Genomic DNA, 58186 nt, shown 5'->3' on the forward strand with positions numbered 1-58186 from the left:
ATAATGATTATTATTAGTAGTAGAAGTAGCTGTAACTACTGTGCTTCAAATCACATTACGAATAAAACTGATGTTCACACTTACATTTATTGTTTCTTCATGTTTCTTCATATGACACACCTTGAAAACGTATTCGCCTGTCAAACAGCAGTAGAAAAATGCACATTCTTACCACGGTTTACACTTTTTAGCGCCGTTTTTACTCTAAAATGAACACGTCACATCTGGAGCTTGAACTCAAGTGACGTCCGGCAAGCTAATGTTATCATTTAACAAAATAAAATAAAACTCAGGCGTACATTACGCATTCTTCAAAAAAATACAAACCAATAAATAAAGGAACTTTTGAGCGTCAGCTACAGTAGCAGCAGCAGAAGTAAAGCAGTGGATTATTCATATAGCATTATGAATTTTGAATGATCGGTGTTAAGAAAGATTATCCTATACATTTTGACTTATACTTAATTTATAACTATAGATTCTATAGTGTTATTACAAAAACGAGCAATACATATCATTAAAGCAGGCTATTATGATGCCATTATTTACCTTTTATTATAATTTTCTGTAAGTTTCAATTGCTTTGGTCAACTTTAGATGTTCAATTTGAATTTGGGAGAGGTTTTCGTCAATTTACCCTGTTTTCCTCTTAAAGTGTAACAGATTGATGCATCTCCACATATCATCTTAAAGGATTTGGAATCCCCCTCTTGTAGTTTGACAAAATAGGGCCCCCAAACAGCATCTTGCATAGGGCCCCCAAAAACCTAAAAACGGCCCTGCTGCAAGTTCTTTCATAGTAACACTGAAAGCTACTGTAGAACCATGGGCGTTGCCACAATATAATTTGGAGGAGACACCTTAAAAACCTTTTTAAAAAAGTCGTTTGGACCCCCCCACATTTGCCATCAAAAATATTTGCGCATGGCTGCATTTTAGTCCAGCGTTCTTTCCATTGCTTCACAATCAAATCCGTTCCACTTTATCATAGGGGGAATACCAAGGGGCAACCTCCGGGCCTGAGCAGTGAAACACACAGGGAAGTGCCAAAAACTGCAGTTCATCGAATGGCCGCGTGGCCTGGCTCCAAAACAGAGCGATTTAGGCCTACATAGACCCCCCATGTTAAAATGCCAATTTTTACAGCAGAAATAAATGTGTTTACAGCGTGGTACAAAAATAGGCGCTTGCTCTTGCGCTTGACTCAGAGCGCGGATCTCGAAAACACAAGCCTACATACAGAATCATACGCGGACAGCACAGCTTTACGGCAATTATGCACACAGGCTCCACACCTCCACAAACGCATCGCGTCTGCAATCATAAGGGGAAATCATGTCCGTTGGCATGCTCAAAAACAACATCGCGTCAACAATAATACCACACGCAAGAAAAACACAGGCAACATAGGCCTACTCAACACATCCACCAAAGATCACTGGAAATCATGTTCACATCGGCATACACAATAAAGCAACCAATCTTGCACGGCAACAAGCGTCAACAAACAAATAGGCACCACAAACATGAACGAATCCATCAGGCGTTTCCAAACCCAGCATATAGGAATAATTAAATGCATCATGTCTTACTTTAAAGCAGAATAGACCACAAAGGCCTTGGCTCGTCTTCCTTGGCTGTTGGTCCAGAAACCCATGACGTGGACATGCGATGACCTGATTTGATCCATGATGTGATGAAGGGTGCTGGGTCAAAACGCTCCAGTGGGGGTCCATTTAAATCCACAAAAAGTAGCGATGACAGGCTTTTCTCGCACAGTCTGTTGCGGGTTTTACTGTCCGTATTATTGACGACCGAAAACCCCCTTTCACACTCTGACGAGGTTGGGAGATATGTCCTGCTTGCTGTACACAACTTTTCAGTGTTTTGCCCGGAGCGCCACCTTGCAACTTCCAGTCACGAAACTCATCCGCTGCCTCTTTAGCCGACTCGCCTAGTGTTTTCGCTAGTTTCCGTACTTCATTTTTCTCCATACATGATTAACGAGTTGCGGTCTTTTGGCCAGAAGTGCTTTTCCAGGGGTTTCAACATCTGGACAAGGTCCGACTCTGGCATGCGCATTTTAAGTCCGTCAATCACCGACTGATAGAACTGGCGCCGGTTAATTTTCTCCCTGCTCTCGGACAGTTCCACATCTTTAAACAGGCCCACGGACGCGCATTGTTCGGCCTTCAGTGTGGATTTCCCTCCGCTCTCTTTCATGGCTGTCAGGACATCCACTGTCTGCTGAATGTGGCGAGTGGCATCCACTAGGGATAAGTCTCTCCGCTGGAGTTTTAATGATAGGCCCTGCAGCTCACGTAGCATATCTTTCATGCACGCCAGATCCATTAAAAACCCTTTCTCTGTGTCATTTCGACCTGGATCTTCACTTGCTGTTTTGAAGTGGCGCGCTAATGCGGGGAAGTTGTTCCACACTGCTCTCACGGTGTTAAAGCTACTAGCCACCCATCGTATAGTGAATATTTGTCCGATTCTCAAAACCTGCATATTGAGGTCAGCAGCCGCCTCCTCAAGCAAGCGTGCATTCTTTGCGGACTGGTGGTACAGAGCATAGAGCTTGGAGATGAAAATCTCAAAGTGGTTACACCCAGCAACCTCCTTGAGTGAGTCATGGACAGCCAATTCAAGGCGGTGGGCGAGACAGTGGATTGACTGTATGTTGGGGAAATCGCGTTTCAGCCTCGCAATCAGCCCAGTGGTTTTACCGGTGAGGACTGCAGCACCATCTGTGGCGATGCTAATGAGGTTCCGGCCCAAAAACTCGTCATCTAACCCAGCTTGGCGCAAACTCTGTCTCAAACTATTGAAAATGGATTCTGCATTTGTGCCCTGTGTCAGCTCTGCAATGTCCAAAAATACATTGTCCACGTCTCCTTTCCCACTCACGTCACATCTTACATAAATAATGAGATAGGCACGTCCGTGCACTGTGCTCTCATCAATGGTTAGGCTGATTCTTGAATTCATTTCTTTTATGTTTGAAACTAACTTTCTTCTCATTTCCTGCGCAATATGACCAATCATTTCAGCACATGATTTGTCTGATTTGTGCACAGGACCCACTTTTGCCCCATTCAGCTCTTGCAATTTCATTATAGCAGGTAGCTTCTGATAGGCTAGCCTTTCCTTGGCCACCATATAGGCCGATCTAAAGGACAGTGCCGTTACTTCTGTCGCTTTGGCATTAATCGCAGTAACTCTGTTGGGTAGAATGTCCTTTTGCTTGGTTTCTGTTATCTCGACTGCCCTTCTGTGCGCGTTGCTATCCCTATGTTTGTATATTTTTTTACGTAACCCGAATTGTGTCTGGCTACTTACATCCCTGTGTATCCATTCCTCAGACAGGTGTGTGCCACTTCCCATTTCCGATAAAAGGGTTTTTGTGTCCCGGCAGACAGAGCATCCCAACTTGCCATCCTTTGTATACAGCCAGGGGTTTCGAGACTTCCACTCTGTCCACTGCTGGCTCGTCCAGATGCTCGGGTGAGAGAGGGCCACGGACGTGGACTCACCGGCAGATAGCTCCACGCTGCCTGCTCGATCCTGCTGCATGCTGCATGCTGACCGTTGGTCCTGCTGCACGCTGACCGTGGGTCCAGCGTTTCCAGTAATGCACGTGGTTGCGGACGCTTGTCCACTGTCATCTGCTGACTGAACAACATCTTGTTCCTCAGAACTTTTGCTTTTTTAAAAAAATCCAAAATGGGAAAGAGTGCCTTGCTGTCGTTTAGCCATTGCTAACGCTGACCACTTGCACTTACACGATCTGACTGAAGACGGAATTATTAAAAAAAACACTTTCTCAAACTTCGGCCACACCCACAACATACATTGTATCAAAATGCGCATGGGAAAGAGGCACAACCACACACAAACAGGCCTAGAATTTGTGAGAAATTATGGGGATAGACTGCAGTCGTTGTCATATCTGTTTATTTTATCTTTGATGTAAACACAACACTTCTGATATGCAAATAGTTCCCGTTACACACGATTTCAATATCAATAAAACACATTTTGCCAATATTTTAGAGACCCCCCAACATTTCCCAAATCATGTTTTCGGGGGATCTCGTGTCAGTTTCAGGGGGTCTCGGATCCGCCGAGTCCCCCCGTAGTTCGGACACTGGTTTCAGGGTTAACTTACCTTAAGTAAGACGACTGGCCACCGGGAGCAACGAGACCGCAGGGTGTGATGTTGACTTTTAGCGGGATAGCGCAGCGAGTAGCATACGGTAGCATATAGCCTAGCTTGGAAGCCTTCGCTAGCTTGGTAGCTTCGAGCTAGATGGGCGTGTTTCAGTAGCCACGCCCGCTTCAGCTCCAACCCTATGTCCATATTTGGATTAGCCAGGAGTGGGCGGGAGGTAGACTGAGAAGATGTCAACGGTGGGAGTCGCCCACTTTGAGCTTCATTACGGCTCTTCACAAACCTATGGGTGACGTCACGGATACGACGTCCATTATTTATACATTCTATGGGGAATACCAGAGAACTTTTAATATTGACGAGAACGTTCACTCTCAAAACCGTTCCGGTATGGTACTGCACCTGGGGGGCGCTGGTGGGCCAGTGCAGAATGAATGTGGTCCTATGGAGCCCCACCCATAGATTCCTACATTTCTTTGGATATAATTTTTTTTTAAATCACTGCTATAGTTTTTTAAACATGGAATGGATAATCCTCACAAACGACACATAGCTAGTATTTTATATTCGCTTGATTTTGACTAAAATTAGGTTTTTGTAAATCGGATGACGTCATGCGTGATAAATTGCTTTACGGCACCTTGTGTCTCTCCTTCCCTTTCCTTTCCCTCGCAGCAACAGCTGCATACGATCGCAGCTGATTTGGCTCCGTGGGACTGATTTGAACTCGGCTCTACATGTTTTGAAAAGGTGTGACATTATTTGATACTCATAATTTACAAATCTTAACAAACAATTAAGTGTTAATGAAGACTTTCTGATGTGAATATGTCGTTTTTGAAAAAATACGTTATTTGGTTGCTTCAGTTGGCTATATTAGCACTGTGAGTACTATTACCAGAGGGAACTTTGCTAACGTTAGATATGGTCAGCAGAAAAAAAAAGCTTTGACAATAAAAGTGTGTGGTTAACTGGTGAAAGTATGATGCTGACGAGTTAATACAAGCGTGTATGAAAACAGTTTGTCGATTATATAATGTTAACATATTGTTTTAGTCATCCATCCAAAGTTGTAAGTGAGATCAGAAATGGGAGCTAGGCTAAAGCTAAACGATATTTGACGAGATGCATAGATCTTCGTGCTCCCGGCGCCATGTGACCTTATCATTTTATCTCTGTCACATTCACATATCATTCATGTACATGCTCATAGTTCTGTGTAACTTACACCAGTCATAGACATGACGAGCTACTGTTATCAAAGCAGTTAAAACAAAAAAACCTTCAAGAGAAAAGACACAGAAAGGTTGATATGGTTTGTTGCAGACTAGTCAAAAACAAGCCTGCATTCATTTATTTATACTGTATTAATTAACTTGTAAATGTAGATACTTTTTTTTCTGCCACCTTTTTCTCGTTGATGGCAGAGAGGCCCCTGTTTCTTATCCGGATCTCTGCCCCCAGCCTACACATTGTAAATTTTTTAATCGAGATTTCCTCGATTAAAAGGGCATGTTCCGGGTGGTCTCTGTGGAACTCTGAAGGCCTCTGTTCCCTCCAGTGTCTTCTCAAGGTTCTGTCGTACCCCACTCTTTGGCCAGAAGGTATTGATGTTTCTTCCAAATGCCTCCTCCAGATCCCTCACCGCATTAAAGAACCTGGTTGAAGGCCTCAGCAAATTCGCGTTGGGAGTGAAGCGTTTGGCTTCCAGAAATGGGTGCTCCTGTGGAGACGCGTAACTGTGATCATGCAGTGTGGAGCCCAGCAGCAGCACTTCACAGTGATGACAGACCTGGATGGCTTGATCCTTCTGCAGCATCCTGACCAACCAGCCGGCAACATAAAATAGCCCCTCTTCGAGGATACAGTCACCAATGGTCTATGGAGGTAAGCGGAAAAAATCTTAGTTTACATGTAAGAGCATATATAGGATGTATTGCATATTGTAGCTTGTCAATTTGCATTTATATTTTAATAATATATCAGTGTATTGATAATGTAGTTAGTTAGGATTTTATGCAAGTGAAATGCAGTGACTGTGTGTTGGTTGTATAATCAGATGACCTGGTCCTCCACAATATCCTGCGCCACCATTTCCTCAGTGGTCCCCTCTGTAGGCAGTGTTTTGGGCTGGAGAGTGAGGGTGGCTGGATTGTGGTCCCCGGGGGATGGAGTGGTGGGCTGAGGTAACATTTCACTCTATGGAGGTAAGTGGAAGTAATGTTAATTCACACGCAAGACATGCAAGGGCATATTTAGGTTGTATTGCACATTGTAGCCTGTGCATTTATATTTTAGTTATATATCAGTGTAGTTTGTATCATTATATTTGTATTTTACTTTGTATTATTCCTGACCCATAGTTATTGTTATCATAATAACAATGTTGTCTACAATGACCTGCACCTCCATATCCTCATTGGTCCTGGAAGGTGGAGCGGCGAGTTGAAGGTTGGCCAGAAGAGGAAATCCGGCATCTTCCTCACAGTTGGAGGTGTTCGACAGTGATGTCATGATATGCGACACACTCAGCCCCCTTAATGCTGCCGTGAATTCCATGGCGCTTGGATTGTATTTGTGCCCTCCTTTGCCACGGATCAGAGAGAAAAGGTTCTACTCACAACAGAAGGAGAAGGTTGTTAGTGATTTTAATTGCTTAATGCTGCTCTCTGGTCTTAATTATGTTGTATGTTTAAGTTCAGGTATCCACTGGATTACCTCAATGCAGTCCTGGTTGAGCTTGGAGGTGCACAAATATTTCAGGCCAGCAGCTGTGGTACATTGCTTTGCAATGTACAGAATGCTCCTGATGGTGGTGATCAAGCCATTCTGGCAAGGAGGTTTGCGCTTGGACCTTTAGTGGTGAGTGAAAGGGGGATCAGTTTAATTGTTGGGGATCAGTTTAATATTTGGGGAGAATTAATAGTTCATATACTTCAATAGTTCATATAGTTAAAAGGATGTCTGTGCCATGTTTGTTTATTTGTTTACTTTTTCACTAGATTTTTTGAAGATCTACCTGAACTGCCATCCTGCTATCCAACCCATGGAGCTGGCCAGGAAGGTCTCCTTCTCCTGATTTCCAGCACCAAGGGGCCTCCTCCACGGGTTAGAGTCCCTAACAGATCTTGTTTATAAAGACATGGCATCAGTGAGACAGGCGAATAAATGGTTACAAAGGTATGAACGTGATTTATGGTTATTTTGTGCTAACAGAGATGTGTCTGGAGCTATTTGAAGCTTTTTCACAAAAACAGAGTGGACAAGCTCATCAGGAAGGCCAGCTGGTGGCAGGGGCCAGAACACTGAACAGTCTAGGCTCTATACTGGCCAGCCCTGCTCACCCACTCCACCCCCTGAAGGTGGTAAACAGCAGTTATCTTTTCACGCTCTACCTTGAATTTAGGACGTCAAAAAGTCTGTTGACTTTGTCAATGAAGTCCGCGGTGCCCTTGGCCTCAGGTGGGAGTCTGTTGAGTGTGACCATTGCAGAGATTCCTGGGAGAGAAGATGCTACTATGGTAAGTTTTGTGAGTGAAATGGAAAAGTGAGTGGAATGTGTCTGAAAGTGAAGATGTGTCTGAACCATACCAGCAGAGACTGAATGGCTGAATATCTGAGTGGCCAAGCTCACTCTCATCTTTGAAAAAGCTGGGAGATGGATGTGCTTGTGTGTGAGCTTGGGAGCCATTCGGATCGTGTGCTGCCGATCGATCTCATAGAAATTGGCGATGTGGCGCCAAAGAACATTTATTCCCTCCGTCTGAAAAAGGTAAGTACATTTTATTTATGTATCCACTCACTCACATTTTAAGCCACATTTCAAATGTTGCTTGCTTTAAGTAAAGTTCTTACCTTCAGGCCATGCTTGTGGAAATTATTCCTGATGGACTTAATGAGCTGAGGGACATCAAAGATGATGGGAATTTTCAGCCCTTCTGCCTCCACACAGTGGGAGTCATCCCCCCCCCCCTGAGGGTCTAGAGTGGCCCCAAGCAGGTGTAAGGCCCGGACATTGGTGGTGGCTTGGTCACACACAATTGCCTGAACCTAACATGTAGAAAAGTATCAATGCATGGTAAGGATAAAGGTGAAAGCTGTATGTTATGCAAAAGAGATGGTTCTGAGTTGTGTGTTCATTGTACTGTACGTACTGTCAGGCCTATAGCCTGCAGGTGGTGAATGGCTCCCCTGATGGTGTCTGCAATCTCCTCCGACAGCATGGAGCTGGAGGAAAAGAAGTATCCAATTGGCTGGAAGACATTGGGAAAGTGCTTGTTAGGTATGTTTCTCACATAATGAATGATTCCATTCTCAGTAATGGAATAGAATATAAATTGTTGTAGCTTACCTGCTTCCACTTCCCCAGGATTCCCCTGGTCATCAGGACCATTGCCTGCTTGGCGGCATTTCCGTTAGCGGACACCCCATAAATAGTGTCCGTTTTTCTGTTGTAATCGAACTGCCTTTTTATGGCCATTTCGTCAAAATTAGTGTGCATAGCCTCTCGGCAGATGTCATAGAAGAGACCTTCAGTTTCATCTGGGCGAGAATCCCATGGAGGTAACCTGGCTGTTGGGGATGTAATCAGAGTTGGAGATCAATGTGTAAGTTCTTCATTTACTTTGAAAAAAGCCCAAATCTAAATTGGATACCGATCAGAGGAGAGGAAGATGAATTGAACTGAAAATCTATCCATCCATCTCCCACAGAACATCACTAGTTTCTCACACTGTTCTGATTTGATATAGGTCTATAATAAGGTGTATTATTGTTGTAGCCTAGAAATCTAGATGCATCCTTGCAATATTTATATAATATATAGATTATCTACAGTACAGGGTTTAGATCTAGTCAGTGTGCAAGTGCGCCATATCAGACAAAACCTTGTATTCTTGAAATCTTCATTGGGATTGACTGTTTTATACATTTTTCTAAATTTGGTCTCTACAATGATAATGTCTCACATGACTTATTGCAAAATGTTTATTGAAATAACATCTTTCTTACAGAGAAGTATCCGACTCGTGCCGTAACGAATCTGTGAAGAGTTGTAGGTGAGGGCAGTGCAAAAATACTGCGCAAATATCTGTAATTCTTAGGGCTGCTGTGTAGAATTTGCAGCCCCATTTCCCGGATGAAATCACGGCACTTTTCTGAGCAGTTGGGCAGGATCTCTTTAAGGCTACATGGGGAGAAAATGTTAAGTCCAAAAAACAAGTGTGTACAGCTACATTATACTATTTCCAAAAGTCAAAACCTTTATGCTGTTGTAGACCTTTGGTAATACATTTTGTGTATATGACATATACAGGAAAAAGTAATAGAAATTCAGATCAGGAAAAGGAATGGAAAAGTTAGGGCATTTTTAAGTTTGACTTCAAGTGGGTACTCTGTAATTGTACACCTTATTCTGTGACTGTGTTTTACTTACACTAATGAAACCTCATCTTATTAACTTAGGGCAGAATTTTCCGATGTGCTTACCTGCACACCTTTTAGGTCAAGTTAGTCTGTGACTAAAATGTCATAAGGCCAGTTGTGTATTCTTGCAACAGACTTAGGACTTTTGCAAAATGCGTGCAGGCTGAAAAGCACACAGCTATGCACTTTTGAACTTTTGCAAATGGAAGAATTCTGCCCTTATTGTTTTGTTGGCCTTACTTTGACTGTTTAGCCTTTCGTCCCTTCGACTTTTTACGCTTTGCCTTTGCCTTTTGACCTGCACCCTTTCTTTTAAGCAGCGCCACCTCAGCCTCCAGTTCTTTAATTCTCTATAAAAGACACAAAGGCATAACTTCATAACTGAATAGTGAAATGCTACGTCATTGAACAATTCAACCTCATTTTTCTTGTTTTTCTTCCAGAATCTGCTCACTGAGATGGTTACCTGTCTTAACTGCTCCTCCTCTGGTCCTTTCTCTCTCTTTTCATCTGTCCCTTTTTGTGTATTTGCCCTTTCCTCTGTTCTTTCTCCTTCAGTGCCTTCTTCTGTCCCTTGTACTTCAAGAGCTCCTTCAAGAGCTACAATTTCCCTTTCCTGCACCTTATTCTTTTCATCTTTTGAAAGTTTATAAATGTTAATATTAGTCAGTCTGTCATGATAATTTATGAACTCTGTTAACTCATCGTTTATTGTCATCTTACCTCTGTTGATTCTCTGCCTTTTCAGAGGAGGAGAGGCAAGCAGTGGTGGGTTTCCACAGTTCACCAATGTGGGGATGGCTTCTTGTGTGAGTGCTTTTCTTCCATTAGACTAGTACAGAACATGAAGGACATCGTCAAGGACAGTAATGTCACTGTTGACTAAAAATGTTTCACTAATGTTACACACCAGCACAACTCACTTTTCGAAGAAAGCGCTCCTCAAAATGTAGCTCACACACCACATATCCTCCCTGCATCATTTCTGCATGGGACAGACTAAGTCTGAGGTCAGCCCTTCTGATATTAATGAGCCATCTTTTCCTCCTGAAAGTGAAATCTGATTAAATGTAGTCTTTTTGGACCTGTGTTCTGTTGTAGGTGTCTTGGTTTTCATTCCGTTTCTGTTCAGCCACAACTTTGTTTGCTGTATTGTTTTGTTTACGTGTGTGTGTGTGTGTGTGTGTGTGTGTGTGTGTGTGTGTGTGCTCTCTTCTCTGTGTTCTCTTGTTAAATTGCTCTCTCCTATTTTAGACCGCTCACATCATCCCCTTCATTTAAGTTTTTAGCTGTATAGGTGTTTTTGCACGTTTCAATTGGGTACAATGAATTGGGTATTACTTTCTTCTGTTCTGTTCTTGTAATCTCTCATTCACGAAGGCTTTGAAGTCTGCAGTTGTATGTATTATCTATGTATCTATCTATGTATGTATCTATCTATCTATCTATCTATCTATCTATATATATATATATATATGTATATGTATTTATGTTATCTATGTATGGAGTAATGACATCCATGAAGACCATGTGTTGAGCTCCTAAATGCTGACATTTTTTTTTCTCTGCCACCTTTTTCATGGAGAGGCCCCCGTCCCTGTTCCATATTCTGATCTTGGCCCTTAGCCTGCACATTGTAAATTATGTAATTGAGATCGCCTCATTTAGCTGGCATGTTTCTGGGTGGTGTGTGTATGTGTTTTAAATAAAAGTCATTAAAATCAGTCCAGTTACAAGGCTGATGCATGCTTTTTTTTGGTCTGTGTTAGGATGATGATGGGCAATCAATCCTAAGATTACCCTGAAGGCACACCTCCTTTAGCATTTGACAAATTATTCGCAGACCTGTGTTTATGAAGTAATTGAGCAAAGTACAATCAGTGATGTCTCTAGTCACATTTGTCAACTTCCTTCAGGCATTGACAATTGCGCAGATTTTCCCTCCAAATTTTTTAAATACCGGCTTTCTTGCGAAGCCGAGCGCAGATAGGCTGCATATAGTACAGATATAACTGAATATAGAAGGAAAACATGTTACCTTTCATCATCCTTGGGGAAGCTGAAATAGGACAGTCCTTTTTGAGAATTTTTGCACACTGACGCGGCATCTTTATCTTAATCAACTTTTTTTTACGGAATGTTTAATGTTCTAGAAAGCGGGATTTATCCTTAAGGTAGCAATATAGCAATATCGAACATACGCTCAAGGTAAGAAAACAAACACATGCTCGTAATCAGTTAACTTTCAAATTTATTTTTACAATACAATGTATGTGTGTGGTAGGATCAGTACATCCAAAGTTGACCATAATCAAATAAAAAAGTTCGATTGTAGGCTAATGTCCTTTCAGAGTCCTCCTTAAGAGCTTTCTTCTTCTTCTCTCTTAACGGCGGTTGGCACCTTAAGAGCGTTGTTGATGTTCTGTGGACAGGTACCACAAAGCGTATTCTTCGGTCGTAACCAGTCGTGAGTTCTTCATTGACCAATCGGCTTTCATTAGCCAGATGCTAGCAGAACCTGGGTCGCAACTGCCCAACCTGTAAGAAAACAAAAGGCTATGACCCCCAGATTATTCCACTTTTGACGAAAAATCCCTGTCGACCTCTCGGAAACCACAGTAGTATTTTGGATTTTGTAGACGATATGCTAGGAGAATGATGTAGCTAGCCGCCTAGCTCCATAGGGGTCCATGTATTCTGCACTCGCCCGCGATCGCCCCCTAGGTGAACTGCAGCCAAATTCGGTACAATGGGGGTGAATAGAGAGTGAAGGGGCTTTCCGTAGACGGGCTTTGGGAATACCCAGGGTTTAAATTGGGGCGGAGCGCTCCGGAGCGCAGCTCCGCCTCCTCACTTCGGACGGACCGGCAAACGGAGCTCTGCTCCGCCTGCTCCAGTGATCATATTTTAAAAGATTTTTTTTTTTTAATGTGATTAAATTAATTTTTCAAGTCTTCTAAAAAATATTAAAATTGTAAGGAAGGTTTGTCAATAATAACGCTGAAAATAAAAGCAAGTTTAGGTGAATTACAGCACTGTGCAGAGCCATGACATCACAGCATTATTCAATCCAGCCAGTCAGTGCAACATGCGAGATTTTTGGCGGTAATGCACCATTCACGTTAGTTTGCCAACCGCCATAAAACCCCAAAATAAGAAGAAGAACATGCGAGATGTCATTCTGAGTGAAACGAGTTTGCAGTTGGTCGCTGTCTGTGCTGTATCTTCGCAGGGGCGTAACCACCATAGACATTGAGGGGGACACGTCCCCCCCAATGTTGGGAAAGTACCAATCTGTCCCCTCCAATATTTTGTCTAGTATGTGACATAAAAGTCCTCCTTTTTTCCTAGATCAGTCCCTTGCTGTTCCAGATTTACTTTCAATGTGGGAAACACAAGAAAACGAATCAACCAAACAATCAAGGAAAAAAAAAACATTGCGACCCCCTTCCCCCGTTGTGAACTTGGCTTAGCCCAGAATGTCAAGTTGCGGTCGCGGATTCTTAGCTTCGGAGAGCTAGACTTCGGTGACATAATGGATGACGGCCCCCCTCCCAAGAAACGAGACATTCGTTCATTCTTTACAGTCAGTAATGTAAGTGCAGGGTCCCTCTTTAAAAACTAAGCAAAATGGATGAATGAATGGAAACCCTTCATAAAAGCATTAAGGCTTATTCTGCTCTTTAGGCACTAGACAGGTTTAAGCAACGTGGCAGGGCGCATCGTTAGAGCTAGGCTACTGCACAGTTGCAGAGAACTTATAAGAAAACACTGGTTGATTAGCCTACCTTCCAGGATCTTGCCATGGTTCACATTAATACAGCTAGCTAGTAATCCACAACACGATAGCAACCCGAAAACATCAAGTAGCCCAGGACGTTAGTGATTGATTTGATTTGATTTGATTTGATACATCTACACCACCAAACTAAATGCAAATTAGAAATATAGCTGTTGCATCTTCATCCAATAAAACATTGTGGCAGCCGGGTGTGGTTAGAGCGCCGGCTGCTGGGGTGAGGGGAGTGGCTCGGCCGGAGACCAGACAGCTGATCGGAATCAGGTAATCAGGCGTTTAATATAAGGCATGTTGGTAACCTGGTTCTGATCTGTCTTGCAGTAGGCTGGGTCCTGGGAAGACGACACACCCCGTCCTGGCCTTCCCCGCTCGGAAAGTACCGCGGAGCTGCCTGTTGTGTGCACAATTCTCAACCAATAAACGCATTGTTTTTGCCCAACGCCGAACGCTTCCGTCTCTTACCTGTTACCTGAGCCATCCCGCTCACAGTGGCACCTGAACAGGGACGTGAACCCCTCAGATGACGGAAGGAGAAAGCCCGCTGGGCCAGGCCCTCCAGCGTCTCGCCCTCATGCAGGAGAGCACAACGGCCCTACAACGGCAGCAGAGCGAGGCTCTCCTCGTAATCGCCTCCAGCCAGCGGGAGGACCGTGCTCTCCTGCGGGAGCTGCTGCAGCGTCCGGCCGCCCGGGAGGCCGAGCCGGTGACCAACCCCGCCCGGCCGCCGCAGATTGCCCTCCAGAAGATGTCAGCCGACGACGACCCAGAGGCTTATCTGGACATATTCGAGGGCACTGCGGCGGCGTGCGGGTGGCCGGAGGAGGAGTGGGCTGTGCGGCTTCTTCCCCTGCTGGCCGGGGCAGCGCAGCTAGCCGCCCACAGCCTGCCAGCGTCCGATCGACATGAGTACAAGCAGTTGCGGAGGGCCATCCTGGACCGGCTCGGCAGCACACCAGAGGGACACCGCCGCCGGTTCAGGGCCCTTCCCTTCGAGGACGCTGGCCGCCCCTTCTCCTACGCGAAGCAGCTCCTCGATGCGGCGAGGCGCTGGCTTCAGCCGGGGATGCGCTCCGCCGAGGACGTCATGGAGCAGGTGGCACTGGAGCAGTTTGTCGCCGGGCTGCCATCGTCAACGGCGAATTGGGTCCAGTGTCACCGCCCTGCCAGCCTGGAGGCAGCCGTCGTCCTCGCGGAGGACCACCTTTCGCTTCCCCGGCGGAGCATGAAGGAGGAGCCCCGACAACCTGTCGTCCCCGCGGACCGACCCGTTCCAGCCCCAAGGAGGAGGTTCCCGACAGCAGCCGCTGCACCGCGTTCCCCTCAACCCACGACCCGGCCCCTTCCCACCCAAGCCCTACCTCATCTCTCTCTCTCTCTCTCTCTCCCCAGGATCCAGCATCCGCCTCTGGTCGTCCGGCACCACGGGGGGCTCCTCAGGCGCCAGGGCAGGAGTGCTGGCGGTGCGGGCGGCCCGGCCACTTCCGGCGGGAGTGTCCCATGATGGAGGTCGGACAGTTGGTCCGGGTTGCGGGACCGCCAGTTGCCTCCCCCGGTTTAGAAGGGACGTACCGTATACCGGTATGTATACAGGGGGGTACCCACCAGGCTCTGATGGACACGGGCTGTAATCAGACGATGATCCATCAGCGCTTGGTTCGGCCGGGGGCATTGGTGGAAGCATCGTGGGTGAAGGTGAGGTGTGTGCATGGGGATATTCACCAGTACCCGGAGGTGACTCTGGAAATATCTTTTAGGGGAAAAAAAGCATAGAGTCAGGGCTGGAGTTAGTACTCGCCTCACGCACCCTCTGATCTTGGGAACAAATTGGCCGGGGTTTGCTAAGCTAGCGAGGGCTATGGGGGTGCGTTCACGGGAGTCAGGGAAATGTGAGTGGTGTGCTGTGTTTAGTGGCGAAGCGGCTGACGGCGACGAAGGGGGAACAGACACGGAGGGGGCCGGGGAGGTCCCTCTACCACCGGAGGGTGCCGGGGAGGCCCCTCTGCCCCCGCCGGTGTTCCCGGTTGAGGATTTCCCCCTCGAACAGTCTAGGGACGGGACCCTTCAGCACGCTTTCGATCAGGTGGTGAGTATTGATGGCTCCCAGCTCCACCCAAACACAGCACTCGCACACCCCCACTTTGTTGTTATTAGGGACAGGCTGTATCGTGTGAGCCGTGACACACAGACAGGAGAGATCAATACCCAGTTGTTGGTACCACAAAGCCGTCGGGAAATGATTTTCCAGGCGGCTCATCACAACCCCATGTCAGGTCACCTAGGGTACGATAAGACACTACACCGGATCATGGCCCGATTTTATTGGCCGGGCATTCGCGCGGATGTGAAGCGGTGGTGTGCATCCTGCAGCGAATGTCAGCTGGTTAATCCGCCGGCCACCCCAAAAGCGCCTCTGCGCCCACTCCCATTAATTGAGGTGCCTTTTGAGAGAGTTGGTATGGACCTCATCGGGCCATTAGACCGGAGTGCACGGGGATATCGCTTTGTACTCGTCCTAGTGGATTATGCAACACGATATCCCGAGGCAGTGCCTGTATTATTCTGCTCCTATACATATAAAGGGACTACAGAATAACTATATAATAGCCCAACAGGGCAACTGGTTTATTAATTCACTCTCAAGCGAGTCTACATTCAGCATGACCTACGTGCATCTCACGTTCCACTCTCACTCAGGTGTCACACTCAAACAGGTCCGTGTGGACACAATTACTATTGTTACATCCTTTCTCTTTTTTCTTTCTTAATTAACTGTCAAAAATGCACACAATACAAATGATCCCTGCATGACAGAACTAATGAATTACTCATGAAAAACTACTCCTCTTAACCGGAGTGATATTCCTTGTTAACACACTCACATTTGATGAGATCAAAACACAGATCAACATTTTCCTTTTTTTTTTCTTTCTCAGTTACACAGTGTCTGTTTCACTGGATTTTCTATTTCAGTCTAAACCTATGACTACACACATTACTAAAACATGTGGTGCTTTTCTTAACTTTTTTCTTTAGTCCATGAGTGGTCCACAACTATTAGTTCACAAAGTCTTTGTAACGTTGTGGCTTCACCACTGTGCGACCAGCCCTTGTGGTCACAGGCAGGACCTCGTCCCCAGGTGAGTCTGTGTCAGCCATGTCTGCGGCTGTGTGTGGTTCAGGAACAGTCTGTGGAGGAACAACAACAGTCTCTAAGTCTATACACTCAGTAAGGGTCTGTCCGTGAGCACGCCTGAGGTGTTTGCGATTCCTCCGCAGAACACCACCAGACTGCAGCTGGACTTCGTAGGATCTCGCATCCACAGCCCTCAGAACTTTGCCTAGTCTCCAGAGAGTATGAGGTCCAAATGGCTGTATTCGCACACAGTCCCCTGGTTTCAATGAGTCCAGATCTCTGGCTGATCTGTTGTAGTAGGCAGACTGACGTAGTTGGTTACTTCTTAGTCCTTGCTGCACCTGTTCGACCTTTGGCTGCAGAAGGCTTGCTTTTGTAGGCAGTAGTGTTCTGGTGCGGCGACTGAGAAGTCTTTGTGCTGGACTGGTGTCCAGGCCTTGTGATGGTGTGTTCCTGTGATCCAAAAGAGCAAGGTAAGGATCCTGTCCAGCCATTTTAGCTTTGTTCAAAAGTCTCTTGGCTGTTTTGACGGCTGATTCCGCTTTGCCATTGCTCTGGGCGTATCCAGGTGACGAAGTCTTATGCAGGAATTCCCACCGTTCGCTGAATCTTTGGAATTCTTGTGATGAGTATTGTGGTCCGTTGTCTGAGATGACAACATCAGGGGTGCCTTGTCTGGCAAAATGGGCTTTCAGTTTCCTTATCACAGTTGTAGATTTTGTGTCTGAGAGATAATCTATTTCCCAGAAATTTGAATAGTAATCTACAGTGATGAGATAGTCCTTGTTGTCAAAAGAAAACAAATCTGTGCCTACTTTAGCCCATGGTCTGTTTGGCATTTCATGTGAGATCAGTGTTTCTTTTTGTTGCTTATAGTCCACTGACCTGCAAATGTCACACTTGGCTACATAGGTCTTGATCTGGTCATTCATGCCTGGCCAGTATATGCACTCTCTGGCTCTTCGTAGGCATCCTTCTATCCCCAGATGAGAGGAGTGTAGACGGCACGTGATCTCTCTTCTTAGCGCATCAGGTATGACAACACGTTCGCCCCGAAACACTATTCCATCTTGGTGACTCAGTTCATCCTGGAATGAAAAGTATGATCTGATTTCGCTTGGTGTCTTCGATTTGTCATTTGGCCATCCCTGTTGCATGGTTTCAATGAGTTTCTGCAGAGTCAAATCCTGTGTCGTTACTGAGCGGATTGAACTGAGGCTGTCAGCCGAGATGGGTACATGCTGCAACATATTAACAGTCTCTATTTCAGCTTCCACTGAGCCAAAGGATGAACACTCAGGAAGGTACGCTCGGCTCAAGGTGTCTGCTAACACCATATCTTTTCCTGGTAAGTACACAACATCAACATCATACTTTTGAATACGCATCATCATTCTTTGTAGTCTTTTTGGTGCACTCAATAGTGGCTTTCTCACTATGTTCTCTAAAGGTTTGTGGTCACTTTGTACAGTAACCTTGCGTCCATATGTGTACTGATGGAATTTCTCCAAACTGAAAATCATTGCTAAGAATTCCTTCTCTATTTGGGCATAGCCCTTCTCTGTCTGTGTGAGTGCTCTGCTTGCAAATGCTATGGGCTTACCCCTCTGAATCAGTGCTGCGCCCAAACCTGTGTCTGAGGCATCACACTGCACAGTCAATTCCTCCTCTGGGCTGTAGTACTTCAGTACCGGTGTGCTTGAAATAGTCTCTTTTATTTTGAGAAACGCCTTGTCATGCTCCTCTGTCCAATTCCATTCACAGTCTTTGTGTGTCAGCTGCCTGAGTGGCTGACAGTGGTCAGAGAGATGAGGACAGAACTTAGCCAGGTAGTTCACCATACCCAAGAGCCTCTGAACTGCTTTCACATCTGTTGGTTTTGGCATTTGGTCAATGGCACGTACTTTTTCCGGATGTATCCTTAGACCATTCGCTGTCAGGAGATGTCCTATGTAAGTAGTCTCCTTTTCTCTCAGCTTGAACTTGTCTGCATTCAGTTTAATGTTCTTTTGACTGCATCTATTCAGAAACAGTCTCAATTTCTCATCGTGGTCTCGCTGTGCCATTTCCTGTGTCTCACCTTGTCCTGTGATCAGCACATCGTCAGCAATGATGTACAGACCCGGCAGATCATCCAATGCCTGTGTGAGCTTGCGCTGAAAGACCTCTGGTGCAGGGCTGACCCCCATTGGAAGCCTCAGCCATCGGTATCGTCCAAATGGTGTAGCAAATGTAGTCAGAAAGCTTGACTCTTCATCTAATTTCACATGCCAGAAACCACTTTTAACATCACAAACTGTAAACACTTTAGCTTTAGCCAGATCGGGGAGAATGTCCTCAATCGTCTGCAATGGGAAGTGGCTACGCTTCAGTGCTTTGTTCAAGGGTCTTGGATCGATACATATCCGTGGCTTCCCATTCTGTTTTTGGACAACCACCATTCCGTTAATCCAGTCTGTGCTGCATTCTACAGGGGTGATGATTCCTCTGCGCTGTAGGTCTTGAAGTTCGGCCTTCAGTGGTTTCATCATGGCAACTGGCACCCGCCTCTTTGGCAGCTGCACAGGTTTCACTGTGTCATCTATCTCCAGCTTATAATCTCCTTCAAGGCAGCCATCACCCTTGAACACGTCAGCATACTCTGCTTGTATCTGCTCCATTGTCCATTGGCCCCTTGTAGTCTTCACTTCTGGCACTGCTGTAACTATGCTGTCAATTGCCATAATATTTTCATAGTACACTTTAATCAGCTGCATGCCCTCACTGGCCCTCTTGCCAAGCAGTGGCACTGGCCCTCCTTCATCCACCACCTGGAACTCCAACTGATACAGCTTTTGGTTTCTGGGATTTCTCAGCTTCAGTTTGTATCTTCCCAGTGGCTTAAGCTTGCTCTTGTTGTACATCACTAGTACACTCTTTGTGTCTTCAATTTTTGTATTCGAATCCAGCAGATCGATTGGAATTATATTACAAGTGGCACCACAGTCTATTTGGAAGTTCACAGTCTTTTTCCCCAAAAGCATTCCAGCAAAAAGCTGCGTGTTGTGTCGTTTATCAGAGTCTACTGAACTCACTGTCTCTATCTTTTCTTCAGTTACACAGAGAATTTCGTCAAACTCATCACTCTCCTGTTCTGCTACATTGTGCACTTGTTTTTTTCTCTGTTCCCATTCTCTTGGTTGCTGACTTGCTTTACATTTAGCTGCAAAATGATTCTCTTTGCCACACTTTTTGCATGTCTTACCGTATGCTGGGCATTTCTGCTTGCTTCTCTCATGTGATTTGCCACAAAATGTACAGTCCACTTTATCTGCTTGGTGTTTGAAGTGTCCTGGTCTTTGTATTGCATGCACCTCCTCCACTTTAGGTCCGGAGATGGTTTTAACGTTCTCCCGCGACAATTCCGCGGCTCTACACAATTGAATGCATGTGTCGAGCGTCATGGTCTTCTCGCGGAGCAACCGCTCCCTCATGCTGACGTTGTTGATTCCACACACGATCCGATCCCGAATGAGTGAGTCTCGTAAAGTCCCAAAGTTGCACGTCTTTGCTAACACTCTCAGGTCCGTGACATAACAGTCTATAGGTTCACTCGAGCCTTGGTTTCTCGAGAAAAAACGATAACGTTCCACAGTCTCGTTGACACTCGGATTGCAGTACGCCTCCATTTTATCAAGAACGTCCTTCATTTTCCAATCTGCCTTCGCGGTCTCACCCATTAGTGTGTCCAACAGCTCTCTCCCACTCTCTCCAATGAGATAACTGAAAAGTTTCACCGTTTTCTTTTCGTCGTCGTCCACGGTTAAATCCGCATACAGCATAAACTCTTCCCTCCAGGTCTTCCATGACTTCGAGAGATTTCCTGAGTCCATGCATAACTGTTGGGGAGGTTTCAGTCCTTCCATTCTGGGTGGTGGTATGCTAATCTCTAGCTAACTTCTCAACTAGCGTTCTTCCCGCGAAGCTGATAACGCTCTAACTTGAAGTAGACACTCGACAACCTGGTCAAGTCCGTGACCGCTGCCACCATGTATTATTCTGCTCCTATACATATAAAGGGACTACAGAATAACTATATAATAGCCCAACAGGGCAACTGGTTTATTAATTCACTCTCAAGCGAGTCTACATTCAGCATGACCTACGTGCATCTCACGTTCCACTCTCACTCAGGTGTCACACTCAAACAGGTCCGTGTGGACACAATTACTATTGTTACAGTGCCGTTGCGCAATATCTCTGCAAAGAGCGTTGCACAGGCACTGTTTCATATAATCTCCCGAGTCGGGATCCCGAAAGAGATCCTGACTGACCAGGGCACGTCATTTATGTCACGCACACTACGCGAGCTGTATGAACTGTTGGGCGTCCGCTCGATCCGGACTAGTGTTTACCATCCACAGACCGATGGCCTGGTGGAGCGGTTTAACAAAACGCTAAAGAACATGGTTCGTAAGTTCGTTCACGAGGATAGCCGTAATTGGGATAAATGGCTAGACCCTCTGTTGTTTGCAGTGCGGGAGGTGCCTCAGTCCTCCACGGGATTTTCTCCCTTTGAACTGCTGTTTGGCAGGAAGCCACGGGGTGTTTTGGACCTATTTAAAGAAAACTGGGAGGAGGGTCCGAGCACAAGTAAAAACGAAATTCAGTACGTTATGGACCTGCGAGCAAAACTCCATTCACTGGGGCAGTTATCACGGGAGAATTTGCTGCAGGCTCAGGAACGTCAGCAGCGCCTGTACAACAGAGGGTCGAAACTGAGACAATTTTCACCGGGAGATAAAGTACTTGTGTTACTCCCAACTTCCAGCTCCAAATTACTCGCCAAGTGGCAAGGGCCCTTCGTGGTCACACGACGAGTGGGGGACGTAGATTATGAGCTGGTGCGTTCTGACAGGGGGGGAGCAACACAGATCTACCACGTAAACCTCCTTAAAACATGGAGGGAAGTGGCGTCTGCTTCTCTGGCCACCACGGTGATAGAGAGAGATGAGTTGGGACCGGAGGTCATTATTAACACCGAATTAGCCCCGGTCTGTTGCGGCGACCATCTCTCACCCGGTCAGGTGGCAGACGTTGCCGCGTTGCAAGGGCGGTTTGCCGACGTGTTCTCCCCGCTGCCAGGGCGCACCTCTCTCATAAACCACCGCATAGAAACGCCCCCGGGCGTGGCCATTCGTTCACGGCCCTATCGGCTGCCTGAACACAAGAGGAAAATTGTTCAGGCGGAGCTTCAGGCTATGCTAGAGATGGGAGTAATAGAAGAGTCCACCAGTGACTGGTGTTGCCCTGTCGTGCTGGTACATAAGCCGGACGGGTCAATCCGGTTCTGTGTGGACTACCGCAGGGTTAACGAGGTGTCCAAATTCGATGCTTATCCAATGCCCCGGGTCGACGAACTCCTGGACCGGCTAGGCACTGCTCGTTTTTATACAACACTGGATTTAACCAAGGGCTACTGGCAGATTCCCCTTTCTCCAGAGTCGAAGGAAAAAACGGCCTTCTCCACTCCGTACGGTTTGTACCAGTTTGTCACACTTCCTTTCGGGTTGTTCGGGGCTCCAGCCACCTTCCAACGGCTCATGGACCGAGTGCTGCGTCCCCACTCTGCATATGCTGCTGCTTACTTGGATGATGTCATCATCCACAGTGAGACATGGGGGCAGCATATGCAGCAGGTGGGGGCAGTGCTCGAGTCCCTGAGGCAGGCGGGGCTCACGGCCAACCCAAAGAAGTGTGCGGTTGGGCGGACGGAGGTACGGTATCTGGGGTACCACTTGGGCGGCGGGCAGGTGCGGCCACAGATAGAGAAAACTGCCGCCATTTCTGCCTGTCCGGTGCCCAAGACGAAAAAAGAGGTCAGGAGGTTCGTGGGGCTGGCCGGTTACTACAGGCGGTTCATCCCCGCCTTTTCGGAGCTGACCAGCCCTCTGACCGACCTGACCCGAAAGGGTGCTTCAGATCCGGTCCAGTGGACGGAGCAATGTCAGCTGGCGTTTGAGAGGGTTAAGAAAGCCCTCTGTGGAAAGCCGCTTCTGTTCACCCCTAACTTCTCTCTACCTTTTGTTTTGCAGACCGACGCCTCGAACAGTGGGGTGGGGGCCGTTTTGTCCCAGCAGGTAGAGGGGGTCGACCGCCCCGTACTGTACATTAGCCGTAAGCTGGCTCAGAGGGAGGTGAACTACAGTACGGTGGAAAAGGAGTGCCTCGCCATACGGTGGGCGGTCGGCGCCCTGCGTTACTACCTCCTGGGGCGCCCTTTCACCCTCTATTCGGACCATGCCCCGCTCCAGTGGCTCCACCGCATGAAGGATGCCAACGCCCGGATCACTCGTTGGTACCTGGCGTTACAGCCGTTTAACTTCAAGGTGATCCACAGGCCGGGTAACCGGATGGTCGTGGCCGATTTCCTCTCCCGCTCGGCGGAGGGGGGGGGGGGGAGGTCGGCTGTCGGCCGGCGGGATCCCGGCCTGAGTCGGGCGGTGGGGGTATGTGGCAGCCGGGTGTGGTTAGAGCGCCGGCTGCTGGGGTGAGGGGAGTGGCTCGGCCGGAGACCAGACAGCTGATCGGAATCAGGTAATCAGGCGTTTAATATAAGGCATGTTGGTAACCTGGTTCTGATCTGTCTTGCAGTAGGCTGGGTCCTGGGAAGACGACACACCCCGTCCTGGCCTTCCCCGCTCGGAAAGTACCGCGGAGCTGCCTGTTGTGTGCACAATTCTCAACCAATAAACGCATTGTTTTTGCCCAACGCCGAACGCTTCCGTCTCTTACCTGTTACCTGAGCCATCCCGCTCACAAACATCTTCACTCCATAAGTATCCGTTTGATAACTTATTTACTTGTCAGAATTATCAGCACACACTTTACATTACAACACCGACTGGAACAGTTCCCGATCTCCTGCTACCTAGCTGGGTCTACCTCAATTGTAGCTTAACCTCGACATGCCCACTATGCAGGTCTCAGAGCGCCCTCTAGTGGACAAACAACATAACTAAGTACTGCACCATTAACTTATAAGTCAGTACCATAATGCTCAATACTTAAGATATCGCAATAGCAATGTGTTGCACACTTTAATAAATACTCTCCTCAAACTTGTATGGAGTTTTACAGAGACCTCTTTCTACTACCCGTACAACTACTAGGATATTAATTAAATACTACTGCTACTGCTGCTGCTACTACTACTACTACTACTATTACTACTACTACTAATAATAATAATAATAAGAAGAAGAAGAAGACTAAGAATAAGTATATTTCTTTATTCATAAGTTTAAATTCAGTGAATTTTGAGGACCAAACAAAACAGATAATGAATTAAAATACTACTACTGCTACTACTACTACTACTACTACTAGTAGTAGTACTACTACAAATAACAACAACAATAACAAGTTTTTTTTCTTATTTACATGTATTTCTGTGGAAGAGACAGTAGGCTACTGCTTAAAACACAAATTGGGAATTGTGTGGTGTATCGTCAGATCCTGGAAGAGCATGTGATATTGTGCAACCATGTTTTTGTGTTGAATAAATTATGTCGATGTAATAATTTTGTCCTTTTTGGCAAGCCCTTTTTGCTACAACTTAACTTACCATGCAATTCTACAGTCATACTATCCCTAATCTGTTCGTATGCCATGCATCAACATATTTTTGTAAGGTGACAGACAGCAGAGGCTGGAGGAGATGGAGGCGAGGACAGAGGAGGTAGAGGAAAAGAGGCAGGAAGAGATAGAGGAGCAGAGGCTGAGGGAGAGGATGGAGGTGGTAGTGGAGGAGAACCCACAGTTGGAGATAGAGGAGGAGGTGGAGGAAGACAAGCAGAGACAGAGGCTGGAAATTCACAGGCACCTGCAGGGAGAGGACAGACAGGCACCTGCTCAGAAGATACACGTAAGATATTGGAATAAGAACAACAATTTTGTAGAACACATAAATAAATACTAAGGGTAAGCACCCAATAAGCTTAGTTTAGCAGTATAAGTCAACATTTCATATTATATATTTTTCAGGAGAGACAGACCCAGGCAGGGAGAGAAGTGATCAGCATGCAGAGGAGCTTGGTAGCTGCCCACATCAGCCAAACTCTTGTTTTATTCAAACTCAGTCCTTGACCAAAAAGACATTAAAATTTCAGGACAGCTGGTTTAGGAAGCACACGTGGCTTCATTACAGCAAGGCATTGAAGGGGGTGTTGTGTTTTTATTGTGCCAAATATTTTGCAATTCAGAAATCGTCTTTAGCCAGTAAGGCTGATGGGGCATTCATAACAACAGGTTTCAGTAACTGGAAAAAAGCACTTGAGAAGTTCCATCAGCATGAAAACAGCGACTGTCATGCAGCAGCGATGACCACTTATCTGCACAGCAAACAGCCAATCACTACACAACTCTCAACGCAATTACAGAAACAGCAGCATGAGGCTAGGAACAGCCTCTTGAAGATTGTGGGTGGGATTATGTATCTGGCAAGGCAAGGCAATGCTTTCAGGGGGCATGACAGCAAAGAGGGAAACTTGCACCAACTGATGATTTATAAAGCAGAGGATGACGCCGAATTCAACAGCTGGCTCCAGAGAGGCAATAACTTCACCAGCCCAAAAATTCTAAATGAAATCATAAAAATAATCGGCAACAAAATAGTATATGACATCGTTAAGGAGATCCTGTCATTGCCCCTAATCCAGTACTCTCTCATCATTGATGGGACACAGGATGCAGCTGGAGTCGAGCAAGAGTCGTTCTGTCTGCGCTTCATTGACAAAAACTTACAACACCGACTGGAACAGTTCCCGATCTCCTGCTACCTAGCTGGGTCTACCTCAATTGAGAGGAATTTATCGGTCTCTACCAGGTTACATCCACTACTGGAGAGAACATCGCAAGTGCAGCCAAAGATGTCCTGCTTCGCCTGAATCTACCTCTTTCCCAGCTACGAGGTCAAGCATACGATGGGGCGGCCAATATGTCGGGACGAATGCAGGGTGTGCAAGCACATCTGAAGAAGGAGCAACCTCTGGCTGTTTATGTTCACTGTGGGCCACATTGTATCAATCTTATTACCCAAGCTGCCTGTGCATCCTCCACTATCATAAGAGATGCTATTCATTTGGTGCATGAATTGGGCGTGTTGTTCCACCAGTCTATGAAGTTCAGGGCCATCTTTGCAACTATAGCGAAGTCAGATCATACAGCTCCTTACACATCGCTGAAGCCTCTTTGCCCCACCAGGTGGACGGTGCGAACGCCAGCCATTCGCTCTGTTCTCAATCAGTACCACTCCGTGCTTGCTGCAACAGAGGAAATGGCTCAGTCTTCCATGATGGATGTGGCTGCAAAAGCAAGTGGCCTTCATGAGAAGTTTTTGAGGGGCAATACACTTCTTGGCCTTCTTCTTGCAGAAGATGTGATGTCGATGTTGGAGGAGCTGAACATTTCTCTGCAGCAGAGAAGACAGACGACATCAGGGATGCTGGCTGCCGTGGAGCATGTGAAGAGAGGGATCCAGGAGAAAAGATCAGAAGGGCATTTTGGCCAGCTGTACATCAGAGCATCTCAGGTTGTAACATCTGTAAGCCTGCAACCCATCAAAATGCCTCACGTGAGAATGCCCCCAAAACGCTTCACTGGTCCAGCCATGCAGCATCAGCATCATACGGCTCAAGACTACTACAGAGTGCAGTACTTTGGCACTTTAGACACTGTCGTTACACAGTGCTCAGAGCGTTTTAGCCAAGAGGGGCTTCAGAGGCTACAGAAGTTAGAAAACATTGTCATCACTGGGAAGATGGATACACTCATCAATGAATACCCAGAGTTGGATGCCATGTCTTTGGACATACAGTTGAAAATGTTCAAGGCCAACTACCCCAGTACAAGTCTCTCAGAGGTAGCAGAGATTTTGAAGGGTATGACGCCAGAGGTACGACATCTTTTTAGGGAAGTGGAGGCCCTCTTGCGACTTGTCATGGTTGTTCCTGCCTCCTCAGCAGAGGCTGAGCGAAGTTTTAGTGCCCTTAGACGCCTGAAGACATGGCTGAGAACATCAATGACGCAAACCCGGCTAAACAATCTTGCCGTTTGCCATGTCCATCAAGACAAATTGGATGCATTGGACAGGAGACAGATCTGTCAAAGATTTGTGGAAATGAATGGGGAACGCCTCCGTACTTTTGGGGCATTTATTTAAGTCTTATTTAGATATATTTCTATGCTCTTTTTGACCTAATTATCAGAATATCACTTATCTTTGTTTAAGAAGCCAATAAGTTAACAATTGCACATTTTGTATTTGTGTTTTGCTACTTGACAGCCTACAATAAAAAACAAGCTTTGAATTGTAACTTGTTAATTGGTCATTATACTGCATTCCTTAAAACTATGTTCTATACAAGCACATCTTTATCAATAGACCTATATGAAAATTGTACAAAATTCACTTTAAATATTTTGGGAAGGGCTCACATTTGGACCAAGGGCTGAAATCTACTGTTCTATATCTATTTCATGGGGTTAGGATTTGTCTTACAGGTCACCCTAAAATGCACTATAATGCAGGAAATGGCATCTAAGAAATCAAAAATCTTCTGGGGGAGGACCCCCAGACCCCCCGCAGGAAGGCTTTTCCCAATGCTCATTTGGACCCCCCCAATATCACCTACATGGTTTCGCCCTTGTATCTTCGTGCTATGAATTTGCAAATACATTATCAACATAGGAACAATTCTTTAGCAAGACAGTAAGTTGTGCTTCTTTCGTGTATTTTAGCTTCTCAGGCAATGAATGACCTTTTGTATCATTAACAGACGTCTCTCAGTCGAGAAATAAAAATCACCCTCAAGTTCGTATTTCAGGCTGTATTTCTGTCAGATTGTTCATTTACCAAGTTAGTTATTCTGTGGGTTCTAGCCTGCTAGTTAAATATCACATCAGAATGTTTTAAAAAAGAAAGAGTTGGCTAACTGATTGAGCGAATGCCTGCTGCAACGTTGCTTTGCGTATGGAAACTAGCAAACGTCTCTCTTGCTAGTGAGACAACCACCAGCCTGGATAGCGTGCTCGACTCCCAATCCTATGAGTTTGGCCAAAGTTATGAGGTTGCTAAACTTCGTTATTCGTTACAAATTAGTTATTTCTAATGGAAAGGATGAGTGGTAACCTACTTCAGCACACATGGTAAATGGCAGTGTTGGTAGGGTAGGCTTTTGAAAGACTTATTGTTGCTTCGCTTGTTACAGTCATAACATCAGATGGATTCAGTGCCACAATGTCTTTAGGTAGCTCGATTCTTTTTCATTCTGTACTGTAGCTCATGTTGATTTTAACTACATTCAAGTTTGTGAGCCTGTGCGTAGTGGACCACCCCCACATACATTGGTATTTAACTTGATTTTTCTGTTCAGACGCTGTAACTCTGACAATGAAGCGGACACTGAGGGACTTTTTCAGTGGGTATGTTGAGGTCATTTTGGCAACAAAAAAAACAACAACAACAAAAAACCCAGCCATATTTAATACAGTGTTTAGAATTGGTAACCATCATATTTTATGCATTTAACAGTACCACTGTCAGGAGCAGCAAAGGAGTAAGTGCAGGCCCAGCTACAGACCCCTCCAGAACCAGAGCAGGTCCAGCTACAGACCCCTCCAGAACCAGAGCAGGTCCAGCTACAGACCCTTCCAGCAGCAGCAGCACCAGTGCAGGCCCAGTTACAGACCTCTCCAGAACCAGAGCAGGTCCAGCTACAGACCCCTCCAGCAGCAGCTCCAGAGCAGGCCCAGTTACAGACCTCTCCAGAACCAGAGCAGGTCCAGCTACAGCTCGCCCCTCCAGCAGCAGCACCAGAGCAGACCCAGCTACAGCTGGCCCCTCCAGCAGCAGCACCAGTCCAGGCCCAGCTATAGACCTCTCCAGCACCAGAGCAGGCCAAGCTACAGACCCCCTCCAGCAGCAGCAGCACCAGTCCAGGCCCAGTTACAGACCCCTCCAGCAAAAGAGCAGGCCCAGCTACAGACCCCTCCAGCAGCAGCAGCACCAGTCCAGGCCCAGTTACAGACCTCTCCAGAACCAGAGCAGGCCCAGCTACAGACCCCTCCAGCAGCAGAGCAGGCCCAGCTACAGACCCCTCCAGCAGCAGAGCAGGCCCAGCTACAGACCCCTCCAGCAGCAATTTGCCAATATGCTGGAATTTAAAACAATATGAACACTTCAAGACCAAATTCCCTTTCATATATGTTTCAAATAAAGCCCTAGGATGTGAGGTTTGTAGGGATGCAGCTTCAGCAGGAGTTTTTAAGTCAGGACCCATAAGGCATTCCTTTTCTTCTGAATGGCAAAATGCCAGAGTAACTCCTTATGGAAACACAAAAGATAAGCAAATGAAATCATTGAGAAAAAAACTACATGACCACAAAACCTCCCACAGTCACAAGCTAGCTCAGTCAGTTTATCAGAAAACACCTGAGGCTTCATTAGAAAAGTTGAGCACAACTGAAAAGGTCTTCAGAACGGCATATTATATTGCCAAAAATAACCGACCGTTTACAGATCACCCGGGCCTCATAGACTTACAAACACTCAATGGGCTCAACATGGGCAGAGTCCTCCACAGTAATGTGGTATGCACTGACATTGTTCATTTTATTGCTGAAGAGATGAAGAAATCCCTAATGTCCAGTATCAGGCGTACAAAGCCCAAGGTGTCTATCCTGATGGATGAAAGCACTACAGTGAGTAAGAAATCCTGTCTTGTTATATACTTACGAGCATCTGTGGCAAATGCAGACCCACTTACATTTTTCTTAAATGTCATTGAGCTGGAAAAAACTACAGCAGATGGCATTACTGATGCATTGATCCAGTGCCTCGTGGACAATGGACTAGATGATGACTTTCTGAAGGACTGTTTTGTTGGATTTTGCTCAGATGGGGCATCAGTGATGCTGGGTAAAAAGGCAGGCGTATATGCAAAACTCAAAGCAAAATACCCTGACATTGTGGGATGGCACTGTCTCAATCATAGGTTGGAACTCTCAGTTGGTGATGCAGTAAAGTGCTGTGTTGAGACTAACCACTTTACAAGCTTCCTCGACAAATTGTACAGTCTTTACAGCCAATCACCCAAAAACATCAGAGAACTTAACAGTGCTGCAGCATCAGTGGGAACACAATTGCGGAGGATAGGTCGGGTTTTAGGTGTGAGGTGGGTAGCTTCCTCCTACAGAACTGTTGAGGCTGTGTGGAACATGTATAGTGCCCTGCACAAGCACTTCACAAGTGCTAGTCAAGATTCGGCTAGAACCTCTTTAGAGAGGTGTATGTATGAAGGCCTGGGAGATAAACTGTCATCTGCAGACTTCATTAAAAATCTTGGACTTATGTATGATGCTTTGGAGGAACTAAAAGATGTATCAGAAGCATTACAAAGCAGAGACATCCGTCTCTCTGAAGCGATGAAAAAAATAAAAAGACAGGCTGAGATTTTTTCAGCAATGGGGGAGGAAAAAGGGGCATACTATAAACTTGCTTGTCAGGGTGTTGAAGAAGGTGTTTTCAAAGGGGTGCCAGTGAGAACAGGTGGGAGGCAAACAATGATTCCACCTCAGAAATTCTTTCACACTTTGAGTAATAGCATGCTGTCCAGGATGGTCACAGAGGGTGAACTAGAACTTTATGAGCTGCTGAATATTCTTAATCCCGAAACCTGGCCAACTCCAGTGCCAGTCTTATTTGGAGAGGCCGAATTAAGGCTGCTTTGTACCCGTCTTAAAATCCACTTCTCAAATGTCAAGCAAGATTTCAGAGACCTTAAGGACAGTGGCTTGCCACTGAAAGGAGGACTGATACAGTTGAAACATGCAGGAGACACACTGGCCGTCAGTACTGCAGAGTGTGAAAGAGGGTTCTCCCTAATGAACAACATAATTTCACCCATTCGCAATCAACTAAAAGTTGAGAATTTGTCATATTTAATGTTCATTAACTTAGTGGGCCCACCACTGGAGTTGTGGAACCCCACTAAATACGTTAAAAAGTGGGTTATGACCCGGCGGTCTGCAGACCATATGTCTTGTAAAGTGAGGCATGAAAGCCACCACAAGCTTGACATGAGTGCCATTTGGAATGTCATGAATTGAAGGTGCACTGTGTAGGATGGTGGCCACAGTATGTATTGCAACTAAACTGCTCATTAAAACTGCTGCCTATTGCCAAACAAAATGACTTGTCAAAGGACAAATGGGTTATGTTATTGTTGTGATATGTGCATATGAGATAAATAACTAATAAAGAACACAATGTGAATTAACGGTGTGTTAGTAGCAGTGTATTCATATAGTAGAAATGTTTCGCGACATTGACCACTGCGAGTGAAGGGCTCCCCCACTTTACAAAAGCCAATTTAAACACTGGGAATACCCATATAAATAGAAATCAACTCCGCGTTTTCCAAGTTTCCTACACGCAGCTGCATCACGCACGCAACAAGCCTAGCTATGTTGAGAGTTGGATAAACGACAGACACACTTCAGCAACAGTCAGTCAAAAATGTCCAGCTTTTGCTTTTTTAAATCCTCACCTTTTGCTCTCATTAAATAGAGAATATCTGTCAGTCCTCTGTGTATTACACCAGAACATAATAGTAGTCAGTAATTGCAAACCATGCCAGCTCCAAGGAAAAACAATGAAAGATGGAGATCATTTTTAATCTAAAAACATGGTCAAATGCACCAGAATGCAGGAAACTGCATCTACTTCTTTAAACATTTTTTTTCTAAACCCCCCCCCCCCCCACACACACACACACACACACACTCAAAATGCTGCTGATACCCCTGTGTAGAACTCACATCAACCTCTTTCAGCTTTACCTCCTTTACATGCAGCACATACAATACAGAAGTAGCTACTTATAGTAGTTATAGTTCAGGGGGTTCATCATTGGTCCGTGTACCTCGCCGTCGTTTTGGAAATCAGAAAATGAAACACGGGAAACGAATCGATATCCATTATCTGATTGTCTTTGCTGAGTTTATGAATGGAAATAGGGAACATGACGGACCAGTAAACATAATGGATATCGATTCGTTTCCCGTGTTTCGTTTTCTGATTTCCAAAACTAAAATCGGGAAACGAGTCGTTTTCCGATTTTGGATTTCCCATCTCAGAACAGAAATCGAATGGCGGCGACGTACACGGACCATCATTCAGTACGTGGCCTACAGTACAGTGTCTCATAGCCTGAGTCCTCCGGTTAAGGAGGCTGTTCTTCAGCGTCACTCTTACCCAGTCAAATCAGCAAGCTCCGTGTATCATGACGTGAAGGGGTCACAGGTCAGGGGTTGCCAACGAAGGAGGAAGATGGCGGCGGCAGGCAGCGACGGAACAGGTTTAGCAGGCAGATAATACCGAAGAGTAGAGCGCCTTTAAGACTTCACTTCCAGGGAACACGCACACTAATGGCGCTGCTGTACGGCTTGTTATGGAGGCTCTTGCTCTTTCTGGTCCACATCAATAGGGCGCTTGTCTCCTGGCTCCGTGTCCGGCTTCGGAGCTGGAAGGGTCGGCTGTGGGAGCGGGCGATGGCTGCTCTTCTCCTGCCGGTAGCCCTGGCCGGGGTCCCCGACCCCCAGAGGAAGGTAAATCAGGAGCCTGGTGCTAACGCTAACCCGGTAACTGGAAACCGCAGTGCCGGGCGTCGGTCCCGCTGGCTGTCTGACGGAAGGTCTCTGGAGAAGCTGCCGGTCCACATCGGCCTGTTGGTGGCGGAAGAAGAGCCTAGCTACACGGACATAGCAAACCTGGCAGTGTGGTGCATGGCTGTCGGGATATCTTATGTCAGCGTCTACGATAACCACGGTAAACATCCCTATCGCTTTTCCCCATACCAACCGCCTCTGTTGGTGTCTCCGATGCCTGGCCTGATAAAGCCTCAACGCTATTAATTTACCATCAAAATACATATACATTAGTCACACTCACTGCCCATTCCCTTAATTTAAATTCATGCTTTTGGAAGGAATACATGTAAATAAGATTTAATTTGAGGATGTTTTGTTCAAGTGGATGAAAGGTCCTCACTTCCCAGTCTTATTTCCCTCCTGTCATGTGACTGTAAGGTTATATTGGAGTGTTCCACATTATGTGCCGTTTAGTTCTAAAGTTAGGCAGAGACTTTGCTCATTCATTGTGAAGTCTCTGAGAAAACAGAGATGAGTCTGTATTATTAGATATATTCTGCTTAACATGCGATACTCGTTTCTTCTAGGCATATTTTATTTTAGTTAAATCTGAGACCCAGTGTGACTTATTCCCTGTCAGGACATTATCCCTGTTGGAAGTGAAACAGTGTTGCTCCATCAGCTGGGCTAAAACTGAAAACACACTTATCGCCACACATGTATTATACTGGTTTATATTCTGAGAGAAAATGAAGCGCATTGGTTATGTAAACCGCTGCTTTATTACTTTGTCCTTTTCATTGTATCTATATTCTCCTGAAGCGTTGTCCTGTGTTGTCTTTTTAAACTGATACCTCTCTCAAGGAACCACATCTGAACACGGTACAAGTCCTGGAGACTTGCAGTCAGTTTTGTTTTCCCTGATTTTAGATGCACAGTAAACGAACATTAAGTTTATCACCTAAAAGATTTGATGGGAGCTGCTAAGATTTGTTACATTATGAAGGAAATAGAAATGGCTTATAAAACAGCCAGTCAAAACTGGATGTTTTATTCTCCACTCTTAAGCGTAACAAAAACATGTCTTGTTTCTTTCACCCTGGTTTGAATGATGTTCTTATCCCCCACATCGGTCTCTTCACTCAGGTATTTTCCAAAAGAACAACTCTCGTCTGTTGGAAGAGATAGTGAGGCAGCAGCAGGACTTGTTGGGTGTGGACGGGTCCAAATGCAATGTGGAGTTTCTTAGGCAGGGGAGTGACAAACACCAACACCATGGTAAGGACTCTCCTGTTTCACTCAGGGAATTTAAATGTATATGTTCTTAAGTAAAATCAGGTTACGGTCACCCCACTCGTTGCCAAACGTCATGTAGATATATAACTGTAGATATCTGCAACAGAAACCCAATGTAAACTTAAAATGGTCAACGATGTGTGCAGAAATGCAGGCAGTAACCTTAATATCTGTTAACTAGGCCGTGTTCCCTTTGAGCGTAGAGTAGAGTAAAACACGAAACCTGAAAGAACCCTGATTTTTCTGTGGGCCTCTGGCATACTGGATGCTAAGTCTTACAAACAAGTGACATATTTTAAAACAAGAAACTTTTATTTGCCACGCTTCTTTTGCATTCTGCAATGATCGTTTGTATTGGTCATATCACAATAATATCGAAATTGCAATAATCAGCACTGTATGCATCTGTAATTTAGCAGAGCTGTGAGCTGGAAAATCTTGAAATGCACCTAGACATGCTTTAAATGTGCATTTATTTGTCTTTGGAAAAGAATAAATAAAAATACTTCAAAACAAAAGATTGTCTGTTAAGTGGCCACTTTTTAAAGGTCTGTTTCACGAGTTTGCGCTGCCTCGTTCTTGTGAAGAGCTCTAGTGTGATTGAAGTTGTTCTGAGCAGACTCTGGGCTTATAAGAGATATACTGCTGCACCAGCTGCTACAGGTTTTCATTACACACAGACGCATACAACAGCCTCAACATTTACAGAGCAAAGTGCAGCTTGAATAAACCGTCTGTTACCATCTGTTTGATATCACCTCCTCAGAACATTTGGAACTGAGTAACCCCAGCAGTGTTTAATGTGTAGGGAGAGCGTTACAATGAGAAGAACATGATGGAAACACAGGCCCAGTTTTCGTGGTGCCCTTCTATGGGATGAATACCGGAACAAAAGTATTGCTTTCCTCTAAGACTGATATTCCAGGATTTTCTGTTTTGACACAAAGGACAGAAACTGACTCTGCCAGCGTTCAGAAACCCAGATCCAAAGGCTTCAGAGAAGTAGTTTAGTTCAATGACATCGATCAAATGGTACCTGGATGATTCATCAAAGTTATTCAGTTTTAACTGGCTGGGGCACCTGCACCGGATTCCATTCCCGACCCGTGGTCCTTTCCGGATCCCACCCCGACTCTCTCTCCCACTTTCCTGTCACTCTCTACTGTCCTATCCGATTAAAGGCAAAAAGCCAATAACAACAATAACTTAAAAAAAACAAAACAGGTTGTCTTGTTTTGGGGTAGTGTGTTCTGAGGGTCAGGGTAATGTCCTTCCTCTAGTTTTAACATATTAAAACAAAAATAATAATAATCTTTAAGATCTTTACCATCTCATAATTGGACAGCTTTGAGGGCTCTGTGTTCTGGAAGTTGGTAATTCTACTCATCAAACCAGAGTAAACGAGTAGGAACAAACCTGTTCCAATGAAGAGGGGAATGGTCATATTTAAGCAATTTTTCCAGTCATTTTAGAATGTATTCTCCCCCTCTAAAAAAGGACTTTTAACTCCATAAAATGCCTATTTCAACCAAGCTTGCTTAATTTATTCATTCATTTATTAGTAGCAGTCTCTATAACCTGAAACCAATGAAGCTGTATGCTCGGTCAAACATGTTGTTTGTGTGTGTGTGTGTGTGTGTGTGTGTGTGTGTGTGTGTGTGTGTGTGTGTGTGTGTGTGTGTGTGTGTGTGTGTGTGTGTGTGTGTGTGTGTGTGTGTGTGTGTGTGTGTGTGTGTGTGTGTGTGTGTGTGTGTGTGTGTGTGTGTGTGTGTGTGTGTGTGTGTGTGTGTGTGTGTGTGTGTGTGTGTGTGTGTGTGTGTGTGTGTGTGTGTGTGTGTGTGTGTGTGTGTGTGTGTGTGTGTGTGTGTGTGTGTGTGTGTGTGTGTGTGTGTGTGTGTGTGTGTGTGTGTGTGTGTGTGTGTGTGTGTGTGTGTGTGTGTGTGTGTGTGTGTGTCACAGTGGTATCCTGCTGGCCCGCAGTGAAGGTGTTGTCTCCAGAGGACGGGAAGCAGAGCATCGTGCAGGCGGCGCAGCAGCTGTGTCGCTCTGTCGAAAACAGGGAGAGGAGCTCCAGAGACATCAGCGTCTCCATGCTCGACCTGCTGCTCAGAGGTACTGCCTGTGGGACACTTCCTGCCCCTAAAGAGTATTCTATTCCTATATTTGCTGTGCCCTTCACAGTGAATGTCACCTGTGTTCTGAGTCAGAATCAGAAATACTGTATTTATCCCAAATTGGGAACATTTTTGTTACCGCAGCAAAATACAATACATGAAACATAGCAAAAAAATTAATTTAAAAAAAATATCCGTCATATGAAAACTGCAATATTATGCAGATCTTGATAAGACAACCTACACTCAAAACAAATGAAAAATATCATTATGACATATTTTACTCATGGTGCGGGCCTATATGGAATCAAATGCAGTAATAAACACGTTGCTCAACCTGGACACACGGTATGCTGCCGGAGCAGTCGGAACGTTTGGCAAGGCGCATATCTAGCAGTCCTCTTTGATGGAATATGCATTGTCCAGTTTTGGACAAATATTTATTTTACATGATCAGGATGGATTCTTCTGGTCAGGCAAGATTCCTCATCAGCATAAAGTCAGATTGGATCATAAGTTAAAATGAAACGTACTCAATAAGGATACGATTCTGAACTGAACTGATAGCTATGTAGTCAGAACTACTGAAGATCAATAGAAACATGCTTAGTATTGGGGAGAGGAAAACCCTGAAATTGTCAGAAAAGAAGCCTTTTAAGATGGCTCCATGTTAAAATGAACACTATATAACATAAGATTGTATTAAAAGTGAATACAGACTAACAGAGTTGATCTAATATTCACAGGAAATCATCAGAATGAATTCAAATCACTCGTCTCATACAAACTCTTTGCAGCTGTTGCGTTCATTATTAGGTTTAATTGTACAGTTTCTCAGTATTTCAGTTATCTTGATGCACAAAATAAAATGTCATATTTTCAACGGTCCTCAGTTTTCAAGTCCAGACAATAATCTCTGTTTTGTCCATTTATTTCCATGATCCATATACAATGAACACACTTTCCTATTCATTCGGTTTCTTTTTCTAGCCTTTCTTGTGGCTTTTCTTGTGGCCTGAATCACCCTGGTAAAAAACCATGTGCCTACGAGTGATCTACTCCCACCACCACCTGTCTCCAATATATACAAGGACACCAGAGGCCTGTACCACGAAGCCAGCCCCACAGACCCTGGATCTGTTTGAATTGTGTGGCTTAACTAAACCTAACAAACGCAATCTCGCTATTCGGTCCTATGACGCTGGTTATCAACTCGATAAGTCAACAGGGTGTCTCTGTCCGGCTATGAGCGCGTTCACGTGAAAGGGGCGGGGCTAGCAACATCTTACCAATCACAAACCGGGAGAAGCGCACTGACAGCGGAGCGTCATACTCCATGAATGAGGAGTAAACTATCATGTTAGACAAATAAGAAGTTCAACTTTAAACATACATGAATTAAACAGTTGATCCAGGATAAAAGCTGCACCTGGAGATGCAGGAAGAACAGCTGGTAAAACACTACTGACTGTTTGAATGCGTAAATTGACAGGTTTCCAATATCTCATCTGACACAGATCAGGAAATATATATTGTGATGTGATGTGAATGATAAATGCGACACATCCATGCTTTGAGTTACTTTGCTCCGGTTACTTATGTTGTGGCAGATATTTAAGTAAGCTTGCTTGCCGCAAATGTAATAATAGTCTAATTGCTCTGAACATGGGCAGTGATTCTATTCATGTCCATGTTCACACAGTCGGGGAGTTTGCCGTCCTTTGACGTTCCTGCAGACGGCAGTTTAAAACCCAGAGTTAACCCTGAAGTTACCTCGGTAACCCCAAATCCTGCTTCTGTACAGGCCTCAGGTGCCCTAATCACCCAGTGCCCAAACATGCCTTCAAAATAAAAGCATAAAAACTACTAAAATAAATGTTTAACTATTCAATAATATAAATCAAATTAAAGCTCCAACAGGGTCCCTGAAGGAAGAGGTTCCTTCCCAGCTGCAGCACTGAAGATCACTTCCCACAGGCTGGGGTTATAAAGTAATTTGTTATTAATAAATTCCCATAGCATGGTTTATATTTCCAATGTGTGGCTGTGCTCTATAATACACAATATATGATTGGCATGCTAGTGTAGTGAACATGTCTGCTGAACTCTCTCTATTACTAAAAGCCCTTCATCGTTTCCTGAGGATGTGGACCTGGCTGACGGCTTCACTTGCAGTTTGCTGTGATACATGGTTTTTACGGGGTAACTGCACTTTGCTGATGACATGCTGTGCTTGTTTCAGAATCCAAGAGCGTCCCGGACCCCGAGCTGGTGGTGAAGTTTGGCCCTGTGGACAGCACGCTGGGCTTCCTGCCCTGGCACATCAGACTCACAGAGTTTATGTAAGCCCCCCCCCCCAACACAGCCAGGATCCACTCAGTTATAGATGGAAGCTTCTCAAGTCTTTTTGTAAAATGGGAATTTTGAACATGAACAGAAGATGGCAGTGTGTTTCTCTGAATGTTGGTTGATTTGTCCCTCTCTGTCCTCAGATCCCTGCCCTCCCACAGAGATGTCTCCTACGAGGACCTGTTGGGGGTGCTGCGGCGGTTTGGCAGCTGTCAGCAGCGTCTCGGACAGTGAAGTGCAGGCAGGAGGAAGTGCGGGGTTCACAGTCAGAAGAGAGTTTGGACAGGTGTGACCCCTCCATGCTTTGCTGTGTCCCCCACTACTCCACTCCCCAAATCTGTCCACCTCCTGGGTCTTTAACAGACAGCCAGCCAGATCACTTCCTGCCACCAGCTCTTGTCTTATAATAAACTTGCATTCCAGGACTTCTGGAACATGCTCTCCAAGCCAAGAGAAAATGGCACATGAGACTCAGTGACAGGAGAAGAGCGCACAGACTCGGTTCTGTCCCTCGGAGCCTTAACAGTCTCCAGCTGCTGTTTTCTGCCTTCCCTCAGCAGATAACAAAGAATAAGCAAGTCTTTGTGCTGGCAAAACCCAGCTGCAACTCAGAAAGAAGACTCCCTAACACAGCCAAGGAGCGGAAGTGTAGCTGAGGGACAGAGTGCTTAATAATAGTGTGTAAATATGAGAAATTCTTGTGGCTCCATTTGTCCCTGTGGCTCCAGCTCGCAGTCATGTGTTCATGTGCAGTGTTGCTTCAGACACATACAGAGTCTCCGGGCTCCTGTTGGACTGACCAAGCTCTGAAATAAAGAAATGCACTGTGTGTGTCTCTCCTGAAAGCTCTGAAGCGTCACATTAAATGACAATCCTGTGTCCAAACAATCCCAAATCCTCCTGATATCATACCTGAGTTATCACTCCTCATGTAGCCTCAGGGAGTAATGAACCTCTAAATGCACCTTGAGTTTAGCACATTTTTTAAACTACATCAGTCATATTTTGAAAGATTTCACAAACATTTCAATCAGTTATAATAACGTTGTCCTCACCAAGGCAAGGGAGGTCTATTTAAAATACCACCTTTCAACACAAGGCAATTCAAAGTGCTAAAAAAAATGAAAGACATTAAGAATGCATACATTCAGAAATGCATAAACAAATGGCATTTAAAAACAGTTATTAAAAAGCAAAGAAAAAAAATGAACATAAAACATGAATAACACAGGTATAAAATACATGATTAAAAGTTACAGTGCAATGTTAGATAAAAATAGTTCAATTAAAAGCAGCGGCCCTGCAGGGTTCTGGGAGTTTGTTCCAGACATTTGGAGCATAATAACAATGCTGCTTCTCCTTGTTTAGTTATAATTCTAGGGACAGAAAGCTGACGCGTTCCAGAAGACATGAGCGTTCTGGATGGTTCATAATGTAGCAGGAGATCACAAATGTATTTTGGGCCTAAACCATTCAATGGTTTATAAACCAGCAGCAGAACTTTGAAATCATTATTTGACAGACAGGAAGCCAGTGTAAAGACCTCAGAGCTGGAGTGATATGATCCACTCTCTTAGTGTTAGTGAGGACTCAAGCCGCAGCGTTCTGAATCAGCTGCAGCTTTCTAATGGATGTCTTAGTGAGACCTGTAAAGACACTGTTACAGTAGTCGAGTCTACTGAAGATAAAAGCATGGACAAGGTTTTCAAGATCCTGCTGTGACATTAGTCCTTTAATCCTAGATATGTTCTTCAGGTGACAGTAGGCGGACTTAGAGATTGTTTTAATGTGACTGTTGAAATTCAGGTCAGAGTCAATGCTTACACCTAGGTTTCTGGTATCTGTTGTTTTGAACATTGCTGACTAAAACTCAGCCCTGACTTTTATTTGTTCCTCCTTGGCTCCAAAAACAATGACCTCGGTTTTGTCTTTGTTTAATTGGAGAAAGTTCTGACTCATCCAGTCATTGATTTGTTCAATGCACTTACTCAGTGTTTGAATTGGAGCATAGTCTCCTGGTGAAATGGTAATGTAAATTTGTGTATCATCTGCATAGCTATGGTAACTTGTTTTGTTGCTTTTCATTATCTGAATCAGTGGTATCATGTAGATGTTAAAGAGAAGAGGCCCCAAGATGGAACCTTGAGGAACCTCACATGTCATATTTGTCAGCTCTGATGTATAGCTGCCTATAGAAACAAAGTGTTTCCTGTCCTTTAAGTAGGATTCAAACCAGTTTAGAACTGTTGCCGAAAGTCCCAACCAGTTTTCTAGTTGGTCTAGTAATATGTTGTGGTCAACAGTGTCAAATGCAGCGCTGAGATCTAATAATACTAACACTGAGATTCTGCAGCTGTCTGTGTTTAAGTGGATGTCATTGAAGACCTTAACAAGAGCAGTCTCAGTGCTGTGGTGTGGTCGAAAGCCCGACTGGAACACATCAAAACAGTTATTTAAAAGCATGAAATTACCCAGTTGTCTAAAAACTACCTTTTCAATGATTTTACCTAGAAATGGGAGGTTTGATATGGGCCTGTAATTATTCATTGCTGAAGCGTCCAGATTATTCTATTTTTAAGAGCGGTTTAATTACTGCAGTTTTCAGGGCCCGTGGAAATACACCTGAGTGAAGAGACCTGTTTACTATATGAAGTAGATCTGAGGACATGCTATGAAAAACATCTTTGAAAAAGCTTGTAGGTATAATATCAAGGCAGCAGGAGGAGGACTTCAGATGTTGAATAATGTCCTCTAGGTCTTTATCATTAATCTGATGGAATTGTGTCATGGTGTTTGAATTGATTTTAAGTGGACACAAGGACAACACATTTGCTGTACCTGATTCAGAAGCTCTGACTTCCTGTCTGATTTTCTGAATTTTGTCAGTGAAGAAGGAAACAAATTCATTGCAGGCCCTGGTGGATTGAAATTCTGATGCTACTGACACTGGGGGGTTTGTTAGTCTCTCAACGGTAGCAAACAAGGCACGTGAGTTGTTTGTGTTTTTCGCAATGATGACAGAGAATAAAGACTCGTGCATTTTTCAATTCCAAATTATAAAAGCCAAGTCTTTCTTTATAGATTTCAAAATAACCTGGATTTTAGTTTTTCTCCTGCTGCGTTCAGCTTTTCTAGACTCTTTTTTCTGTTCTCTCCGCTCCATCACCGTTCACGGTGCACCATCGAGAGTATCCTGACTGGCTGCATCACGGTCTGGTATGGCAGTTGCACCGCCCTCAACCGCTAGACTCTACAGAGGGTGGTGAAAACTGCTCAGCACATCACCAGGACGGAGCTGCCATCCATGGAGGACCTCTACACCCAGCGGTGTAGGAAGAAGGCCAGTAGGATATTAAAGGACCCCCATCACCCCAGCAACAACCTGTTCTGTCTGCTGCCGTCTGGCAGATGGTACCGCAGCATCCGGACCAAGACCACCAGACTCAGGGACAGTTTTATACCACAGGCTATAAGACTGCTGAACTCCTGAGCTCTGTGAATGTCTACTCACATCTGTTTATAGTACACACACACATATACAGTGGGGCAAAAAAGTATTTAGTCAGCCACCAATTGTGCAAGTTCTCCCATTTAAAAAGATGAGAGAAGCCTGTAATTTTTATCATAGGTATACCTCAACTATGAGAGACAAAATGAGAAAAAAAAATCCAGGAAATCACATTGTAGGATTTTTAAAGAATTTATTTTCAAATGATTGTGGAAAATAAGTATTTGGTCAATAACAAAAGTTCATCTCAATACTTTGTTATATACCCTTTGTTGGCAATGACAGAGGTCAAACGTTTTCTGTAAGTCTTCACAAGGTTTCCACACACTGTTGCTGGTATTTTGGCCCATTCCTCCATGCAGATCTCCTCTAAAGCAGTGATGTTTTGGGGCTGCCGCTGGGCAACACGGACTTTCAACTCCCTCCAAAGATTTTCTATGGGGTTGAGATCTGGAGACTGGCTAGGCCACTCCAGGACCTTGAAATGCTTCTTACGAAGCCACTCCTTCGTTGCCCTGGCGGTGTGTTTGGGATCATTGTCATGCTGAAAGACCCAGCCACCCTTCATCTTCAGTGCCCTTGCTGATGGAAGGAGGTTTTCACTCAAAATCTCACGATACATGGCCCCATTCATTCTTTCCTTTACAAGGATCAGTCGTCCTGGTCCCTTTGCAGAAAAACAGCCCCAAAGCACGATGTTTCCACCCCCATGCTTCACAGTAGGTATGGTGTTCTTTGGATGCAACTCTGCATTCTTTCTCCTCCAAACACGACGAGTTGAGTTTTTACCAAAAAGTTCTATTTTGGTTTCATCTGACCATATGACATTCTCCCAATCCTCTTCTGGATCATCCAAATGCCCTCTAGCAAACTTCAGACGGGCCTGGACATGTACTGGCTTAAGCAGGGGGACACGTCTGGAACTGCAGGATTTAAGTCCCTGGCGGCGTAGTGTGTTACTGATGGTAGCCTCTGTTACTTTGGTCCCAGCTCTCTGCAGGTCATTCACTAGGTCCCCCCGTGTGGTTCTGGGATTTTTGCTCAACGTTCTTGTGATCATTTTGACCCCACGGGGTGAGATCTTGCGTGGAGCCCCAGATCGAGGGAGATTAGCAGTGGTCTTGTATGTCTTCCATTTTCTAATAATTGCTCCCACAGTTGATTTCTTCACACCAAGCTGCTTACCTATTGCAGATTCAGTTTTCCCAGCCTGGTGCAGGTCTACAATTTAGTCTCTGGTCTCCTTTGACAGCTCTTTGGTCTTGGCCATAGTGGAGTTTGGAGTATGACTGTTTGAGGTTGTGGACAGGTGTCTTTTATACTGATAACGAGTTCAAAAAGGTGCCATTAATACAGGTAACGAGTGGAGGACAGAGGAGCCTCTTAAAGAAGAAGTTACAGGTCTGTGAGAGCCAGAAATCTTGCTTGTTTGTAGGTGACCAAATACTTATTTTACAGAGGAATTTACCAATTAATTCATTAAAAATCCTACAATGTGATTTCCTGGATTTTTTTTTCTCATTCTGTCTCTCATAGTTGAGGTATACCTGTGATAAAAATTACAGGCCTCTCTCATCTTTTTAAATGGGAGAACTTGCACAATTGGTGGCTGACTAAATACTTTTTTGCCCCACTGTATATATATATATATATATATATATATATACATATATATATATATATATATATATATATATATATATTATACACATCTGCCACACATATCTGTTTATAGTACACATATATTATACATTTTATTCTATTCTAATTTTTGCATTATTTTATTTATCTTATTGTCACCATGTATGTTGAGTTGTTGGAGGAGCATGGGATATAAGATGTTCATTGCCAACATATACTCTGTATCTGCTGTGCATATGACAAATAAAACCTTTGAACCTTTTGAACATTTAATAAAGCTAGTTTAAGTTTGTTGAATACACTATCAGTCTGATTTTTTGTGTGTAAAGCTGTGGCTGACAGCTAAATTTGATAAATTCACACTAACGTCAATAAGTGAGTGAAAAGACGTCTGACTGGAAGAGCCACGAGCTGATCAGCTGAAAGTGAAGTTGAGAAATGGTTAAAGAACTCTCCAAGCAAGAAAGAAAACCACCAAAACTCAAAGAGTGAAATCCTTTCTGCCTTTGCCTTCAGGAGGTCATGACTGTGTCGATGCCTGACTGAAGATGACATGAAAGTCAAATTTGTGCGCAGGTTTTGAATTTTTAAGGCTATGGTCTTAAACTTTTGATTGGCTGTTTGAGTTTAGATGCAGTTCTCAATAAATTGCCAATTCTCTATTTTGGGTCTCTTGCTCCTGTTTCTTATTTTTGCGTTCTGAAGCTCTACTAACAACCCCCCCCCCCCCCCCCCCCCCCCCCCCCCCCCACACACACACACACACACACACACACACACACACACACACACACGTTAAGTTGATGAGTGCACATGGCCCTGATAGGATGACGTCACACTGTCCTGCTGCAGAGCCACTCTCAGGTTAAAAAGGAGTTTTGCGGATTAATTTAAACTAATTCTTATGAACAGTGAAAAGTACATTATATCTTTGATCATAATAATTGATCATTAAAGTGTTCTCAAAGCTGGTAAAGGTGCAGCTAGTTTTAATGGCTTTGTATACTGACGGGTAGCTGCTGAATTTACTCCAGGTGGAACTAAAGTCTGATTTAAGGGTTGATTATATTTACCATCATAAATCCAGATCTGTAAAGTAAAGAAACTAAAGGGATTAAATAAATGTAGTGGAGTAAAAGTACAAAGTAGGCTACCACAAAATGGAAATACTCAAGTAAAGTACAAGTGCCTCAAAAATGGACTTAACTACAGTACTTGAGTAAATGTATTTTGTTACTTTACACCACTGGAACTCCTACAATCTGCTACAAGATCTGAGTACTTCTCCCACATCTGCAGACATAGTGGGGGTTTTGACACCTTCTGGAAGTTGAAATCTGGACTTTGTGGTGAACGGATGCAGAGACAAACAGATGTATTACGTCTTCCTCCCGCGAGGGTATCTGTGTGACAGGACGCCCCCTGGTGGTCGGATGAGCTCCTTCACGTTAAATGCAGGACCTGCATCTGAGTCCTGTAGTTTCTCGCACTGCAGCTATAGCTTCACACCGTCGCTCCCTCCTCTGAGCTGCACTGCTCCCGGCAGCAACAGCAGGCTGCACCACCCCAACCCCCACCCCCCCACCCCCGCGGTCCTCCTTCTCCGGTTCTCCTCCTACTCCGGTCCTCCTTGCAGCACAATGTACTGATCCCAGCTCGGCCTTTTGAAGGATGATGTCAGTCATATCCACAGTGGAGAGCGTCCCCAGAGGTACGGACACCCCCGTGCCAAGCCTCTACCAGCGGATCAGGACGCAGTTAAGCAGGTGAGAGGATGATCTCTGCATTCACTCCCCCGCCCCCAGCTCAGCAGCAGCGTTGCCCTGCAGACAGATTCACACATAACTTATAACATCCCCAACCTGTCATATAACCTGTAACATCATGAATCATCATGAGTGCAGCTGATGCCAACATGAGAAGCAGCATGCAGTTGAGCATGTGTGTGTGTGTGTGTGTGTGTGTGTGTGTGTGTGTGTGTGTGTGTGTGTGTGTGTGTGTGTGTGTGTGTGTGTGTGTGTGTGTGTGTGTGTGTGTGTGTGTGATTGTGTTGCCACAGACACAGGGACGTTGATGCATTAAATATTTAAAGTAGGCAGAGAGAACAATAACATTTTAAGGCAATTTTAGTCAACATGAATCTCTGAGTTGCCAGGATTGGGAAAAACCAAGAAAAAAATATCTAGAAGTGTTTATAGTTACTGATCAGTAGATGCAGTATCTCTCTCTCATTCTGTGCATTGTTAATGTAGAATAAATATTCTTCAAATTGCATTTTATGTTTTTGTTATTGTGCAAATAAACCTTTCGGAAAGCCTTTTGATTGGTTAGTTAACATTTCTTGGTGCATGCAATTGCAATTGTGCTTTAAAAAAGTAATAAGGACAAAATCAGCCTTTCCAAAACATGTCCCCAGTGTAAATGGCAACCTCTTCGTGGACCTTTCGAGCGGAGCGCCACAGCAGCTGGATACACAGAGCACACTCAACAAATCTAGTTTCAACGTTCAAGTCATGTTAAACTTCACAATTTCAAAACAATGTGTCCAGCAAGTGTTGGATACTGCCTCTGTGCAAAGTGTGAGTGTCCTGTATAAAGTGTCCGATGGACTCTGGTCTCTCAACATATCTCCCAGGTGACAGAGCAGCAGGTTTTCCTTTGATTTGAAGCTGTAATACACAAGTGAAAAACATTTCCCACATGACTGACAGAAGTGTGTGTTCTGATGTCCTCCTGATGTCCATGTGTCCTGCAGGGAGCTGCTGGTGAGCCTGGCTCTGGGTCAGGTCCTGTCCTTGTTAATCTGTGCCATCAGTCTGATCAGCAAGTACCTGGCGGATGACTTCCATGCTAACACGCCACTCTTCCAGAGTTTTCTTAACTACATCCTGCTGTTTCTGGTCTACACCACCACTCTGGCAGTCAGGCAAGGTACACACACACACACACACACACACACACACACACACACACACACACACACACACACACACACACACACACACACACACACACACACACACACACTGCTGCACTTTCACGCTGAGGTTTCCTGAGGACGAGATGGGCCTAAAGCAAACAAACAGGCGACTAGGGTCAGCTGCATGTAGGGAAGTATGCTCACCACGCGCTCTGTCTCTCCCTCTACATGTATTTAATCCCTTTAGTTACTTTACAGATTAGGATTAATGATGTGAAATATAATCAACCCTTAAATCAGACTTTAGTTCACCTGCAGTAAATTCAGCAGCTACCCTGCAGTATACAAAGCCATTCAAACTAGCTGCACCTTTACCAGCTCTGAGAACACTTTAATGATCAATAATTATAAAACATATCAGAGATATTATTCTGAAATGGACCAATCAAACAATGACTACTTTTACTGTCGCTACTTTAAGTACATTTAGATGAGAGTACTTTCTACTTTCACTGGAGGAACATTTAGAATACTTTTACTGTGACAGAGTATTCCTACACTCTGGTACTTCTAGTTTACTCAAGTACAAGACCTGAGTACTTCTACTTTTACTGGAGGAACATTTTGAATGCAGGACTTTTACTGTGACAGAGTATTCCTACACTCTGGTACTTCTACAAGTACAGGGTCGGAGAACTCCTCTCCCCTCTGTGAGCGAAGGCGAGCCCAGCATCAGGACCAGCAGAGTAAGGGAACTTTTCTTTGCTCAGCTCTTGGCACTGTCGGGAGGTAAGGGGTGGGGGTCCCTGTTTATTAGATGCAACCAATACAATATGGAATCACCCGTTTTTTTATTTGAAGGTGTGATGGTGATTGGATGTATTCAGCTCTGCACTCTAAAGTGAATCATTTAAAGGGGTGTTGTTCCAATTAGGCAAAATTCTGTATGGAGAGAAGACCCCATACTTCACTACTATAGAAAGCATCAGAGTGTTTTGTTTTTTCTAAATTCAGCAAATTTCTCTCTCTCTCTCTCTGATCAGGTGAGGGTAACCTGCTGGCCATTCTGAAGCAGCGCTGGTGGAAATACATGTTTCTGGGTCTGATAGACATTGAGGCAAATTATATGGTGCTTAAAGCTTACCAGTACACTTCACTCTCCAGTGTACAGGTGAGAGTGTGAGTGTGTGTGTCTTTGTCATGTCTGTTGTACCATGACTTCTACATTCTGTGGTTTTGGTGGAGCTTTGTTAAGTGAAGGGCGAGGGTGGTGAGTGATTGAGAAATGTCATGGGAAATGTGGGCTCTTCATCTAACGTTAGATCAGGGAGGGGTCAGCTGTCATTCCTGGATCAAAGCGGTCAGAGGTCAGTAGCAGTGGAAAGCGCTGGAGAGTTGATCTGGAGCAGAGGGGATAGACACCACTCTCCATCAGTCCTAAAGAATAAGCTCTATGATCAGGATGCAGGGGGGGCTGCAAAAGGAGTCATAGGTTCAGCGGGTGCACCATGTGGCTGCTGTTGGTCACAAAGTTGAGGAGGAACAGCTAAGGGCAGGTAATAGATAATCGGCTGACGTGTGTCTGTGCTCCAGCTGCTGGACTGCTTCTCCCTCCCCGTGGTGCTGCTGCTGTCCTGCTGCCTGCTGCTGCTGCGCTACAAGGCGGTGCACTTTGTGGGGGCGGGGCTGTGTCTGCTGGGGGTCGGCTGCATGGTGGGAGCTGACCTGCTGCTGGGCCGGCAGCAAGGCCTTGGTGAGACACACACCAAAACACACACACACACACACATACACACACACACACACACACAAACACTTGCTCGTTTCTGTCCCCCCTCTCCCACCAGGAGAGCAGAAGCTGTTTGGGGACCTCTTGGTTTTGGGAGGAGCAACTCTGTATGGGATCTCCAACGTGAGCGAGGAGTTCATCGTGAAGAACCTGAGCCGTGTGGAGTTCCTCGGCATGATGGGACTCTTCGGATCCTTCTTCAGCGGCATCCAGCTGTGAGTTAGTGTGCTGAGGACAGACATACGTCATGGCGGACAGCAAGGGAAGACTTAGTGTTTGTGTGTGTGTGTGTGTGTGTGTGTGTGTGTGTGTGTGTGTGTGTGTGTGTGTGTGCAGGGCTATCATGGAACACAAGGAGCTGCTGAAAGTATCCTGGGACTGGCAGATAGGTGAGAGTACACACACACGTATGCACGCACACGCACGCACACACACACACACAGCACATTTTGACCCTGTGTGGCCCCCTGTGTGTGTGCAGGTCTTCTGTATGTTGGCTTCAGTGGCTTCATGTTCGGCCTGTACAGCTTCACGCCGGTGGTGATGAAGAGGACGAGCGCCGCCTTCGTCAACTTGTCCCTGCTCACCGCTGACCTGTACGGCCTCTTCTGCGGCCTCTTCCTCTTCCACTACAAGGTAACGCCACACACTCGCGCAGATCTCTGTCCGGTGCATGTGTTGAGCTGTCCAGACATCTAGAACAACATAGCCCGTCCAACCCCTGCTTTGAATGCTCGGTAATTTAAAAAAAGAATAGTGTGGTTCTGTTCCACACTGAAGGACTGCAGCACAGACGGCTAGAGTCTCAGCACAGGACACTTAGACGGACATTATAACAAACTTAGAAATGAACTCAGTGTCCAAGAGCTGCAGACACTGACATCATGTCTCAGTGTCATTGGTCCTCGAACACTGATGTACAGCTCTGGAGAAAATGAAGAGACCACTCCAAATGTTTCTTTAATCTCAATCTCTACATGTATGGCAGCCTTTCCAGTCTCTGTTGAATTCCAACACAGAGAAATGTTGTCAGTAGTTTACAGATTACAATAGAAAAAGAAATCCTTTAACAGAAAGACATATTTACAGTATAAATAGTAAAACAAGAGAAAATGATAATGCTGAAATGGTCTATTAATTCTTTCCAGAGCTGTATTTGCAGAGGATTTGATTGTGTTTGTGTGTGTGTGTGTGTGTGTGTGTGTGTGTGTGTGTGTGTGTGTGTGTGTGTGTGTGTGTGTGTGTGTGTGTGTGTGTGTGTGTGTGTTGCAGTTCTCTGGCCTGTATCTGTTGTCGCTCTTCATCATTATCCTTGGCCTGGTGCTGTACTCCACCTCGTCCACCTATGTGGCCCAGGACCCGCGGGTCTACAAGCAGTTCAGGAACAGCTGCAGGCAGCGAGGGGGGGAGCCGGCCTCATCTGACCCTGCAATGCTGGAGCCCTCCGTCACCTTCACTAGCCTAGGCCCTGAAGCGGGGGGGACGCATCCTGTACATGTCGCCTGAGATCTGGAGGAGGTTACGCCTGGAGGTCGGGGGTGAGCTGAGCCTCAGACACAGTTCACTCAGAGAACAGTGCAGGCTGAGAAAGGTGGGCCAGGTCTCAATGCTGCACCCTGTACTGGGGGGCTAGGGGCAGGTTACATTTTCATGTAAAAGTGTTCACTGTAAACCGAGACTGAGCAGACCGCAGTGATTGAACATTCATGTAAATACATGGCATTGTAATTTGAATCTATTCAGTCTTCTGTCTCTGTCAGTAATGTTCTGTATGTTGAAGATGTAATCGTTTCATTTGTTATTATCTGACTGGGATTAACAGAGCACAGGTTCCACCCTCACTGTAGTCGGCATGTTGCTGTGTCCCTGGGCAAGACACTTCACCCCAAACTGCTCCTATGGGGATTGTCCACAGTAATGAGTGTATGTAAGTCGCTTTGGGTAAAAGTGTCTCATGTGATGTAATGTTTATGAACCCACCTGCTCAAAGTGGATGACATGCTCAGTGAGAACACTGCAGGGGGCGCTGAAAGTCTGCCCACACTTCATCAGAGCAGTTCACCTCACACAAAGCTGAGCTCTAATGTCAATATGCATCAACTACTGAGCGTCTGTCCTCTTCGTTTTACACTTTTTTTTGTTTACACCAAAAAAAATCATTCAGTGTGAAGAAGGCCTTCAAACAGCATTTCAACCTCTTTCAAAAGAAATGTAATTTACAGAAAATATTAATGAATGAAATATCTAAATAATAGAAATGAGGGGTGTGGTCCGGTGGTGGTGGGGTGTTTGGATTCCTGGGCTCATCCGCTGTATGTTAAAACAAAGGTTGATAGGTTCAGACAAAGGTCTAAATGGAAAAACAGGTCATCTCTAGTAGAAACACCCAATCCCACACTTCCCATAATGCAACTTGATAGTGTGTTCATAGAGTTAAGAAGTGGGATATGCTGCAACACAACGCTCTTTACAGGAGATTCCTGCTGAAAAGAGCATTATTAGATTTCATGTTCCTCACATGATCACAGACGGGGCTGTCCTGCCTCCAGTTTGCTCTACAGTGGCCCTGTGGTGATTCATTTTCACAGTAAAGGTGATATGAGCTATATGTACACACCTGCTGATATACCTGTATTATTCATTTTCACCGTACTCTGAAGTGTGATGGATGTGAACACACACTTCCGCTCAAAGTTCAGGGATATGCACAAATCAGCAGGTGTGTAAATTACTATAAATAAGCCTCACAGAGTGTCACATATTTGAGTAAATTATGTTACTGCAATGTTTCAAGCATAAATCATGAGACAACATTTTTGCTCAAAATCATAAGCTACTATAATGCAGCTCCTGTACGCTCTTTTACAGAAAATATAATGATTGTGACATTTCAGGAGGGGCACTCTGTAGGCTTCAGCCAGTGTAATGTTTGCCCTGCACTAAAATGATAAACTTTTCTACCATTTCTACTGAACTCTGATATTTATGGAAGAAAGGATAGATATCTGCTGGCAGTGATTGTTTGATCCTTATCACATGACAAGCAGTGCCTGCTGTTGCGTTCCAAAACTTGAAATATTTTCAGCGAAGGACACAGCCTAACACCCTGGTGCTGCCCTGAAGAGCAGGAGCACAGTGCAGGCCTTCCTGGTGATCTCACTGTACAGTTGCCTTGGTCTGCTCTGGTGTTTATCAGTTTTTTTTACTTTCCTCTTTCAACTCACTTTTGTATCCTGTTTGGTGTAGTGCATTGGAGTTGCTGTCAGAAATGTGTTACATACGGTCAAATAAAGCACCTTTGTGAGCAGTGTCTTTAATGTTTTACAAGTGTTGGAGTTGAAGTTAAGCTCAGTGTGAACAGCAGTGTCACCAGTGTGGTAAAGGGTAAATGCTGACTTGTTTTGTTGTAGCACGTTAAGTGGTAATCGAGAATACAAAGAGGCGGTATAAATGCGCTCAGTTCACCACAGCAGTGAGTTGAGTTTTTTTTACATATCTGAATGACGTGTTTTAGACATATCTAAATGTCACGTATCTAATACACACATACTGTATCTAAATCACACATGTTGACAGTATCACAGACATTTGCTGCAAGATGTCTGTGAGTTGCAGCCTTAGACACTGGTTGTGTTTATGTATTCAGTGTGACAGAGATTATGGTTGGAAAGATTAGACCTACATGTTCCTACAGATGCCTAGGTAATAGTTTGATATGATAGACCTTACTGACTCGTTGCTTAAAGGGACGATCAACTCTTAGAGTCATTGACTGCTTTCAGTCCAAACTGGGAAAATTCCTTCCCTTCAATACTGATAGATAGATAGATAGATAGATAGATAGATAGATAGATAGATAGATAGATAGATAGATAGATAGATAGATAGATAGATAGATAGATAGATAGATAGATAGATAGATAGATAGATAGATAGATAGATAGATAGATAGATAGATACTTTATTAATCCTGAGAGAAATGCTAGGTCTCCAGTAGCTTATAGACAGCACACACAACGACACACACATACAACATAAAAAAGGATGATATAAAAATTGTAAGGTGCTCGCGGAGAATATGTGCCATGGTGAAGTAGACCAGGTAATAAGTTAAAAGTTAGGACACAGTCCAGGTTAGGGGAAGGAGGGAGGGGTGTGCATATGGGCTAATATAGCCAGAAGACAGTCAGACAACAAACATTGTTATAAGTGGCAGTGGAAATGGAAGTGGGGGAGAGGGAGACAGACTTATGCAGAAAAGTCAATCTGTCCTCTACCCCTTAGTGACACATTGTAGAGATGTATAGCCCTGGGTGCAAATGACTTCTCCAGCCTGTCCGTTGAGCATGACAGTGACCTTAGTCTTGAGCTGATCATGGTCCTCTGCTTTGTGAAAGTGCTGTGCAGTGGATGACAATCATTGTCCAGGATGGTAAGCAATCTGTTCAGTGTCCTTTTCTCCGCATTAGCTGTGATACCCTCCAGCTCAAGGCCAGCAACAAAGCCAGCTTTATTTATCAGCCTGTCCAGTCGCCTAGCATCCTTCTTGTTAATACTGCCTCCCCAACATACCACAGCATAAAAGATAACACTGGCGACAACAGACTGCTAAAACAACATGTCCAGCAGTGGCTCAGTCAGTAGGGGCTTGGACTGAGAATCGTAGGGTCGCCGGTTCAAGTCTCCTAACAGACATGAAATATGGAAAGTGGACTGCTACTTGGAGAGGTCCCAGTTCACCTCCTAGGCCCTGCTGTGGTGTCCTTGAGCAAGGCACCGGACACCTCCAATCCCCCCTCCCCATTGCTCCCCGGGCGCTGCACGATAGCTGCCCACTGCTCCTAGTACTAGGATGGGTTAAATGCAGAGGACTAATTTCACTGTGTGTGCTCTGCTGTGTGCATGTATGTGACTAATAAAGAGGGTTTCATCCTCCGATTCTACATACAGAGGAGCTTGCTACAGACATTGAAGGACCGTAGCCTCCTCATGAAGAAGAGCCAGCTCTGCCCTTTCTGGTAGTGTGCATCAGTCCAGTTTATTGTCCAGGTGTATCCCCAGGTACTTGTATGTGTTAACCACCTCCACATTGGCCCCCTCTATGCAGACTGGCAGCAGAGTGGGCTTTGACCTGCGGAAATCCACCACTATCTCCTTGATCTTTGAAGTGTTGAGTTGCAGATGGTTATGCTTGCACCATTACACAAAGTCATCCACCGGGTTCCTGTACTCTGCCTCCTGTCCATCCCTGATACACCCCACAATTGCAGTGTTGTCCAAAATCTTTGCATGTGGCATGACTACGTGTTGTAGCAGAAGTCTGACGTATACAGGGTGAACAGGACTGGTGACAGCACAGTTCCCTGTGATGCTCCGGTGTTACTGACCACAGTGTCAGAGAAACAGTCTTTCAATCTGACAAACTGTGGCCTCTCTGACAGGTAGTCTGTGATCCAGGATACCAGGTGGGTGTCCACCCCCATCTGCAGGAGCTTTTCTCTCAGTCTGAGGGGCTGGATGGTGTTAAAGGAACTGGAGAAGTAAAAAAACATAATTCTCATGGCACCTTTCCTCTTGTCCAGATGAGAGTGTGTTCTGTGCAGCAGGTATATGACAGCGTCTTCCACGCCCACCTTCTCCTGGTCCGCAAACTGCAGCAGGTCGAGTGCGTGGTGAACCTGTGGTTTAAGGATATGAAGTACTAGTCGCTCCATCATGTGTGATGTTAGAGCGACTGGCCTGAAGTCGTTAAACTCACTTGGGTGTTACTTCTTTGGAACGGGGATGAGGCATGATGTCTTCCATATTACCGGGACTTTTCCCAGTCGGAGGCTCAGGTCAAAGAGGTGTTGGAGAGGCTCCCCCAGTTCAGCAGCGCAGGCTTTGAGCAGTCTTGGAGACACTCTGTCAGGCCCAACTGCCTTTTCCTGGTGAAATCTCCTCAATTCTCCCCTGAGGTGGTGTGCCGTGATGGTGGGGGGGAAGGTAGTCTCTTTGTCTTTGGAAGTTGGCTGGTGGGTGTTGATTGAGGTAAGTGGAGCCACTAAGTCTGTGGTCCCGGCATGTGGGGGATGTGCAGCAGCAGTTGATGATGGGGGTGAAAGTGAAGGGGGGGGGGGGGGGGTAGCTGTGGGGGGTGGAAAGGCCATTGGCACAGGAGCCTGGCGGTCAAACCTATTGTAAAAGAGATTTAACTGTTTAGCTCTGCCTCCATCTCTCTCTGCTGTGCTACTCCTTTTGTTGCATCCTGTGATAGTTTTCATGCCATCCCAGACCTCCTTTAAGTTGTTCTCCTGCAACTTCTGTTCCACCTTCCTTTTGTATTCCTCCTTCGCGTCTCTGAGCTTGACCATGAGTTCCCCCTGTATGTGCCTCAGCGTTGCCTGGTCTCCTTCTCTAAACGCCATCTTTTTCCTATTGATAAGGGCCTTGACGTCGCTGGTTATCCAGGGCTTTTTATTTGGAAAGCAGTGTAGTTCTCCTGGGAACAACAATGTCCATACAAATGTTCAGGTAGTCAGTGGTGCAGTGTGTGACGCCTTCAATGTCCTCCCCATGTGACTGCTGGAACACTTTACCACTCCTCTCCCTGGGGGGTGTCATGTCTACTGGTCACCCATATACACACCACTGAATCAATCCTTAGGAAGATGAAAATACAAGGAAAAAAAAGGTGGGACCTTTCCAGCCACTATGAATTGAGCCCAACAAAGGAAGTGATGTCATGTTCCATTCAGCATACAGCCTGCCTCAGAGACAGAGCAGGCCACTCTTGGAGCCTTTTAGATGGCTGTGTTATTCTAACAGCTGCTTGAAGATGGCTTTAACTACACAATGCACCTTTAAATGTTGTATGTGTGTCATTTGAAACACTATGCTGCTGTCTGGCATTGGGCTTTCTTGGAAAATATTTGTTGTACACCCGGTTAAAATAAGGTTCAATAATAATAATAATAATAATAATAATAATAACAACAATAATAATAATAATAATAAAATGTCATGTTTCTTTCGTTTTAGGTTAAAAAAGCTCAACTAGAATGAAAACATGTTTTACTTGCTAAAGATAAAGAATAATAAAGAAAGTTGTATACTTTAATGGTATGTTAATACAGAGCCGGTTCAGACCTCCATGGGGCCCTAGGTAAAATTCTGCTAAGGGGCAGTCTTAACTGAACAGTCGCACCTGACAACCAGTGCTTCCACTCATCCCCCCTTTAAACATATTGCACTAGTGTCGCCACCTGTTAGTCTAACTCAAAATAAATACAGACCAAATCAGACCATGTTGAGCTGTGGTGCACTTCTGTAGCACAGCTAACGTTGCATTCGTAGAAAAGCACACACAGAGAGTGAAATATCTTTAGCCGTATTTATTCAGGCTGATCTGACACATCAGTCTCACGGTCAGAGCTACTTCACCAACTACTGAACTAGCATAACGCAGTTCACCCTTTTATAGTCTGTACCTTAGCGCCACCATGTGGCATACACATATATATATACTACGTACAGCATTACATCACATATAGAACTGAGTACATAATGCACATATCTCAACACCCCCACTTGAACTCAGGTTGCTATACTTCAAGCAAAATAAACAGAAATAGTGAACCTCTGTCATACACGTATCAATCTCCAAAAAGAGCACTTGCAAACCTCTTCAGTTTCAACTTATTTACAGGTTTGGTCATTACATCAGCAACCATGTTATCAGTAGAACAATACACCAAAACCACCCTTCCCTCAATCACAGTTGACCTGATAAAGTGGTATTTTATGTCAAAGTGTTTACACCTCTGTCTGTTCACAGGATTTTTGGCGAGAGCGATTGTCCCCTGATTATCCTCATGTACTACAGTTTGTGTGTACTTGTAATTATCTATACCCCCCAGTAACTGCTCCAGGTATAGACACTCCTGTATGGTTGAAGCCAGTGCCATGTATTCTGCCTCGCAGGTGGATAGCGTGACTGTAGGCTGTTTTCTAGTCTTCCACGAGACTAGAGAGCTGTTCTGACTAAGGCTCACACAGTATCCTGTGGTACTGCGTCTGTCACTGGTATCAGCCGCCCAGTCAGCATCACTGTAGGCTTGTATACCTAGATTCTCACAGTCGTTTCTCCTAAAGCTTAACCCTTTCTCTGCAGTGCCTTTGAGATACCTTAGTACGTGCTTCACAGTGACCCACTGCTCCTCTGTAGGCTCGGCAAAGTACTGCGATAACCTGCTCACTACAAAACTTAAATCGGGTCTGGTACATGTAGTCAGGTATATAAGATTGCCTACAGCCTCCCTGTACAACCTGACATCTCCCATCTTTACTGCATCCTCAGTATACTCTAGCTTCTGCTCACAGGGTGTTTCTCTGGTCCTACAATCTTGCATATTAAAATGCTGCAGTATCTTGTTAATGTACCTTTCCTGTGACATCTTTACACACCCATCTGATTGACTGAAATCAATACCCAGAAAATGTTTGAGTTTGCCTAAATCTTTCATCTTAAACTTTTCTGCGAGCATCTCTTTCACCTCTTGATCCCATCTTCAGTCTCTCTTCATTGCTTGCTGCAATGATCAAGTCATCGACCCATGTGATTATGATCACTTTCCCTTCTTTTGATTCTTTGGCATAAACACAGTGGTCGGCTGGGTTTTGTGTGCATCCATCCTCAGTTAGACAATTGTGCAAAACCCTATTCCAATTTCGGCCAGACTGTTTAAGACCGTAAAGGGATTTCTCTAGCTTATAAACTATACCCTCTTTCTCTTCATAACCCTCTGGTGGATTGATGTAGATCTCATAGTCTATGGGAGCGTGCAAGTACGCCGTTTTCACGTCCATTTGGTGCAGGAGTAAATTCTCCTGTGCAGCTTTCTGTAGCACCACCCTTACACTTGTCATGTCTGCCGTGGGTGAAAACGTCTCCCCATAGTCTACGCCCATTCTCTGGCTGTAACCCTTAGCCACAAACCGTGCTTTGTATTTGTCTCTTCCATATACATCAGTCTTGATAGCGTAAACCCATCTACCCCCCACTGTTTTCTTGCCTATTGGCAGTGCTGTCGGGGTAAAGGTCTTGTTCTCATTTAAGGACTGGATTTCCTCATCCATGGCTTTTACCCATTCTTTGGAGTTAGCTGACCCCATTGCCTCCCCAAATGTCTGTGGAATGCCACACACCATTCTACAGCAGTAGTCTACTGTGATATTAACCGCATCACTGACACGGTTTTCAGTTATGAAGTCATCCAAGTGACTCGGCTTCCTTCTCTCTCTGATCGGATACCTTCTACTCTCTGGTTCACCACTTGTCACACTCTGTTGTGTTTGATTATGGTCAGTAGACCTAGCATCTGTACCTGGAGTATCACTATGTGCACTTCTAGTCCGTACACTTGACTCTGGAGCATTTTTTGTACTCCTACCGACCCCCTGCGTGGTTTCACTAGTCCTGGGTCTCACACTGTCATAGCCATCATTTGGATCTGGCTCACCTGTCTGTGTTTGTTTCTCCACAGCTGACTTGCTCACAAACTTCACTAGTCTGTGTTTTTGTACTTTGTTTGTATCTGGATGATACACCAAATACACTGGGCTGTTCTTGTCGTGTCCCACAAAATGCCCCTGATCACATCTGGAATCGAGCTTCCCTTTGTTCTGTTTGTACGTGTAACATACAGATCCAAACTTTTGCATTTTGGATATATTGGGCTTTTTGTCTGTTAACAGCTCATAAGGAGTCTGCCCTGTACGCCTGTTAAAACATCTGTTCCGTACCATTGCTGCTGTTTGTACGGCATAGGGCCATAGCTGCTTTGGTAGCGCACTTTCAACTATCATGCACCTACCCATCTCAAAAACAGTACGCCAACCTCTCTCTGCTGTTCCGTTCTGCTGTGGGGAATACGGAGCTGACGTTTCATGTCTGATCTTGTTTTTCCTTAACACTGTTTGGAAATCATTGCACGTGAACTCTGTTCCGTTGCCGGATCTGATGCACCTCACCTTCCCATAAGGGGATATGTCTGCTAAGAACTTTTCTGTAGCCTGCACTGTGTCACTTTTCTTCTTTAGAAAATATACAAACACTGCGCTCGAGTAATCATCAGTAAATGACTGCACATATTTGTAACCATCTCTTGACTCTGTTGCTACGGGACCGGCAAGATCTGTGTGTACCATCTGTAAGGGAGCCTTTGCTCTGGTATCAGGATCCCTATTTCTGGTTTGGGCAAACTTTCCCTGAATACACACCTCACACTCTTGTTCGGGCCTACCCATTTTGCCTTTGATCTGCATACCTACAACAAGATTCTGCAACTTAAGAATATCATAATAGTTAC

General features: G+C 45.0%; 2 protein-coding genes and 1 long non-coding RNA gene across 4 annotated transcripts; 2 read left to right on the plus strand and 1 right to left on the minus strand.

Annotated features, from left to right (window-relative positions):
* Window positions 1-8126: 8126 nt before the first annotated feature.
* LOC134876788 (uncharacterized) lies at window positions 8127-8645 on the minus strand. Its single transcript, XR_010167495.1, has 3 exons — window positions 8526-8645; window positions 8329-8427; window positions 8127-8224 (listed from the first exon to the last, which is right to left on the minus strand). It is a non-coding gene; the product is annotated as an uncharacterized LOC134876788 (long non-coding RNA).
* Window positions 8646-31583: 22938 nt separating this feature from the next.
* Window positions 31584-38824, plus strand: nus1 (NUS1 dehydrodolichyl diphosphate synthase subunit). Its single transcript, XM_063901926.1, has 5 exons — window positions 31584-32398; window positions 33367-33498; window positions 35476-35628; window positions 37873-37972; window positions 38123-38824. The coding sequence occupies exons 1-5, from the start codon at window positions 31999-32001 to the stop codon at window positions 38211-38213; spliced, it is 876 nt and encodes a 291-aa protein (XP_063757996.1). The 5' UTR covers window positions 31584-31998; the 3' UTR covers window positions 38214-38824.
* Window positions 38825-44722: 5898 nt separating this feature from the next.
* On the plus strand, window positions 44723-51013 carry slc35f1 (solute carrier family 35 member F1). Of its 2 annotated transcripts, XM_063902405.1 has the most exons (8): window positions 44723-44894; window positions 45884-46059; window positions 47092-47219; window positions 47642-47801; window positions 47896-48052; window positions 48174-48226; window positions 48319-48473; window positions 49110-51013. In XM_063902405.1, the coding sequence occupies exons 1-8, from the start codon at window positions 44800-44802 to the stop codon at window positions 49341-49343; spliced, it is 1158 nt and encodes a 385-aa protein (XP_063758475.1). In that variant the 5' UTR covers window positions 44723-44799; the 3' UTR covers window positions 49344-51013. The 2 variants fall into 2 exon arrangements, with proteins under 2 accessions (XP_063758475.1, XP_063758476.1); XM_063902406.1 differs by lacking the exon at window positions 44723-44894 and having other exon boundaries at window positions 45915-46059; window positions 47097-47219.
* Window positions 51014-58186: the final 7173 nt, after the last annotated feature.

Source organism: Eleginops maclovinus, chromosome 15 (assembly GCF_036324505.1).
Source record: "Eleginops maclovinus isolate JMC-PN-2008 ecotype Puerto Natales chromosome 15, JC_Emac_rtc_rv5, whole genome shotgun sequence".
Classification (NCBI taxonomy): Eukaryota; Metazoa; Chordata; class Actinopteri; order Perciformes; family Eleginopidae; genus Eleginops; species Eleginops maclovinus.

What these genes read in the sequence shown, in the direction of transcription:
- nus1 (XM_063901926.1), top strand. Translation starts at nt 31,999, where the DNA reads ATGGCGCTGCTGTACGGCTTGTTATGGAGGCTCTTGCTCTTTCTGGTC. An exon ending in CAGCGTCTACGATAACCACG is followed by an intron (nt 32,399 to 33,366) that starts GTAAACATCCCT and finishes CTCTTCACTCAG; the next exon opens with GTATTTTCCAAAAGAACAAC. An exon ending in GCTCGACCTGCTGCTCAGAG is followed by an intron (nt 35,629 to 37,872) that starts GTACTGCCTGTG and finishes TGCTTGTTTCAG; the next exon opens with AATCCAAGAGCGTCCCGGAC.
- slc35f1 (XM_063902405.1), top strand. Translation starts at nt 44,800, where the DNA reads ATGATGTCAGTCATATCCACAGTGGAGAGCGTCCCCAGAGGTACGGAC. An exon ending in GGGCCGGCAGCAAGGCCTTG is followed by an intron (nt 47,802 to 47,895) that starts GTGAGACACACA and finishes CTCTCCCACCAG; the next exon opens with GAGAGCAGAAGCTGTTTGGG. An exon ending in TCTTCCTCTTCCACTACAAG is followed by an intron (nt 48,474 to 49,109) that starts GTAACGCCACAC and finishes TGTGTGTTGCAG; the next exon opens with TTCTCTGGCCTGTATCTGTT.